Source organism: Macaca nemestrina, chromosome 9, assembly GCF_043159975.1.
Source record: "Macaca nemestrina isolate mMacNem1 chromosome 9, mMacNem.hap1, whole genome shotgun sequence".
Taxonomy (NCBI): Eukaryota; Metazoa; Chordata; class Mammalia; order Primates; family Cercopithecidae; genus Macaca; species Macaca nemestrina.
This window is the reverse complement of record NC_092133.1, coordinates 96,145,927-96,205,679: the sequence shown is the minus strand read 5'-3', so window position 1 is coordinate 96,205,679 and position 59,753 is coordinate 96,145,927. Positions and strand designations below refer to the sequence as shown.

The window sequence follows — 59,753 nt, the reverse complement described above, 5'->3', positions numbered from 1 at the left end:
TATTTGTCCTTCCCTGGCTCCTTCTGATTCAGGGCCATCAGGGCCCTGGAGCCCAAGACTCAGCATCCAAGGTCTCCTCCAGGAATCCAGGCAGCTCAGCATACTTTATCGCGTGTCATCTGAGAGCAAACATGTAAAATCAGATGCACAGAAAAATGACTCAAAGTGCTTACTGACTAGAAGAAATCTAGGAGCAGCAAGAAGGTAATGCGGAAAGGGAGGGACCTCCATGACTAGTGTCTGCAGAGCCAGGGGTACAGGTGCCCAGTGCTGTGGCCTGGCACCAGCTGACTCTCAGAGGGTGGGTGGCACACTGTCCTTACCCAGAGGACAGAAGGCCTGGTCACCAGCTTTTCTACCTGTCCCTGTAAGCATCACATTGCTGGAGGAGAATTTCATCCCAGAGCTTGGACCATCCTTAGCTGAGGGGCTAGGGCTTGTCTCTTGGTGACGTAAATGAAAAAACAGGTCCAGATCAGAGTTCCTGACATTGAACACTCATCCATTCTTTGAATCATGGGAGGGGAGGCCTGGTACTAGGTGGACCTAACCTCTTTGAGGAACCACAGAGCCCAAGGCTGGAAACCTCCAGAATCCTCCACCCCCGATCCTCCCTGGGACCCCTGTGTCCTGTCTCACCGAGCTCTCTCTCCCCGGGGACCCTTGTGGCCTGTCTCACCGAGCTCTCTCCCCGGGGACCCCGGTGGCCTGTCTCACCGAGCACTCTTCCCTCCGTAGATGTCTCGACTGCTCTGTGAGGGAGTTCCCTTTCAGGTGTGGGGCAGGGCATGGCCACTCCTGCTGGATGTCTATATGGTGGAAACCAAGGGCCTAGGGAAATACCAGGTACAGCCTTTCCACGCTCATCCAGCGCAGGACAAACAGGCCAGGCGGTGTCAGGAGCCCAGATCTCCAGCTGGAGGAAACATCAACCCTGCAGTGGGAACAGGGGCCCATTGTACATCCTAGGCACAGACACCACAGGTAAGCTGGGCTTGGTACCTACCCCTCCCCGGATACAGAAAGAAGCCAAACGAGGAGTTTTGTGCAGAATGAAGCCTCCTTCCTTCCAGAAGCACTGCTGACTGTTTGGCGGTTGCCATTTGTGGCAGTGGGCCTTTTGTTTATTCTGAGGTTGGGCTGGTTTCTCCCCTTGGCCCTGACCTACAGATTATAAAGGAGAACAGCGAGAGGTCCCCAGGAAACATCCACAGATGGCATTGGAAATAAGTCACCTTCTGAGAAGCATGTCATGTTCTGGGAGGGCTAAGGCATCGAGTAAGGCCTATGGGGTTGGAGGATCCCTGGGCAGGTGGGGCAATCCACAGCCTTGGGTTCTTCCCATGGGAATCAGGAGGTCCTGAGGCAGAGGTAGTGGTCCCACAGGAGGAGTCACAGAGCCACCAAGGGCTCTTCTGGCCCAGGGAGCAGTCAACACCATGGACTGAACACCTGCTGGGCTCAAAGTCCTGGTCCAGACTGGGGCATGTGGGGCCAGGAGGGAACTCGGAGTGGAAGACAGAGAGACAAGTGTGCTAAGAGGGCAGCCGTTTCTGGAAGTAGTGTGATCCAGAGATTTTGGCTGGGAAGGGCTTCCAGGGTTTCATATGTGTTGTGGAGCTGCTTCCTCTCCCCAGCCTCACCCTGCAGAAATGCCAGTGAATATGTTGCCGCCATCTTGGAGCTCAGTGCCCTCATAGTGTAACGGCAGCAGCAGATCTGCCTGTGCACGGACTTCCTGTACTACCTCATTCCTGAGGAGCAATGCTTCTGCAGGGCCTCTGACTTGGTGCACAACTTCAGACACCATCATCCTGGAGCAGTACTGCACCCTCACTAGCCAGGGTGTTGATGACTTCCTCAAGGCCAAGGCCACGTTCAAGGCTTCTGACTTCATTGAGGCACTTGTGCTGAGAGAGGCGGGCTTCTCCGGGATCTTAATTCAGGAGGTAGAATGGAGCTTGGGATCAAGCATCTGATGAAAGAACTTGCACTTCATCTGGAAGGCTCTGGGGAGCCATGGAAGATGCTGGATAAAGGTGTGACAGTCAGATTCATCTTAGAGATGACTGTAGAAGGCTGCCTAGGAATGAACAAGAGCCAGGAGACCAGGGAGGGAGCTTGTGGGGCAGGTCTGGAGATAGCAAGGGAGGGATCCTGCTTGGATGAAAGGTCTTCAGGCACTGTCTCAGGTTACACTCAGGTGCCCTCAGAGCTAGTACATTCAGAGTCTTGCCTCCAGGATGAAAATGGGAAGGAGTTGTCAGACGAGGACATAGAAATGGAGGCTGGCATATTCATGAATGCCGGTGGTGGTCTCGGTGTGGGACTACTGTGGGAACAGGGGTCCTTCCATTCAGGGATGTGGTGGATGGACCCTACATCACTCCATTCTGCCCTTCTTTTCCCTCCTTTCATTCTCCCAAAAGCCTCAGTGCATGAGTGCTGTTCATCCTCTGGTGCTGAAGCAGCCAAGGGTCACAAGCCTGCCTGGCTGCCTCTGGGTATGACAGCAGAGCCAGTGGCCTCTACTGGATCCTGTACAACTTCACAAGACACCCAGACACCGGGAGTGCTGCCAGCATGTGGTGCAACAATCCTGAGGGACCACAGTCCTGAAGACATTGAATGGTGGGTGCAGGGCCTCATGGCCTGTTCCCCAGCCCCTCTCATTGGCTCTGGTCCAGGTGGTGAAGGGGGAAAATGTTTTTGTCAGTTCTGCTATGATTGCCTAGCAAGAAAAGGAGCAGAGCCCAGGAGCAGTAAAATCAGTTAGTAAAGTCAGTTTTCTTTTCTGAACTACATTTCTGCCATCTGTAAGTTGAGGGGAATTGCTTCTACCCTATGAGGCTGCTTGGGGAATGACTGACAGTGTGTGTAGAGCAGGTACCACCAGCAGGCATTTGGTGTCCAGACCGCTCCTCTTCCCTCTTGATTTTCTGACTGCATTTGCATTTTGTTCCCAAGACCTTCACTCCCCTTAATTTTGCTCTTCCCTCTGATTCCCACCTTATCTTCTATCCCATGGATTCACCAGGATCTGAGTGGGTAACAGTCATGTATGCATGTGTGTGTATGTACATATACCCTGTGTTGGTGTTGGAGTGTGGTGTGTGTGTGTGTGTGTCAGAGAGAGAGAGAGAGAGAGAAAGAATGTGTGTGAGAGAGAAGAGGGAGAGAAAGAATGTGTGTGTGCATGAGAGAGAGAGAGAGGGGGAGAGAGCAATAGAGAGAGAGAGAGAGGGAATGTGTGTGTGTGTGTGTGTGTGTGTGTGTGTGTGTGTGTGTGTGTGTGTGTGTGTGTGTGTGTTGGGGTCACTGAGGGACTGAAATTCTCCACCCCAGGCTGTGCTCATTGCTGGAAGTGCTGTCAGGGCCCTTGCTGTTGACCCTCCAGGTCTCATTCTTGCAGTGCAGGCAGGGCATTCTGGAGGAATCATGCCCTTGGAAGAAGCCCTGAGAAGTGACTGGTAGGTAAGAGTGGATAAATACCCAAACTCCCTTGCTCTGGGTAGGATGACTCTGAGACACATGTTCTATGCTGTGTCTCAGAGGTACCCAGCAGGGCTGAGTCCTGACTGACCACAGTGGAAATTTTCTTGATGAAGGTCCCTTTAACTGCTACATTCCATTCCTGTTTCAGTTCTCCACTCCTGTACTAGTGTTTCCTGCAATTAGTACCCTAAGGAAGAACTGGCAGCATAATTGCTGTCCTAGAGTCATCCCCAGATAAAATTTTTATACTTGAATCTTTGCCTCAGGATCTACTTCCAGGAAACTCAAACTAAGACACACATTTTTATTTCAGCTCCTCCAATCTTCATAGACCTGTCACTGTGCTGTTTTTACCAAAAATGATCATGAGGATCAGAGAGGGAAAGTCACTTGCCTAAAGTCACACAGCTGAACAGTGGTGGAGTTCAACTTTGACCATGGGCTGTCTGATCCCAAGGTATATACTTGTTCCTCTCCCAAGAGACTCCTCTCTTATCAGGCTCAAATGAATGACAGGAGGATGTTAAAGGTAGGATCTCTGAAGCCTGTGCCAGAGGAACCCCAGCTCATTGCTGGCGCCTGTGTTCTCATTCTTACCTCATTAAGAGTAAAGTTTATTGAGTTTATTAAGTATCTTTAGTGAGAACTGGGACCAAACAGATTTTCTGACTCTAAAAGAGATATTTTTACAGGAACAGATATATACCTATAAGTATACAGACACGCATACACGTATTTCTTTACTGATCATAATTCATGTCAATTAGTCCTTATTAGAATGTGGGATGTATAAATGTAAGATAATTTTCATGTTAAAATTGACAGATACATATTTAAATAGTCCTAAAGGAATTTAATTATTTTTCTTTTAGAATTTTCCATTTTTAATGTTATTTTTATGAGAAACTATGTAACTTTATTGATAATACATGCAATAACCCTTTGTTTTTCACATTGAAAATACAATGTATTCTGCAAATAATTAAAGCCTAATTTTGTATTAGCATTTTAAATTTTCAATCTTTTTTATTATTATTATACTTTTAAGTTCTGGGACATATGTGGAGAATGTGCAGGTTTGTTACATAGGTATACACAGGACAGGGTAGTTTGCTGCACCCATCAACCTGTCATCGACATTCGGTGCTACATTAGGATGTGGAGAAATAGGAACGCTTTCACGCTGTTGGTGGGAGTGTGAATGGGTTCAACCGTTGTGCAAGACAGTGTGGCGATTCCTCAAGGATCTAGAACCAGAAATACAATTTGACCCAGCAATCCCATTACTGGGTATATACCCAAAGGATTATAAATCATTCTACTAAAAGACACATGTGCATGTATGTTTATTGCAGCACTGTTCCCAATAGCAAAGACTTGGAACCAACCCAAATCCCCATCAGTGATAGACTGGGTAAAGAAAATGTGGCACATATATACCATGGAATACTCTGCAGCCATACAAAAGCATGAGTTCATGTCCTTTGCAGGGACATGGATGAAGCTGGAAGCCATCATTCTCAGCAAACTAACACAGGAACAGAAAACCAAACACCACATGTTCTCACTGGTAAGTGGGAGTTGAACAACGAGAACAAATGGACACAGGGAGGGGAACATCACACACTGGAACCTGTCAGTGGGTGGGGCGCTAGGGGAGGGATAGCATTATGGGGTTTAATAATTTTAAAATTCAATTCTATTGAAATTTTTACTCCAAGAAGCCATGTGTTTTTGAGAGCTAATCCTGATATATTCAAATCTTAATGACTTAAGTTGATGGAGCAAACTTCTTTTAAATTAGTGATTCCCCAATTTCCCTGACTGTTGGAATTTCCAGGGCATGTTGAAAACACAGATTATCCAGACTCTTACCTCTGCAGATGTATTTAGTGGTTCTAAAATGGCACCAAGGGACCTGGATTTTTCCCAGGGTCCCTGTGTAATTCACACTCATGAACAGGCAAGTTTGGGAAATAGTGCCTTAAGGAGATTTTTCACTGAGCAGTCTTCATTTGAAATGAAGATCATTTATCTTCTAATACCCATGCTTCCTCTTTCTCCTGCTCTCTTTATCTCCTGCTGTCTTTCAGTTCCTAGAAGCTTTAATTGAATGACAGATCCTAGTGTATCTGTACCTACTAAAAACCACACTTCTGAAACGACATGGCCACCAGAAGACACAGCTAGTCTGCCATGTAAAAAAGGAAAGGTTCATGTGCCCTGAGGGTACAGGGGTGAGAGGCAGGGGAATGGAGACCCCCACAGCCAGCAGCAGTGGCCCTCATCACAGCCCTCTGGGAGATATGAAAGGAGGTCAGACGGTGGACAGTAGTCTTGCCTTCGTGCTATAGAACATGTTGTTAACACCAAAAAAGCTGATCTCTTCTAGGGGAATGGTGAAAGCTGATGCTAGCACTTGTGCTTTTTGTTTGTTTGTTTGAGATTGAGTCTTGCTCTTGTTGCCCAGGCTGGAGTGCAATGCATGATCTCAGCTCACTGCAACCTCTGCCTCCTGGGTTCAAGCGATTCTCCTGCATCAGCCTCCTGAGTAGCTGGGATTACAGGTGCCCGCCACCATGCCTGACTAATTTTTTATTTTTAGTAGAGATAGGATTTCGCCATGTTGGCGAGGCTGGTCTCCAACTCCTGACCTCGGCCAAAGTGTTGGGATTACAGGCGTGAGCCATTGTGCCCAGCCTGTGATTTAATTTAATTTAATAATTGCACAGCTTCAAAATGACAGCTAAGTAGCTGACATAAAAATGAAAATTCTGTGTACTTTGATGTTAGCAGGCTTAATATACAAACCAGAATATGATGAAATTTTTCTTAATCAAACTGAATAATTTTCACATAGGCAGGCCATTGGCAGGCCATTCAGCATCTGGCTTATGTTTGGGCCAGGCTGGGTGCTTCATAAAAGTCTGGAGGGAAATACAGAGGCCAATTCTCCATAAGCATTAGACTCAGAAATACCTTGCTTCCCAGTGAAAAGTTTAAATTGACTTTCCCGCCACCTTCATCAAACTGAGGTTGGTCAACACTTATCACCACTGCCACTGGACACTTTGACTTCCAATTTTGCTACCTGCTCTACAAAGATACCCCCTTCCTTCCTTTCCTGCATTCTCCCTACAACCTCATCTTCTTTTGAGTTCATCCACTCTGTCTCATCATTGTCCATCTCTGCTTCCCAAAACCTTATATAGTACAGAAATTGACCAATCAAGATTACAGTGTCGAAGAGCATCCGTTTACTGAATAAGGCAGCTGGCTTCTGGGGGCAGAAAAATGATTAGACACAGAGATAAAAATCATAATCCCTACTCTCCTGGATTCACTGTCCAATGGGGAGACAGACACATAAGCAAATGCAACTTGATAACTACAACAGTCAAGTGAATTATATAATCCCGACTGGAGAAAGAGAGCAAATGTTATCATAAGACAGTGTGTCCAGTACTTACTCTCTAACAGATTTCCTGATGAACGTCTAGGCTTGCCAACTTGTTGCATAAGAAAATTGGAACATGGGGGAGGGGAAGTACGTATGCTTCTTGGTATTTCAATCCATAAATGCATAAATAATGTAACTATTAATGATATCATCATGTTGATTCAATAAGTTTGAAACCAAAATTGAGAGTCATCTTTAGAAGAAACTGTGTATGTGTCTATGTGTGTACACATGTAGATATACACATATTGCTTTCTGAAATTTTCAATGACTTTGTGCTTCTTCTGAAGCAATTCAAGTTTAGCATTTGAGATCCATGGGTCAAAATATCTTCCTGAGTGTACTGAAGAACATTTAGATTAATTTCAGACATGTATTTTGGTTTACATAGTGTTTTTTATCCATACTAACTTATTTACTGTGTTTAAAATAAATTGAGAATAACAGCAGCAACCCTGAGTTGAGTGAAAGTCCTGAGAAGGGCATTGCCCAACCAGTGCATGTGCATGTTTACACTAATCTCCTGTCTGAACCTTGGAAGTGGCTCAATGAGCTAGCAGATGATCTCTTTGGCTGTATTACAAATGATACTTTATTTTTATTTGTTTCATTCATTCATTCATTCATTCACTCATTCATTTTGAGACAGGGTCTCACTCTGTCACCCAGGCTGGAGTATGGTGATGCAATTATAGCTCCCTGCAGCCTTCAACTCCCAGGCTCAAGCAATCCTCCTGCCTCAGCCTCCTGAGTAGCTGGGACTACAGGTGCACACCACCATGCCCAACTAATCTTTAAAACTTTTTTTGTAGAGACTGGGTCTTATTATGTTGCCCAGGCTGGTCTCAAACTCTTGGACTCAAGCGATCCTCCTTCCTTGGCCTCTCAAACTGCTGGGATTACAGGTTTGAGCTACTACATGTGGCCAGAAATGACATTTTAAAACCAACTATTACCTATGCAGACATATGATGCTTTCCGGTTGTTTTATTTAAAAATGGGAACGCCTTAGGTTTATTGGCTCATTTTGTTTTATCAAAGAGCTTAAATGCAGTTGTGAATATTTCTGTTTACCCTCATAATAGCCTGAAAATTTACAATGAATATAATTATTGCCATTTTCACAAGTAGAATTAGAATAAGATAAAACAGTGGAATACAGGTGTAGCTAAGAGTAGCAGAGGTAAGCCATCTATAGAATATTAAAATTTCTTCCACGTGCATTGTTAGAAATCTATAAAATCAAAATTTTTTCATGCCTGCAATCCCAGCACTTTGGGAGGCCAAGGCGGGCAGCTTACCTAAGGTCAGGAGTTCGAGACTAGCCTGGCCAACATGGTGAAACCCCGTCTCTACTAAAAGTACAAAAATTAGCCCGGTGTGCTGGTGGTCGCCTGTAATCCCAGCTACTCAGGAGGCTGAGGCAGGAGAATTGCTTGAACCTGGGAAGTGGAGATTGCAGTGAGATGAGATTTCACCACTGCACTCCAGCCTGGGTGACAAGAGTGAGGCCTCGTTTCAAAACAGCAACAACAACAACAACAAACAACAAACAACAAGAACAACAACAAAAAAACCCCAACATTTTCTTTATTTTTATTTTTATTTTTATTTATTTATTTTTTTTTTTGAGATGGAGTCTCGCTCTGTCACCCAGGCTGGAGTGCAGTGGCCGGATCTCAGCTCACTGCAAGCTCCGCCTCCCGGGTTCACACCATTCTCCTGCCTCAGCCTCCCGAGTAGCTGGGACTACAGGCGCCTGCTACCTCGCCCGGCTAAGTTTTTTTTTGCATTTTTAGTAGAGACGGGGTTTCACTGTGTTAGCCAGGATGGTCTCGATCTCCTGACCTCGTGATCCGCCCGTCTCGGCCTCCCAAAGTGCTGGGATTACAGGCTTGAGCCACCGCGCCCGGCCTGACATTTTCTAATACAAGCAAACTCACTAAGCTTTATGAGGCTCCCATTCCTGCAAGTATTATCCTTTCCATGTACCCCAACATTAATGACAGCAACCGATACTAGCCATGTGACATACAATCCCAGCACATTGTTGGGCTCTGATGTTTTCTAGGAATTTTTTCTTTACAGCTGTATTGAAATGAAGCTGTATTCCCTCAAGACCTGGTTTTTATAAACTCTCTATTTTTGCAGTTGAGGGAAAATAGTCTTAGGTCAGTCAATCCACTGTTGACCCAGAAATGGAATGAGGTAGGATTATTGGGAAGATGGAGAGGTGTCTGCAGCATCCTACACTCTTTCCTAGCCGCTAGGTGACCATATAATTAAAATATCCTTGATATTTCTGTGTAGTTTAAGTTGTTTTTAATTCTAGAACCTCTCAATCTTTCTCTATTCAATTTAAATGAAAAGGCATTTGAGTATCCAGAACACACTCAACACTCAGAAGCAAAGCAAGAAAAATGGAAACATAATGGTCAATGCCCAAGTTCTCCCCCAGGATCAAATGAGGATTAATACTGAGAGTTGTGATTCTGAATAATTCTTAACCTCATGAACATGTTAGTTGTTCAAAAATTTGTCATGTCAGCAAGGTGGTAACACTGAAGATTTTCTACAATCAAAATAGTATAGTTATGTTCTGTTGTATAAAATAGAAATAAATGTACCACATTGATCAGCAAAATCACACTAGCATATTCCAACAGCTTAATTTTTAAAAAGCTATGTTATATTAATAATTTAACCACATAGATCTGAGCTAGAATAAATGTTACATATTTAATTGACAATAATTTTTTTGCTCTCTTAGAGAGCTGTAGATAGATTTTGGGGTTATCAATCAAATGATTCTGACTTTTTTTTTTTGAGATGGAGTCTTGCTCTGTCACCAGGCTGGAGTGCAGTGGCACAATCTCAGCTCACTGCAACCTCTGCTCCCTGGTTCAAGTGATTCTCCTGCCTCAGCCTCCTGAATAGCTGGGATTATGGGCACACACCACCATGCCCAGCTAATTTTTGTATTTTTAGTAGAGACGGGGTTTCACCACGTTGGCTAGAATGGTCTCAATCTCCCGACCTCATGATCTGCCCGCCGTGGCCTCCCAAAGTGCTGGGATTACAGGTGTGAGCCACTGTGCCCGGCTGGTTCTGACACATTTTTAAGAAAGATTAGGCTGATGCTATGGTAACTCAGTTATTCATGATACATGTCATCTTGTAAGTAGGAGTACTCAATATTCATGATTTTCAAGCTGTTTCAGAGTGCTATAATCACCCCACTTGACAGACTTCAGAATTCATTGAAAATCTCTGGAAATAATTAGCAAGTTATTATCACAGGCTCTAAACAGACCTTCAAAATGCATTACATAGTATTGGTAAAACAGATCGTCAGTCTGCCAAAAGTAGTCACTTTGATTTGATTTGCCTTGAATGAAATTTTTAAAATGTAAAGCTAAAGTCTTCAGGATCACTGCACTGGGTTTCTATGGGACAATACTGAACAGGGCTGCCACTGAAACACCTTGGATGAGAGCCTCAAACTCCCTGAACACAGCATCCAGCACACTACTGGGAGAATGACTGGGACTCAAAAATGTGTGCAATGAATGTACTTATGAGCTTGTTGGAGAGGAAGTAAAGAGGTTGTATGTAATTACCTCAAATTAGTACTACTACAGAATAATCACTACTGGTAAAGTAAAAGTAGCACTAAAGTAGTACTAATAAAGTAGTACTAATAGCCCTACACTAGTAGTAGTAATAAAGTGGCATTGCTATTGATTCTATCCATCTATCTACCTACCTGTCTGGATGGGAGGGCACAGGATTTGACTGATAAGATTGGGCTTAGCAGTGAAAAGAGCTCATGTATGCTTTAAGCAGGTATGCACTCAAACTTGGTATCATGTGACTGTTCTGAATTCCAGAACCATGGCTAAAGGGTGGAAGTTTTGTTTGACTGTGTCTCACATTTTCCTTTTGGTCTATTGTCTAACACATGTTGCTAGAATTCATTTTACTCTGACTACCTTTTATGTACAGACAACGCTGTTATTGACGAGATCACACCCAAGCGGATCGGAGATTGGCCCAATACTTACACCTACACCAAGGCCTTGGGAGAAATGGTGGTGCAGCAGGAGAGCAGGAGCCTAACCATCGCCATCATAAGGCCCTCCATTGTGGGAGCAACGTGGCATAAGCCTTTCCCAGTAAGCCCACTTACCTGGATTCTGTGTTTTGCTTTCAAACTAAGGTTTTTCTAGCCCAATTATTTTCTGATGTCTTTCTTCTTCTCCTCAGGATTTATAGCTAAATGCAGCCAATCAAATATGAACCCATTATACTAGGGCAAAATCCCACTTTGGGATCATGAGGCTCTTTCTGGCAGTTACCCTGACTATCTTAGAGTTGGATGGAGATCTTAAATTAGCTTCTAACTACTCTAGTCTCAAAATTCCCATGGGTGATGTTTTTATATCTTGGCTTTCCCACTATAGCTTAAACAGACCAGAATGTTCTTGATGGCCAACTTGATAGTATTGCAACTAACTGCCAGGGTAAACAAGAGTTACAAAGCTCACAGAAGGATCTCAGTTTGGGAATAGTAATTTTTTTTAACCTCAGTATACTGCTGTGTCCTTCTGAAAGTACTTTGAATTATACTGTCTTCTTCAAAGCAGGTCTGTGAAGCTTTGGGGGCAGATAAATTCCAGCTCCACCACTTACTGGCAATGCGACATTTTTGAGTTGTTCTTTCCATAAAACAGGACAGATACTACTTTGGAGAGTTGGTTTAATGAGACAATGTATGAGGAGAGGAGTGCTCAGACTCTAGTAAAAGGCGGGTCCCTACTGAAAAGGCTCAATTAATATTAGTCCCTTCATCTTCTCCTCCCATATCTCTTGTCTCCCATTATACACATTTCAACTTTTATGCTGTAAGGTAAAGAGACATAATAAGGTCAGCTGAATGGCTTGGGGCTTAGGAAACAAACTCAAAAAGACATTTCCCTCTAACTACTCTTAAGCATAATCTTTCCTGTAACATCTTTAAGCAAGTCAACACACATTATTACCAATCATGTTTTCAATGTTCTCCTAAGGAGGCTAAAATCAGGACTGAGGTGGAGAAGTATGGTTGGTGAATTGCTTAGCAGATCATGATATAAGGACAAGGTCCACCGTAGCCCTTAAGATGTCACAAAACGCTGCAAAACCATTCATGGCTCCTGCTATGAACAACAATCCTGGCCAAATTTTAATTATTGGACAAAGTTCACAAAATAGCCAATGCTTTGCCATTGATCTTTGGGATCTTAATAATACTGAATTAGATAGTTCTATTAGCTGGTGTCTCAGTGCCCTTGTTTGAAATTTATTGAGATTAGACTGCAGATGTTCCAAGATAACAACAATTTTCTAAAATGTGTAACCAATGGAAATCTTCTTTCTTTTAGGGTTGGGTTGATAATCTAAATGGACCTAGCCGACTCATTATTGCGGTATGTATAGGGATGAAGAAATAACTCTGAAATGTAGTGGAGGAATAGTAACAGAATTCTTAGTGCTGGCTTAGCTTCATTGATCCAAAAACGTAAATGCTACTTTACTATCAATTGAAGCATATTATTTCAACTATTCTGGTTATAATATGAAGGCAGGATGAAATTATTTTTATTCTTTTAGAATTTTTTATCAGGAAAACAGGTAAAGCACTATCAATTACTATTTAAGAGTTCTATTTTGAAAAGTCTTTGAGAATTAAGGATTTTTCTTTTTTCTTTTTTTTTTTTAAAAAAAAAAACTATTTTAAACTTAAAAATAAAACCAGCAAAAGTCTTATAAAAATGAAGCAAGTAGCCCAAAAAATGCCCACCTGCCGCTCTATATACAGTAATGCAATATTTATCACAGTTTTGTACAATATTATAAAAAATGTCGCAGACAGTACCAATTAAGGCCCTTATTTCTCATAGGACATCAAGCCTTATGACCTGGTGGGGTGGGAGGGAAGATGCCACTTAATTATTGCACCATTTTGAGAAACAGAACTGGTCAAGGCGAATAGTGGTCTTTTCCCACCTGGCCTTCAGTCACAGATGGGGGCTGGGGCGGTGGCGTCGTCTTCAGACCCTCTGTAGCCACACTGTGCCCTGCCTGCTTCTCTGGGTGCAATAAATACCGGTCACAGTTTGGGAGGGGGCCTTGCGCAGGTGGGCGGGGGCGTCTGGGCTGCATGTGCCGCTTCCTGTACAGGGCAAGGTGGGCTGAGCGCGAGAAGGCGCGGTGGCACCAGTGGCCCTGAAATGGCCAGTGGCCCCTGTGCTTGGGGTGGCAGAGCCATAGCTTGTCTGAGTGAGCAGCTTCCCGCTGCATCCATCCCAGTGGCAGTGGTTCGGCTTGTCACTTGTGTGCTGCGCGGATGTGCCTTGGGGTGAGATCTCTTGCTGTGGGGCTTGCCCTAGCCGCACAGGCATACATGGTGGTGCCTTTCCCAGGCCAGGAGCGGCCGCCACTCCTGGGCTTGGCCTCCAGCAGCTCCAGCCGGGACGCCGGCGCCACCACGAGGAGACCGCGGGCGACTGGGGGTGCCAGGCCTAGGCCCAGGGCTGTGGCGGCGGCGCCAAAGCTACCGAAAACGGACAGGGGTGGGGGTTGGGGAGCTGGGAGCTGGGGGGCGCCTCATAAAGGCCGGGTTGGGTGTCCTAAGCCAGCGCCACGGAAGGGCAGCGGGCAGGAGGGGCGCGGGCCAGTAGGGGCTGAGGGGCGGGTGTCGGGGGCGGCGGGGGGGACCCGGGACTTCGCATGCATGAAGCCGCCGGCCCTGGGCGCCCTCGTGTTTGAGGCCGCGAGGTCCATGGGTGAACCCGGGTGCGCCGCCCTGGCCGCCGCTGTCCGCTTCAGGGGGCTGGGCCTTAACCACGCGGCTCGGCAGCGCCAGTAGAAAGCGGTTTAGCAGGCCGGGCGCGGTGGCTCAGGCCTGTAATCCTAGCACTTTGGGAGGCCGAGGCGGGCGGATCACGGGGTCGGGAGATCGAGACCATCCTGGCTAACGCGGTGAAACCGTTAAAAAAAAAAAAAAAAAAAAAACACGCACACACACCGTAAAAACACACACACACACCGTAAACACACACACACACACACACACACACACACACACACACACACACACACACACACACTAGCCGGGCGAGGTGGCGGGCGCCTGTAGTCCCAGCTACTTAGGAGGCTGAGGCAGGCGAATGGCGTGAACCCAGGAGGCGGAGCTTGCAGTGAGCGGAGATCACGCCACTGCACTCCGGCCTGGGCGACAGAGCAAGGTTCCATCAAAAAAGAAAAGAAAAGAAACCGGCGGGCCATCCGCGGCCGGTCCAGCTCCGGTCGCAGCGGCTGGGACCCACACCAGGCCATTCACGGGGGTGCCATAGGGCAGCTGCGTGCAGTGTTTGGGTAGCAGGACGCAGACGGCGGGGTCGCGGGGGTTTCGGGGTGTCCTCGGCCCCAGGCCGTCCAGCCCTGTGGACCGAATGAAGTCCCGCACGCCACGTGTTGAGGTAGTAGTGGGTGCCCCTTGTGCGGGGTCAGCCCTCCTGCAGGCGGTGCTCATGGTACGGGCTGGCGAAAGTGGAGACGGACGGCAGGATGGATTCACTTGGCCACATGGCCGGGAGCTAGGACAACGCACACCGGTGAGTGGCTGCCCGGGTGGGCTGGTCGGGGCGCGGGCAGGGGGGCATGGTTCTGCCAAGGATTTTGCTTTGTTTATCGCAAGATGGGGGTATTTCCTCCTTTCTGCAGTTTATAATTGCGTGAATTAGTGCAGTGAATTGAGGATGCAGTAAAAATAATATCTTCAAAGATTATTAAATTCGTTATTAACACATACGAGTTTACGTGTGTGTATGGAAAGCAGGTATACATCAAAAATTCTTAATGAATACAAGAAAGAGAACTACCAATATTGGAGCAAATTTTTCAAATACAAACACCAGTGAATATAGGCAAGGCCTTTTCTTTTATTATTATTACTATAAGTTCTAGGGTACATGTGTACAACGTGCAGGTTTGTTACATGGGTACACATGTGCCAGCAACGCCTTTTCAATAATGTCTTACAAGGAGAAACGTGGCTCCTCTAGGTAAACAGCCCTCAGTGCGCATCTCCCTGAAGTCCAGATGGATCCGGTAGAGCTGTGGGGTTCACAGCTCACACTGAGGCATTTAGGGCCTAAGCACCACTTTACTTTTTTGTACAGTGAGTAGGAAATCAGTGATCTAAATGAGTTTAAATCTTATTAGGGATTCGAACTGCGCTTCAGACTCTGTCTCTCTTCCTCCCAGAGCTAGATTCAACATGAATTAAAATACAAATATAAAACAATGAATTATGATAGTGACAAAGACCTTCCTTCGAACTTCAGATTTTTCCAGCAGCCCCTTTCTTTCTGTTTCCCACCTGCCTTCAACTCTTTCTCCTAAAAAAGTTCAGTTGGGGTGAATGTTTGGTGACTTAGAACATCATTATTTTAACACGATCCCAAAGCGGTTTTCATTATATGCAAAGATGCATATTTATTTACATTTTTAAAAATGTTCTAAATTGGTTTCTTACGTCCAAAAGAAGGGGAGCTAGTTATAAGAAAAGAGAATTGAGTAAGGTAAGAAAGTGTTAATCATTTCAAATCAAAGTGGGAAACATGCAAAGCAGAAAGAATCAACTTCATAAACTCAACAAATTATTAATGTAAATAATTCCCAACTCCTGTATCTATATAACATTAGTGATCTGTGAGGTGAACTGAGATTCTGAATAAAAAGTAAATGATAAGACCATTTTTCTAAGCCAAAAAAGTTTTTGTCTTATTAATTGTGGAATTTCACCAATTAATTTTTTTTCAAATAAAATTTCTTAAACTTTTAGTGCCTACTATTGCTTGTGGGTTAATAAACCCTAGCAGAAAACAAAATCATCAAGGAAATGGTAAACATTAATGGGAAATTTGTGTAACCTTAATTCTTAACGTGTCTTATTAATTAATTTTTAAAATGTGAAGGTGTATTCTTGGTGTTTGGTAATTAACTAAGTTTATTAACCTCTCACAAATATGAGGAATTTTATTCCCTAAAGGAACGTGAGGAACACTAGTAGTTCAAGAAAATGCTGAAGGTGACCTTGGCTGAGAAGCTAGGATAGGCTGACGAAGTCAGACTTAGTGTAGGAACCTGGTAAGCGATGGATCGATGTTAGCTGTCTTCACTTATTGCACTAGTATAATCAGTTTGATGATACATACTTTAGCCCCAGCTGTTACTTAAGACCTGGTTTCACATTTTATGTTCTTTTTCCTGTGCAGGCTGGGAAAGGGTTTCTTCTGGCCATAAAAACTACTCCAATGGCTGTGGCAGACTAAATTCCAATTCCAGTTGATACAGCCATCAATCTCCTGCTAGCTGGAGGATGGTGTGCTGCAGCTCACAGGTGTGGATGCTCAAGTGGGCTTTCAAAGATTTCATGAGAGGGAGGGTTCATCTATTAGGCACATTTTCCAAATATAGGCATTTCATTGTATAAGACCCCAAATGTGAGAGGGTGTTCATTTCAATATTTTATAGAGTTCCTAATATGCCATCATATATATGTTGAGTTGTTTTCAAAATACAGTTTAGTACTTGGCTACTCACAAAGTAATAAAACATTTAAATCACTTAACCATAAAATTCTTGATAACCAAAAGGCTTTTCTTTCTATTGGTAGTTTAACATTCAGCTTTCTTTTTTAGGGCAAAGGAGATAGAACTGGATGAAATGAGAGAATATTTTTTTTTAGTTGAACTCTGGTTAATGCCAAAAGTGTTCAATCGCTATGTGTGGGGAAGTTTCCTGGTACAAAGGAAAAAAAGAAAAACAGGTTGTTCATACATTTGGCTGCGTTAGTAAGTGGTAAACAGAATTAAATTTTTCTTATGTGAACTCACACATATGTGCTTCATAATATGTCACTCCTATTTAACACGTCTTTCACACACACACGCACCCCCCCACACACAGCCTTTTGCTAGTCTTCTTCCAGTTTGCTTATTAACCCAAAGAAAGAAAAAAATACAGAAGCCTTCTTGCATAGGTTGCCTTAATCAGATGAATTATGGAAACAACTCTGTCTCCCTTATTTTTCTTTCATTAGTTTTCCATTCTGTTGTATTTATTTAATTTTTATTTCATTTTCCAGACCTAAGTCAATGTTAGTCTACCACTGTACATCTGGTAACCTCAATCCCTGCAATTGGGGCAAAATGGGTAAGTACTTTAGCCATGTATCTGCATAATTACTAGTGTCTGACACAGAGAAAAAATAGACAAAGTGTGTCATGGAGCTTAGAGCCTACATGGGGAGAAAGACAGAAAGTAAATAAAGAGACAAAATAATGAGAAATTGTAAATCTGTGGTAATTAACTAGAAGGTACTGTGGTTACCAAGGAAAGGAGTCATTGGGAACACATACATGATTGTAAGCAGTAGGGGGTCCATTGGTTATAAAGATTTTAAAAAAACAGTGATGAAATAAAGCAAAAGTTGGCAGTTATAAAGAATCTCAGTGATAAAATGCTGAAATACTCCTCCCTGCTGGGGCAGTGGGTCCTGTACACACCCCTTCCCTTCTTGATACATCACTGAGAATGTGACATGATCAGTGACCAATGGGATTTAGAAAAGTCGAGTGATCTTATTCCTTCCTGATTGCGTCTGTAATACTGACCATTAATTTATGCAACTTGCCTCTCTTGGGTGTGCATTAACTACTCTACTAGTGATTTGTAAAAGTGAATAGGAATCACTATGGGAGAATAAAACAACATCCAGATTCCTTAGACCCTGGGACCAAGGTCTTGGGTGATGCTGAGGAAACTATATTTTTAATAAGCATCTAGATGATTCTTGATACTTGGGGAAATGCTCTTTGAGAAACCCTGTACTATACAAATGATTAATTTGTCTGAAGGTAAGGGATTTAATCTGTTCAATGTACAAAAACCATGGAAATCAATTTGAGTACAACTTAAACATCTAATGATGGTAGAAGATAAAAATAGGGAATTTTGCTATTCTGTAGGATTTCTTAGTACCTGCGAACACATCCCTTCTGTCCCTGTTACATAGATGACACTGGCTCTTCATATTCCAGTGGGAAGCCATGGTACCACACTGAGAGTTCTATTGCAGGACAGCTGGACACTGTGGCTCTACAGTTTCTCACACCTATAGCAAACATTGTAGGCTGATATGACATTGGTTATCCCTGTGCCAAGGCTCTGTTCTGGATTCCCTTCTAACACAGCATTTCTGGAAGCTATTACTAATTAATTTGATGTTGCATTCAAATTAAACTCATTTGTGTTTCCTATCGGGGACTCTTAGGAGGGATAAAAATGCTTCCTACTAGGAGCAGTAGCCATGTTAACAGGAGGTTGAGCATATATAGTCTCAGGTGATATTACAAGGAGTGATAGCTGTGTGGGTGAACATGGGCTATCTCTCCATAGAATTGTCTCCTTTAGTGTCCCTTAAGAAGAGTTTTTAATCTCCTGCATATAGGTCTTAAGCATCTTTTATCAGATTTATACCTAGGGCCTAGGTAATTGATGCTTTTTTTTTTTTTTTTTTTTTTTTTTTTTTTTTTTTTACTAATTTAAATGTCTTTTGTAAAAATATATTTTTTAATTGTTTGTGGATGATGTCAAATGCAATTGATTTTTGTATATTGACCTTATATTCAGCTATCTTGCTAAACTTATTGCTAGAAATTGTATAAAATTTCCTCTTGATTTCCTATGTAGACAGTTACTTAATCTGCAAAAATACCAGTATTATCCCAATTTTTTCAAGCCTTAGGTCTTTATTTTTCTTGTTGATGGCACCATCTCAGCTCAATGCAAGCTCTGCCTCCTGGGTTCATTCACGCCATTCTCCTGCCTCAGCCTCCTGAGTAGCTGGGACTACAGGCGTCTGCCACCACACCTGGCTAATTTTTTGTATTTTTAGTAGAGACAGGGTTTCACCGTGTTAGCCAGGATGGTCTCGATCTCCTGATCTCATGATCTGCCTGCCTTGGCCTCTCAAAGTGCTGGGATTACAGGCGTAAGCCACCACGCCCAGCCTTCTTGTTGAACGTCTACTATAATGGTGAATACAAATGGCAATAGTGCATATTGTTGTCTTGTTGCTAATTTTAAGCAGAAGACTTCAAATATTAAACTCTCCTGCCATTTTTAGGATAAACCCAACTTGGTCATGCCGTGTTATCTTTTTTTATATTTTGTTTAATTCAATTTGCTAATCATATAGTTCCCTTGTTTTTTCTATTCTCTGAAAATGCTTAGTGGAGTGAAAGTGTAATAGTGGAGTAATCTGTTTCTCCAAAACTTGGGAAAAGCACCTTTAAATTATCTGGATTTATAATTTTTGGTGAGAACATTTTTTATTGCTTCAGTGTCTTTAATAGTTAAAGAATTTTGCAGGCTTCCTTTTCTGCTGGAATCAGTTTTAGTTATATTTGTCTCTTTTTCTAAGATTTTATCTGTTTTAAAATGTATTTACATTGTTTTCATATTATATTAATATTTTTGTCCTAAACTGTATCTGTAATTATGCTTCTGTTTTAATTCATAATATTTGTGTATCTTATCTTTTCTTAGCTAGTCTCTAAAGGGTCTACTTTATTTCTTTTTTTCAAAGGACCAACTTCTTCTGGCTTTATTGACTTCTCTTCTCTTCTCTTCTCTTCTCTTCTCTTCTCTTCTCTTCTCTTCTCTTCTCTTCTCTTCTCTTCTCTTCTTTTCTTTTCTTTTTTGATGGAGTCTCGCTCTTGTTGCCCAGGTTGGAGTACAATGGCATGATCTTGGCTCACCACAACCTTGCCTCCTGGGTTCAAGCAGTTCGCCTGCCTCAACCTCCTGAGTAGAGTAGCTGGGATTACAGACATGCGCCACCACGCCTGGCTAATTTTGTGTTTTTAGTAGAGATGGGGTTTCTCCATGTTAGTCAGGCTGGTCTCGAACTCCCGACCTCAGGTGATCCACCCACCTCGGTCTCCAAAAGTGCTGGGATTACAGGCATGAGCCACTGAGCCCAGCCTATTGACTCTTTATTACACTGCTGTGTTTTCTGTTGCATAGATGTATTGCCTTATCTCTTTTTTCCCCTTCCTCCTGTTTTCTTTGATTATGTTTTTCTTCTCTTTAACTTAGAAATATAGCCCACAAATATTCGGCTTGTCTAATACATGCATTCATGGCTTGTATTTCCCTCAAATGCCACTTTGGCTGTATCCCACACATTTTATTGTATAATGTTTATGTTATAATTATTCTCTAATCCTTAAACAGTTTTCATTTGAATTTCTTCTTTGACCTATGAGGATGTAGAGTGCAGTTTTCAATTGCCAAATTACATTTTCTACATGTGCATGAGTTTCTACTTGTCCGTCACATCAGAAAGACGGTAGCTTCATGGTTAAAAGTCTTGGGCTTTGGGATCTGATAGACTTGGATTCAAATCCTAGCTCATTCACTCACTCCTGTATTCATTAAATAGGCATTATTCTTGGTGCTGAGGATGTATCACTAAACAGAAATCCGTGCTCACATAGCTGTTATATGCTGGGATGCGTCCCACCATTCAGTAGACTCCACTGCTTATTAGTTGTATCAGTTTGAAAAAGTCTCTCAGTTTCTCCCTGTATATCAATTTTTTTATCTGTGAATGAGAATAATAATTATTCTATTCTAGGGAGCTCTTCGGAGAATGTAGGGAGATAAAGTGCTTCGTACAGTGGTTAGAACAGTGAACATTTTAGTAAACGCCTGCGGTCACCATATGGACAGCTTTCTCAGAAAGCCTTCCTAACCCAGCCCCACCCCTCCCCTTCCTGGCACCCAGACAGAGCTAGATGCTTCTTTTGTATTCCTCCAGAGCTTACTGTCCTGGCCTCTAGCAGAATACTCAGGCAAAGTATTGTAATCATGAATTGTCCACATCTCCCACCAGATTGCCAATTCTTTAAAGACAAGGAATATGTCATATGTAATTTTTTTTTACCTCAGCATCTACCACAGTGCCTGGCAAGTGTTAAATGCTAAATAAATATATTTGAAATGACTAAAGGAAGGATTGACATAGATTTAGGAAAAGGAAAGTAATTGTATGTTGCTGAGATATTTATTCGTTCATTTAGTCAAAAACTGTTTATTAGTCACTGAGTCAGCCACGCTTTAAGGTACCGTATAAGTTCAAACAATGCACACAAAATTTCGTTCTGGTATTTAAATCTTAGGAGAAATATACATCAGATATGGTTGAGTGCAGAAAAATAAAGGAGATTAAAGAAGTAAATAGTGTTGTGGGAAGGCTGCTATTTGATATGTGATGGCCAAAGAAAGTCTCTCCGATAAGGTGTCTTCTTAGTAGAGACCTGAAATAAATGAGAGGGCAAATCAGAAGGACATGTGGATGAAATATTCCAAGTTGAAGAAACAGTAAGTGCTAAAGTTCTTTAATCATATTCAAGGACAGCAAGGAGGCCAGTATGGCCGCAGCAGAAGCACTGAGAGGGAGAGCGGTAAGAGATGAAGTCAGAGTGGTGGGCAGAGAGAGAGGATGCAGAGAGTGCAAGGCCTTGCAGACCATGGCTTTGCCTCTAAATGAGAAGAGATTCCATTGAAGGGCTCTGAATGGAGAAGTTCCTGTAATATACTCTGAGTTACATTTTAGAAGAATCACTCTGGCGGCTACATGGAGGTCCGACTGGGGATACAGGGGTAGTGGCAGAGACCACTTCGGACAGTATTTCAACATTCCAGGCTACAGTAGTGGTTTTGATCAGAGAGATAGCAGGTGGAAATTATGATTCTGGGTATTTTTCAAACAGAGAGCTGATAGATTTTGTTCAATTGTGTGTGGGTTGTTAAAGAGAAGAATCAAGGATAACCCCAAAGTTTTTGGCTGAACTACTAAACAAATTGAATTACCATTTGGTCAGAGGTAGAAGATTGGTGAAACAGCAAGTTTGTGTACGCATTGGGAAGGGGGTCATTAGTAGTGGGTGTATCAGGAGGCCCACTTTAGAGCTGTTAAATGTGAATGTCTATTACACCTCCAGTTGGAAACGTTGAACAAGTATATGGATATATAGATCAGAATGTCAGTGTGGAGATCAGAATCTCTTATGCTATCAACCTGTACATAACTTTTTAATTTACCACCATCTTTTTAAAGTATAAATCCCTATGGACCAGATGATTCTTGAGAATCTTCTCTGAAGAGGAGCTATATTTTTCAGATAGATTTTTAGCTGGCATTTTTAAAGTAGGGCAATAATCATATTACTGTAATAACTGACATCATAATTGAATAATGAGCTTAGGCATATGCTTTGCAAAAACCTACATACCTTAAATAAAATTGAATTCAAATGAGTATCTTTTTGAAAGAACTACTGAATTCACAAATGTATGTAAAAAGTTCTTAATTAAGCTTACTCTATAAAAAGACACTATTATGAATAAAACCCTGGATAGCAGAGTGGACAACTGAGTCTGCCATATTCCCAGAGAAATATTGAAAGTAAACTAACACAAGAAAATATTGCCTTTAGAATTTTTTAGTTAAACTTTTAATAAAGATTGAAATAAAATGTTAAGAAACTTTCTAAATGGTTCTGAAAGTAATGGTCCAGCCAGGGAAATAAAGTTTCTAGCCTCTGCCTTGGGGCTTTCAGAATAGACTAGATAACCTTAGAATTAAATGCAGATTTATGTTTTTTCTGAACAGTACCCCCTTATATTGACTACGTGTGTTTCCCCAGGAATTTGTTTTAGAGTAGATGTTTCAAATAAAGGATCCAATTCTTAACCCATTCACATTGTTTCATTTTGCAGATAACCACTTGCTTAGCATAAAAATGTTTATATTGTTCTCAGAAATTGATTCTTGACTCTACACAGCAAATCCTTTGTCTTTATTGCTGTGACCCATTACAAATACCTTCCACTATGATGGTTTATATCCTCCTATTCTCCTCTAACACTCTCTCTCTTTTTTTCCCCAGGATTCCAGGTCTTGCCAACCTTTGAAATTCCAATTCCATTTGAGAGAGCTTTTAGGAGGCCATATGCTGATTTCACCACCAGCAACTTCACAACCCAGTACTGGAATGCCATCAGCCACCAGGCCCCTACCATCATCTATGACTTCTATCTGTGGCTTACTGGAAGGAAACTCAGGTGAGAAGCTGAGTCAATGGCTTTGAGAGTGTCACTGCATATGGGAGATTGAGGCCCCAAAGTCTTTAGTGCTTCCTTCAGCCAAGGATTAAAGGAGACAACTGAATCTGACTCATATATACAAATTGAACACACCTACTCTGAAAATCCAAAATCTGAAATTCTCCAAAATCCAAAATGTTCTGAGTGCTGACATGATGCCACAAGTGGAAAATTCCACACATCTTACCTCATGTGATGGGTCACAGTCAAAACACATTCAAAACTTAGTTTCATGCATAAAAGTATTTAAAATATTGTTTAAAGATTACCTTCAGGTTATATGTATATGGCTAAGTGTGTATGAAACGTAAATGAATTTTGTGTTTAGACGTGGGTCCCATTCCCAAGATATCTCATTACATATAAGCAAATATTCCAAAATCTGAAAACAGTTGAAACTCAAAACACTTTTGACCCAAGCATTTCAGATAAAGGATACTCAGCCTGTATAAGTTTTGAACAAACAAAGCAGTCATAGTAAGAAGCCACAAAAGCCTCCTACATTAGAAATGCTCCAGCATAATAAAGGAAGGTAAATGTTAAAGAGCTTGCTTGATGAATTCAGCAAGTGATCATTCACCCAAAAAGAAAAGCAACTGAGGCTCTGTGACTAGGGTTTTTCAAATGGGTAGATCACCTTAAATATACAATAATGATGGCAACCTCACTTACTGGGAGCTTACTCATGGGGCTAAGGAGGATGCGTGATGATCCCATTTTTATTGTCAAAGCTACTGAAGGAAGATATCCTCATCAACCCAATTTTACAAATGGAGAAATAGAAGCTAAGGGAAGAATCTGAAGTAGTCTCAAAGGAAGTGACAGGAAGGATGTGGAGAAAGCTGAGTGTCAAAGTCAGTATTCAGGACCAGATTTACTGCCACCTAGAGATGAATGAAGAAATTAGAGGGAACACAGTGTGCTGATGCTACGTCAGCTGTCACCACCTGGCATAGGACATAGGACATATTCTTTCTCTGTCTCACTTGAATAATAATATGTGTCAGAGGAGACATTATTGTAATTGCCTAAAGCAATTCTTGTGATCAAGAATCAGAAGCATGAACAGTATTGCCCTCTGTGTTAGCCCCTTTATGAAGGAGGAAGTTGTCTTCAGCATGTTGAATTGTCATCTTTATTAGCAGTGCAAATGACTAAAACTTAGCCAATGTAGAGTTTATCCAAATTTTTTCAGACCTCATTTGGAGCTCATAACTCAGTTCTTGAGCAAAGGGAAAAGAAAACATTGTGATTATGGGGAAAATATTTGTGTGGGACTTATTAAGTAAAGATAGGAAAAGAAGAACACCCGAATATTATAGGCAGAAATGCTAAAGGTTTTAAAATGTGTCAGGATTGGAAGAAGGCCTGGATAAAGAACAAAGTTCAGTTAGGAAAGAGAAACACGGAAGGAAGAGACACAATAAAAGTCATTATGTATTCTGCGAGAAGTCAGACAATAAGATTTGTGGGAAATGGGTTGGTTTGTTGTATGGTATGTATTTTAGCAATAATCTTTATGGCAGAGAAAGCTAAAATCCTTAACTTGTGTGAATGATCACTTGCTGAATTCCTCAAGGTAGGCATGGTGAAGGAGGGTGTAGAGGAGACACAGGTACAATGGACTGACCTAGATATAAAGCCTTAGTATACACTCAGCTAGAAATAGTGATTCTGAGGACATACTGTGACATGATTATGTCATTATGTGTATGGTAGTGATGGGGATGATAGAAGGAAGAACTGATGGCATATTTTCAGTCCCCCTCAAAATCAGTTAAATATTGGGACACTAACTATCCAGGTCTAGAAGAGTCACACGCCATAGCCATGGTATGACGCATCATTCATCTTGCTTTCTTTGAGAATAAGAAGATCAGTAAATAATCCAGAAGTGGGAAGCTTTGTCCAGGCCTGTGTGTGAACCCAATGTTTTGTTTAGAAATAGAACAAGTGAGTTCACTGCTATAGCATAACACACAATTTGCTTAAGTGGTGGTCAGCAAATCCTTGAATGCTGCTTAATGTGACAAAGTTGGTAAAATCTTTTGTGCAACACTCTTATTCCCTGAATGTTTTGCTGTGCCAGGGCCTGTGCATGCCAGACAAGTCCAAGCCAGCTCAAAGAACAACCAGCCACCTCTGCCACCTGCCACCTCTGCAAACTGCCACTTCCTGCTGGCAGGATTTGTTTTGCATCCTGTGAAGGGCCAAGGAGGCACCAGGGCATAAGTCTACTCACTTATATCTGTTTGTCTGGAATGTAACCCATGTTTGTTTGTACAATAAATAAAATTGATCTTGAATGAAAACTGAGTGGTCATTGTCATTGATCTTTGAACCCAGATTAACCTTTTGGTCATGCCTAGTCTAAGAGAAAGGAGATATTCTTATCAATAAATACAGAGCCCAGCTATGTCAGTGAAGATCTCAAGTGCACAGATAGTAGTATAGGGAAGAGTCAGAGGCCAAAAAGACAGGGATGGCAGACATTGAACAGAGGAGAGTGTGGTGTTTGCCTTTGCATCAACTGAGATTATGGAATGACACCTGAGGCTTGGGGACAGCACCTGCAAGATACCAATAAAGCATTCTAAGAACATCTGTGAAGTGAAAAAATTTGAATTACTGTTGTTCTTGTGGTTATGATTGTATTTATGGTTGTTACTTCATTCATATTAATCACCTATGTGCCCAAGTGTAATCATGGAGTTAGATTTTTCCCAGACTTTTTTTATTAGACTCAAGAATTCCCATAGACAAAGGCAATATCACTATCCTATTTATACATTTCTTCTCTCAGTTCTGCAGAGCCAAAATGTAGAGTCCAACATTTTAGATAAGTTATGTAATAAGGGCTGGTTTGGATTATCTAACTGGTACATGAGGCCCAGTGTGCTAGTTTACTCCAGAGGAAATTGGCACCTGTATATAATTGTAGTTAGGTTGATCCCTTGATATCAGAAAAGTTTCTGCTATGCAGTCCTTTTTGGTGATTTCTTAATATATATCCTCATTTTAGACAGTACTAGTGGCATAGATGTACTTGGCAGCAGAATATTACAGATGGTAAACCTTGAGTCTATGTTTTAGTAGCAAGAGCCTGTGGAGTCTTGTGCTTCCCTTGTAGACATCTTCTTAACATCTACATTCTATCTTTTGTCTACTATTGTTACTGCTACTCGTTCCATAGAAATTCTAATTTTCATTTGGGATATACATTTTTGTTATTTGTAAGCTCCCCCTTCTTTTTCATTTTTTCACCCCATTTTCAGACTGTTCTAAAATCAGAAAGGAAATTCTCCTTCATGAGCATGTATATATTTTTGGCTCTTGGAACTTGAGATGGTGCAAGTAAGTACAAGCACATTTTCCAGATAAGGCATGTGAAGTGATTTATGTTTCATAATATGATCATTTCGGATTGACCTTATGTATTATGACCAGCCATAGAGATGGCTGTAAAGAATTAACAACATCAAACAATGTGAAGTTGTTCATTGCATGTATATCAGAACATTGCCGAGATAAAGCCAGATGGAGTCATTAATTTCACCAGCTAGTTATTTCCTTGCTGCAGTACCAAAGATTGTCATTTTTGAATTAAAGCCTCTGGTTTTTCTAACTCATCTTTCATTGTTGATCATGGCAAGTGAATAATTAATGAATGTATATGTTTAGGTTATGAGGAATTTAAAACACACCCTAAGAATTGTAATGTTGATTGCTTTTAAATGTTGTAATGGTTTTGAGTCTGCTAATGATTCCTTAATTACATACTTGCTTTTCTTAGAAAATCAACTCATTTCATTATTAGTGATTAATTTTCTCTTAAAATTTAATTTAATATTTTAATAAATCACTATGCCTGGGATTCCATTAGATATTTGAAAAGATTAATTTAGTTTTTTTACCCAGGTAACATATACAATGGCTCAAGATGTGTGTTGTTTGATCTCACAATTGAAAAAAATACACATTAAGCACCGTGGAAATCCCAAGAACTTCGGCAAGAAAGAGTATTTGTTTGATAGTTTCTTTGCTTGATAAATATGTGGACTAAATTAAATGGAATATCTTAATTCAAGTTTTGCTTCATGAGACTGATTAAGTGAACGTAGGCCTAGTGCTTTGAAAATTGGCCTATTGTAGAAGATTGATATTCTAATAGCCTAAAGAGAAACCATTTCTTATAAAATATATTTATTTTGGAAAATGTGGTATTTCTCAGAAAACTGCTGAAATGAATTATTTATCTTTCCATCTTTATCTTTAATTCTATTACTTTCAAAGATCTAAAGCTTTCACTAGGCTTTTGGAAAAAAGACATTGAAACTAGTATTATATTTCATTGACGGACTGAATATGAAGATTCATTTGCATAATCTTGTGATTTTTTTTAAGTGAAAAATATTTATTAAGATCATAGGAATCTGATACAATTAAAATGAATCATTGAGAAAAGACATCTTTCCCAATAAGAATATGATGGTCTAATACAGATTGAAAATATATAAAGCAAAAACTATTAGAACTGTAAGAAAATAACAAAAAAAATTTAGTGATTTTCATATACTAGTCAATTTTTTCTCAGATCAATTAAATAATAATAATTATGAATAGAGGATTTGAATGCATTTACTTATATGATTTAATTAATAGTTAATAAGCTTTTTTCTCTCTAAACCTAAGAATATATATATATATATTTATTATACTTTAAGTTCTAGGGTACATGTGCACAATGTGCAGGTTTCTTACATGTGTGCACATGTGCCATGTTGGTGTGCTGCACACATTAACTCGTCATTCACATTAGGTATATCTCCTAAAGCTATCCCTATCCCCTACCCCCTCCCCACAATAGGACCCAGTGTGTGATGCTCCCCTTCCTGTGTCCAAGTGATCTCATTGTTCAATTCCCACCTATGAGTGAGAACATGTGGTATTTGGTTTTCTGCTCTTGCGATAGTTTGCTGAGAATGATGGTTGCCAGCTGCATCCATGTCCCTACAAAGGACAGGAACTCATCCTTTTTTATGGCTGCATAGTATTCCATGGTGTATATGTGCCACATTTTCTTAATCCAGTCTGTCACTGATGGACATTTGGGTTAATTCCAAGTCTTTGCTATTGTGAATAGTGCCGCAATAAACATACATGTGCATGTGTCTTTATGGCAGCATGACTTATAATCCTTTGGGTATATACCCAGTAATGGGATGGCTGGGTCAAATACTATTTCTAGTTCTACATCCTTGAGGAATTGCCACACTGTTTTCCACAATGGTTGAGCTAGTTTACAGTCCCACCAACAGTGTAAAAGTGTTCCTATTTCTCCACATCCTCTCCAGTACCTGTTGTTTCCTGACTTTGTAATGATTGCCATTCTAACTGGTGTGAGATGGTATCTCATTGTGGGTTTGATTTGCATTTCTCTGATGGCGAGTGATGATGAGCATTTTTTCATATGTCAGTTGGCTGCATAAATGTCTTCTTTTGAGAAGTGTCTGTTCATATCCTTCGCCCACTTTTTGATGGGGTTGTTTATTTCTTGTAAATTTGCTTGAGTTCTTCATAGGTTCTGGATATTAGCCCTTTGTCAGATGAGTAGATTGCAAAAATTTTCTCCCATTCTGTAGGTTGGCTGTTCACTCTGATGGTAGTTTCTTTGACTATGTAGAAGCTCTTTAGTTTAATCAGATCCCATTTGTCAATTTTGGCTTTTGTTGCCATTGCTTTTGGTGTTTTAGACATGAAGTCCTTGCACATGCCTATGTCCTGAATGGTATTAACTAGATTTTCTTCTAGCATTTTTATGGTATTAGGTCTAACATTTAAGTCTCTAATCCATCTTGAATTAATTTTCGTATAAGGAGTAAGGAAAGGATCCAGTTTCAGCTTTCTACTTATGGCTATCCAATTTTCCCAGCACCATTTATTAAATAGGGAATCCTTTCCCCATTTCTTGTTTTTGTCAGGTTTGTCAAAGATCAGATGGCTATAGATGTGTGGTATTATTTCTGAGGGCTCTGTTCTGTTCCATTGGTCTATATCTCTTTTTTGGTACCAGTACCATGCTGTTTTGGTTACTGTAGCCTTGTAGTATAGTTTGAAGTCAGGTAGCGTGATGCCTCCAGCTTTGTTCTTTTGACTTAGGATTGTCTTGGCAATACAGGGTCTTTTTTGGTTCCATATGAACTTTAAAGCAGTTTTTTTCCAATTCTGTGAAGAAACTCATTGGTAGCTTAATGGGGATGGCATTGAATCTATAAATTACCTTAGGCAGTATGGTCATTTCACAATATTGATTCTTCCTATCCATGAGCATGGTATGTTCTTCCATTTGTTTGTGTCCTCTTTTATTTCACTGAGCAGTGGTTTGTAGTTCTTCTTGAAGAAGTTGTTTACATCCTTGTAAGTTGGATCCTAGGTATTTTATTCTCTTTGAAGCTATTGTGAATGGGAGTTCATTCATGATTTGATTCTCTGTTTGTCTGTTACTGGTGTATAGGAATGCTTGTGATTTTTGCACATTGATTTTGTATCCTGAGACTTTGCTGAAGTTTCTTATCAGCTTAAGGAGATTTTGGGCTGAGGCGATGGAGTTTTCTAAATATACAATCATGTCATCTGCAAACAGGGACAATTTGACTTCTTCTTTTCCTAATTGAATACCCTTTATTTCTTTCTCTTGCCTGACTGCCCTAGCCAGAACTTCCAACACTATGTTGAATAGGAGTGGTGAGAGAGGGCACCCCTGTCTTGTGCCAGTTTTCAAAGGGAATGCTTCCAGTTTTTGCGCATTCAGTATGATATTGTCTGTGGGTTTGTCATAAATAGCTCTTATTATTTTGAGATACATTCCATCAATACCGAATTTATTGAGAGTTTTTAGCATGAAGGGCTGTTGAATTTTGTCAAAGGCCTTTTCTGCATCTATTGAGATAATCATGTGGTTTTTGTCTTTGGTTCTGTTTATATGCTGGATTACATTTATTGATTTGCATATGTTGAACCAGCCTTGCATCCCAGGGATGAAGCCCACTTGATCATGGTGGATAAGCTTTTTGATGTGCTGCTGGATTTGGTTTGCCAGTATTTTATTGAGGGTTTTTTCATCAATGTTCATCAGGGATATTGTTCTAAAATCCTCTTTTTTGGTTGTATCTCTGTCAGGCTTTGGTATCAGGATGATGTTGGCCTCGTAAAATGAGTTATGGAGGATTCCCTCTTTTTCTATTGATTGGAATAGTTTCAGAAGGAATGGTACCAGCTCCTCCTTGTACCTCTGGTAGACTTCGGCTGTGAATCTGTCTGGTCCTGGACTTTTTTTGGTTGGTAGGCTCTTAATTATTGCCTCAATTTCAGAGCCTGCTATTGGTCTATTCAGGGATTCGACTTCTTCCTTGTTTAGTCTTGGGAGAGTGTAAGTGTCCAGGAAATTATCCATTTCTTCTAGTTTTTCTAGTTTATTAGCATAGAGGTGTTTATAGTATTCTCTGATGGTAGTTTGTATTTCTGTGGGGTTGGTGGTGATATCCCCTTTATCATTTTTTATTGTGTCTATTTGATTCTTCTCTCTTTTCTTCTTTATTAGTCTTGCTAGTGGTTTATCAATTTTGTTGATCTTTTCAAAAAACCAGCTTCTGGATTCATTGATTTTTTGGAGGGTTTTCTATGTCTCTATCTCCTTCAGTTCTGCTCTGATCTTAGTTATTTCTTGCCTTCTGCTAGCTTTTGAATGTGTTTGCTCTTGCTTCTCTAGTTCTTTTAATTGTGATGTTAGGGTGTCAATTTTAGATCTTTCCTGCTTTCTCTTGTGGGCATTTAGTGCTATAAATTTCCCTCTACACATTGCTTTAAATGTGTCCCAGAGATTCTGGTATGTTGTATCTTTGTTCTCATTGGTTTCAAAGAACATCTTTATTATCTTTATTTCTGCCTTCACTTTGTTATGTATTCAGGAGCAGGTTGTTCAATTTCCATGTAGTTGAGCGGTTTTGATTGAGTTTCTTAGTACTGAGTTCTAGTATAATTGCACTGTGGTCTGAAAGACAATTTGTTATAATTTCTGTTCTTTTACATTTGCTGAGGAGTGCTTTACTTCCAACTATGTGGTCAATTTTAGAATAAGTGCAATGTGGTGCTGAGAAGAATGTATATTCTGTTGATTTGGGGTGGAGAGTTCTGTAGATGTCTGTTAGGTCCTCTTGGTGCAGAGTTGAGTTCAATTCCTGGATATCCTTGTTAACTTTCTGTCTCGTTGATCTCTCTAATGCTGACAGTGGGGTGTTAGAGTCTCCCATTATTATTGTATGGGAGTCTAAGTCTCTTTTTAAGTTTCTAAGGCCTTGCTTTATGAATCTGGGTGCTCCTGTATTGGGTGCATATATATTTAGGATAGTTAGCTCTTCCTGATGAATTGATCCCTTTACCATTATGTAATGGCCTTCTTTGTCTCTTTTGATCTTTGATGGTTTAAAGTCTGTTTTATCAGAGACTAGGATTGCAACCCCTGCTTTTTTTGGTTTTCCATTTTCTTGGTAGATCTTCCTCCATCCCTTTATTTTGAGCCTATGTGTGTCTCTGCATGTGAGATGGGTCTCCTGAATATAGCAAACTGATGGGTCTTGCTTGACTCTTTATCCAGTTTGCCAGTCCGTGTCTTTTAATTGGACCATTTAGTCCATTTGCATTTAAGGTTAATATTGTTTTGTGTGAACTTGGTCCTGTCATTATGATATTAGCTGGTTATTTTGCTCGCTTGTTGATGCAGTTTCTTCCTAGCATCGATGGACTTTACATTTTGACATGTTTTTTGAATGGCTGTTACCTGTTGTTCCTTTCCATGTTTAGTGCTTCCTTCAGGATCTCTTGTACTACAGGCCTGGTGGTGACAAAATCTCTAAGCATTTGCTTGTCTGTAAAGGATTTTATTTCTCCTTCACTTATGAAACTTAGTTTGGCTGGATATGAAATTCTGGGTTGAAAATTCTTTTCTTTAAGAATGTTGAATATTGGCCCCTACTCTCTTCTGCCTTGGAGAGTTTCGGCTGAGAGATCTGCTGTTAGTCTAATGGGCTTCCCTTTGTGGGTAACCCGACCTTTCTCTCTGGCTGCCCTTAAGATTTTTTCCTTCATTTCAACTTTGGTGAATCTGACAATTATGTGTCTTGGAGTTGCTCTTCTCGAGGAGTATCTTTGTGGCGTTCTCTGTATTTCTTGAATTTGGATGTTGGCCTGCCTTGCTAGGTTGGGGAAGTTCTCCTGGATGATATCTTGCAGAGCGTTTTCCAACTTGGTTCCATTTTCCCTGTCACTTTCAGGCACCCCAATCAGATGTAGATTTGGTCTTTTCACATAATCCCATACTTCTTGGAGGCTTTGTTCATTTCTTTTTACTTTTTTTTCTCCACACTTCTCTTCTCACTTCATTTCATTCATTTGATCTTCAATCGCTGATACTCTTTCTTCCAGTTGATTGAGTCGGTTACTGAAGCTTGTGCATTTGTCACGTAGTTCTCCTGTTATGGTTTTCATCTCTATCAGTTCTTTTAAGGTCTTCTCTGCATTGATTATTCTAGTTATCCATTCATCCATTCTTTTTTCAAGGTTTTTAGTTTCTTTGCACTGGTTACGTAGTTCCTCCTTTAGCTCTGAGAAGTTTGATCGACTGAAGCCTTCTTCTCTCAACTCATCAAAGTCATTTTCCGTCCAGCTTTGTTCTGTTGCTGGCAATGAGCTGAGTTCCTTTGGAGGGGGAGATGCACTCAGATTCTTTGAATTTCCAGCTTTTCTGCACTGCTTTTTCCCCATCTTTGTGGTTTTATCTGCCTTTGGTCTTTGATGATGGTGATGTACTGAGGGGGTTTTGGTGTGGGTGTCCTTTCTGTTTGTTAGTTTTCCTTCTAACAGTCAGGACCCTCAGCTGTAGTTCTGTCGGAGTTTTCTTGAGGTCCACTCCAGACCCTGTTTACCTGGGTATCAGCAGCAGGGGCTGCAGAAGATAGAATATTGCTGAACAGCGAGTGTTGCTGCCTGATTCTTGGTCTGGAAGCTTCGTCTCAGGGGTGTACCCTGCTGTGTGAGCTGTGAGATGTCGGTCTGCACCTAGTGGGGGATGTCTCCCAGTTAGGCTACTCAGGGGTCAGGGACCCACTTGAGCAGGCAGTCTGTCCATTCTCAGATCTCAACCTCTGTGCTGGGAGATCCACTGCTCTCTCTTCAAAGCTATCAGACAGGGGCATTTACCTCTGCCGAGGTTTCTGCTGCTTTTTGTTTAGCTATGCCCTGTTCCCAGAGAAGGAGTCTACAGAGGCAGGATGGCTTCCTTGAGCTGCGGTGGGCTCCACCCAATTCGAGCTTCCTGGTGGCTTTGTTTACCCACTAAAGCCTCAACAATGGCGGCACCCCTCCCCAGCCTCGCTGCTGCCTTGCAGTTAGATCTCAGAGTCCTGTGCTAGCAATGAAGGAGGCTCTGTGGGCATGGGACCCTCTGGGCCAGGTGTGGGATATAATCTCCTGGTGTACTGTTTGCTAAGACCCTTGGTAAAGTGCAGTATTAGGGTGGGAGTTACCTGATTTTCCAGGTGCTGTGTGTCTCAGGTTCCCTTGGCTAGGAAAAGGGATTCCCTTCCCCCTTGCGCTTCCCAGGTGAGGTGATGCCTCGCCCTGCTTCAGCTCTCACTGGTCGGGCTACACCCGTGGACCAGTGCCAATGGTCCGACACACCCCAGTGAGATGAACCCAGTACCTCAGTTGAAAATGCAGAAATCACCCATCTTCTGTGTCACTTGCACTGGGAGCTGGAGGCTGGAGCTGTTCCTATTCGGCCATCTTGGGCGCCCCAAGAATATAAATCAATTTTGTGATCTTTTAAAGTAGTTTTTTGTGCTTTTAAAAATAACTCTATAATGGTCTGTGTGTATATCGGTTTTTACAATAATTTGTCAAAACTTTGACTGATACCAGTGTGCGTGAAGAATCTAGTGCAGTCTGAATTAGCACAATGCAAATAGAAAACCGACCTTTTATTTTTCTCACAAAATTATATCTAATAGAAACCTTATGTAAAATAAAGAATTTTTAAGTACTCATAAATTAATAACAAAATCATACATAACGTCAGTGGAGAAGAAAAATTAAGGATTTTATATCACAGTAAAATGCATTTCTAAATTGACTTAGTATTGTTATAAAACATATTCTTGAATATTGTATCAGAATTTATCACCACTATTGAAGTCAAAATAAAGATGGATCTCTAAATTATACAATTTATTTGGGAATCACCGAATTGTAGTTTAAAAAAAAAACTGAAAACCACGGTGGTCTTCTGTATTTGTGAAGGACAAAGAGGAGATTGGGGGTTTACTAGCAAGAGAAATGCTACACATTGTTTTGAAAGAAAGCTTACAGATCCTAGAGAATATTTTGGGAGCTGGTCAAACAAGCCTAATGTGAGACACATCTTTTGAGACTTCCCAGGATCCCAACTAGAAAATCCCTTAGTCAATTTTAGGTTAAAAAGAGTTAAATTTGAATTTGATTCTGGGGAAGTTTTTCATTTTTTTGGGTGCAAAAAGCCTAAAAATATTTAATTAAAGTAAAATTACATATCCTTGAGAGATAATGGTCACTTATTTAACCAGAGTAATAATGGAAAGACTTCAAAATAAATTCAAAAGTTACATAATCAAGAGAAAAAAAATACTTAGACCTGCATTAGAGATGAGTTAGTTTGTTCAGGTGGTCAAAACCCGAATAAAGACAGCCCAAACCACAAAGGCTATCTTAAAACATAAAATATCTGCTTGTTAGGTGGATTACTTAGAGAGAGAGCGAGAGAGAGAGAGAGAGAGTGAGAGAGAGAGAGAGAGAGAATACTTTTGTAGCATGACCATTTCTCTTTGTATATGCCCTTTTGAGTAAGCTGGAAATTAAACCCCATGAAAAACTACTTTAATTCAATTAGAGGCTGGAAGAGTGTGTGTCTAATATTATAAGTAACCCATATTATGGAATAATAATACACACACACACACTCACACACACACACACAAGTAGTACCTCTACCGGGTGGAATGGATGGCTTTTAGAAAAAGTAAGAGCATGTGAAATTTCCTGGTTACAAAGAACAATTTGGATACATCAGAAAAGCCAAGAGTACAGAATTAATCTATACTGGAAAAACACTCTTTTTCCAGGTTTTTTTTGAGACAAACATTCTCAGTGTCAGGATATAATACTAGAGTGTGAAGTGGGGAAAAATGCAATAGGAACTGACAGAAAAAAAAAAAATGAGAGTCACCACTTTAGTTAAGCAAAAAGATGTACTGTTTTGAGAAGAAAGAAGAGCAGAAGGCATTGATGTATTAACTGCAAATTACACGTAGTGAGATGCACAAAAAGCCAAACCGTTGAGATAAAAATCTGAAAAACTTTAAGAAGAAAACTCTACCTCCTGAAATGAAGCGATCATTTATTTTTCTTTATTTCTTCTTCTTCTAAAAAGAAGATATATGTACAGAATGTGCAGGTTTGTTGCACAGGTATACGTGTGCCATGGTGGATTGCTGCAGCTATTGATCCATCCCCTAAGTTCCCTCCCCTCACCCCATCCCCTAACAGACCCTGGTGTATGTTGTTCCCCTCTCTGTGTCCATGTGTTCTCAATGTTCAACTCCCACTGAATGAGAACATGCTTGTCTAGTTTTCTGTTCTTGTGTTAGTTTGCTGAGGTTGATGGCTTCCAGCTTCATCCATGTCCCTGCAAAGGACATGCTCTCATTCATTTTTCATGGCTGCATAGTATTCCATGGTGTACATGTAACATATTTTCTTTATTCAGTCTATCATTGATGGGCATTTGGGTTGGTTCCATGTCTTTGCTATTGTAAATTGTGCTGCAATAAGTAGAATGATTTATATTCCTTTGGGTATATACCCAGTAATGGGATTGCAGGGTCAAATGGTATTTCTGGTTTCAGATACTTGGGGAATCACCATGCTGTCTTCCACGATGATTAAACGAATGTACAGCCCCACCAACAGTATAAAAGCATTCCTGTTTCTCCACAGCCTCGCCAGCATCTATTGTATCCTGACTTTATCACCATTCTGACTGGCATGAGATGGTATCTCATTGTGGTTTTGATTTGCATTTCTCTGATGATCGGTGATGTTGAGCTTTCTTTCATGTTTGTCGGCCAACTTCTTTTGAGAAGTGTCTGTTCATATCCGTTGCCCACTTTTTAATGATATTGTTGCTCATATTAACTTTGAAATTGAAAATTCAAAATAAAGACAAGAAACATAAAATTATATTTTTTAAGTTATAGGTATGAACTATTTTTGAAAGGAAAGAAACCTCTAGATTATATACATATACATATGTGTGTGTATATATTTATATGTATGTGTTTATATATGTGTGTGTATATATAATATATATTGCTTTCAACAAGAAAATTATTAGAGTCAAAACAGTACCATCTCCAGATGTTTTTATTTAGCTTGGTATCTAAAATCATTTAGGTGACCCATTCCCATGTTTGGAACATTTTTTAAATTTGTTGTCTACATCTATGGTATTCAGTATAGTAGCCACTAGCTGTATATGGTTCTTTAACTTTTAATCAGTTATAATTAAATGAAATTTAAAATTCAGTTCTTCCATCATACTAGCTACATTTCAAGTGCTCATTACACACACTTGGCTAGTGGCTACTTTATCGGACAGGGCAGGTACAGAACATTTCCATTATTACAGAATATTTAACCAGAAAGCATTGATCTAAATAGTTAAGGTTTTGGGGGTTTTTTTGTTTTTTGGTTTTTTTGTTTGTTTTTTACTGGAGTGCAGTGGTGTAATCTCAGCTCACTGCAACCTCTGCCTCCCAGGTTCAAGCAATTTTCTACTCAGCCTCCCAAGTAGCTGGGATTATAGGCGCCCGCCACCACACCCCGCTAATTGTTTTATTTTTAGTAGAGACAGGGTTTCACCATCTTGGCCAGGCTGGTCCTGAACTCCTGACCTCATGATCCACCAGCCTCAGCCTCCCAAAGTGCTGGGATCATAGGCATGAGCCACTGCGCCAGGCTAAGTATCTTGTAGAGAAAGTTTATATTATGATTCAGGTTTCCATGTTGCCCACCCTTTTTATTAATCTTATAGACACTTATTGGAGCGCTTATTATGTCTTAAGTGCATGAGAAGTGCAGAGAGTGTAAAGACAAAAATGATGTAGCTGCATCAAGTGGTGAAGACAGACGTTTAAAACATGATTGCAACCAAACATGAATTCTCCAGGGAGAGAAGAGCAAAGGACAATGAAGGCAGAAGGAATCACGCTTGCAAATCCATGAATGGTGTGATGTGTTTGGGAAACTCTGGGTAATTTATTTAGCCCTAGACAAGTAAAAATAAGGACTAGAAAGGTATGCTGAGGCCAGATCTTGAAAGATTTCAAATAACTACAGTCAGGTTACATTCCATTGAATGAAAACTCAGTTGAAACTGGTCTAAAACACAAAGGTGGTGTATTGATTATACAATGCAAAAAATCCAGCACTAGAGTGGTGAGCAGCAGTGATTCAACTAGAGCTCTGGCTGCCTTGGTCTTTGAATCTCTCAACTCTGCCACTTTGTTCTGGTTTTATCCTCATGATGAGTAAGATGTTTCTGTAGCTTCAAGCTTTACACGCATATATGGCAATCTTTGGATGAAGAGAGGCTGGCCCTCTCCAAGATTTTCTCCCAAGATTGATGAAACTTGTTTTCTAAAAACCCTCAGCAAATTTCCCTCCCATCACATCAGCCTAGTTAAGGTTACCTGTCCATTTCTGGCCAGCCCCTGTGACCTGAGGTTATGCCATGTACTAATTTGTTGAGAAACCTCAGACGTAAGCCAATCACTGTCTAGAGGATAAGAGTGCATGAAGATCAATCAGCTTTTCTCTGAAGCTGGGGTGAGAGTATGTGTTTCTGAGGCAAGGAGGCTACTGGAGAAGGGCGAATACCTGAGTGATAATTCAGAACTCATCAAGAGATAGAAGAATGGGTGTTAGGGGGTTAGCATCCTGAGTGGAACATGGTTTCTGGAGTCAGAGAGACAGAGATGGTGCCCTTTATCCACCACTGGGTGGTGTAACTTTATGTAGCTGAGCCTCAGTTTCCAAATGGAGATGACAGTGGTCATTGTCTTTGGTACCGTTGTGAGATGTAAAGGAGTTAACATAGGAAAGGCACTTAGAATAGTGCCTGAACCACGGTAAATGCTCAGTAAATACTAGCTTTAAATTCATACTCAAATATGTGAGGGAGTTTGAGCTTTATCTTTTAGAGCCTGACACTCTAGAGCTTTATCTTTTAGAGCCTGACATTGAAGGTCTTTTTTGTCTTGACAGCTGGATGATTTCCTGCTACTTAAATCATAATAACAAATTAGAACTCCAGTGATGCTGATGTTGACAAGAAATGTCAATTAGTTGAGTAGTTGGGACAGAAATCGCATGGCCAGCAAAGCTGAGAATATTATCTGGCCCTTTACAGAAGTTTGCCAACTCCTGAAATAGAGGACCAGAAAAATGCCTTCTGATATAAAACACTTAAGCATGTTAAGCCCAGGTGCAGCGGCTCACCCCTGTAATCCCAGCACTTTGGGAGGCCAAGGTAGCTGAATCCTCCCACCTCAACCTCCCAAGTAGTTCAGTATCAGCCTGGCCAACATGGTGAAACCCTGTCTCTACCAAAAATACAAAAATTAGCTGAGAATGGTGGTAGTTGCCTGTAATCCCAGCTACTTGGGAGGCTGAGGCAGGAGAATGGTTTGAAGCCAGGAGGCAGAGGCTGCAGTGAGCCGAGATCATACCACTGCACTCCAGCCTGGGCAACAGAGTGAAACTCTGTCTCAAAAAAAAAAAAAAATCAATAAAACATGTTTTTATAAAATAGTTTTAATGCATAGCTGAAATTGAGGCAAAATAAGGAAATTCCTAAGTGTCCCCGAAATGACAAGAAAGTACACACCTACACACAGAGTGAGATAAGTTGAACAACCACACTCACAAATAGGACAAATGTGTATCGAGAGCCAAATATATGTCAGGTACACATTGCTCTGTGCCTGGGGAACAGGGGCAATAAGGTAGAAAATAAAACAGACATGGGATTAACCTCACATATCTTAAAGTCCAGTGAGGTAAACAACTTTTATAAGAAATAAATGTATATTAAATATTTTGAAAAGTACTGTGAAGAAAAAGAGCAAGATGCTTTGAAATAGAATAACAAGTGACACCTGCTTTAGGATTATGTGCCTCAAAAAGGACTCCAGAAATAGTGCCACTGGAACTCGGGAAGAGTTAATATATACACGAAAATGTGAGAGACCATTTCTTTTAGGCAGACGCCTAGGCTCTGCCAACTTTGCTTGATTCTATCTGACTATATAAGACAACAAGTTATAGAAGTATAATAATGCCTTTGCTGCAAAACCAGAAATGGATGCTTAAGAAGAAATTTTCACATCTCATGAAATGTGCATTTTGATGCTGTAGTAATTGTTCCAATTTAAAACATGCATTTATACATATATTCTTCTTTTCTTTTCTTCTTCTTTTTTTTTTCTTTTGAAACAGTTTCTCCCTCTGGTTCCCAGGTTGGAGTGCAGTTCGTAATCAGCTCACTGTAACCTCTTAAATTCCTGGGTTCAAGGGATTCTCTTGTCTCAGCCTCCTGAATTGCTGGGAATACAGGCACACCCAGCCTCAGCTGGCTAGTTTTCATATTTTTTGTAGAGACGGGGTCTCACTATCTTGCTTAGGCTGGTCTCAAACTTGCTTAGGCTGGTCTCAAGCAATCCTCCTGCCTCAGCCTCTTAAAAGTGCTGGGATTACAAATGTGAGCCACCACACCTGGTTTATACATATTTCATTAGTTTTAATATAACAGCAAAGTCCCTTTGAGGCAGAGGACAACCTTTTTTTTTTTTTTTTTTTTTAATTATTGAAACATCTGTCTTGCTCTTATCACCAACGCTGAAGGGTAGTACATGACCATGGTTCACTGCATTCACTGCAGCCTCAACCTCTTGGGCTCATATGATCCTCACACCTCAGCCTCCCAAGTAGCTGGGACCACAGGTGTGTGACACCATGCCCAGCTACTTTTTTTTTTTTTTCCTTTTTGTAGACATGGTGTTCTCACTACATTGTACAGGCTAGTCTCGAACTCTTGGTTTTAAGCAATTTTCTAGTGTCAGCCTCACAAAGTGCTGGGATTACAGGTATGAGCCACCACACCTGGCTAGACAACAGACTTTTAATAATAAAAGAAAAGTTATTTTTATTCTAAGGTTGTCTTTAGGAGCCTGTCTAAAGTAAAGGTGGGTAGATGAGACTGATTGCTTACAGAAAGCTAGCTTTGTGTGCTGAACTTGATACTATTAGAGGTTTCTTGAAAGATCTGGGAAAAAAGTTTAAAATTGCAACTGGAAGATATTTGCTAGACTAGAAATGGAGAGTCCTAAGCACTCAGGAATTCAGCGAATTGCTGCTGGTTGGGTTTTTATTTTTATTTTTTGGATTTAAGATACCCTCAAACTCTAGTTATTTCTGAATTTATATTCCACATTAACAAAACCCATAAAGAAATTCTAGTTTGCCTTTGTAACCCGTAGGTCAGCTTGGGTATCCCTGCCCTTTAATAAAATGTAATTAATGACATTCCCCAAGAATAGTTGAGGATTCTCAAGTGGCTAATTGTTCATGGTCATCTCTGCTGTTGCTGGGGATGAATCAGTTTTGTTTATGAATCATTTTCATTTTGCATGGGCTCCATAACAAGTTGATCCAGACCAGGTCAAGGCCCTATTCTTCATTTGTCATAAATTTAGAATTAAACAACAAAAAGAACACGTGCCTAGGCCTGCCTAACACTCATAGGACCTGCCTTTACCTCCCACACATGGACTCCCAACTTTCAATAGGTCATCCTCTACCCTGTTAACTGAAGTTTTCTGTGTTTATTTTTCTCATCTTTTAAATCTTCCATTTATTGTAATTTGGGAGAAAATGAAGTCACTGAGTTAATTCATTTTGCTGAGTTTAGTACACAAATTCTAGGCAACATTTCACAGACCTGGCTCTTTCATGATGTAATAAATATGGGCTTTTGTAAACTGTTTTCCTCTTTTTGGTCTCATGGCTATGTTTTGGATGATTAAAGTTGCTGAAGGTCTAAACACTCAATAGCAGGTTACTAGTAGGTTTTGTTCTTATATCTGCACTGGGCGGTAGCGTAGGGCAGTAGAAAGAACACTGAAGCTCTAGATATTACTATCTTCTCAATCAGAGAAGTAGAGCTTGGTGGAGAGACCATAGCCTAGTTAGCTAACCCATATGAGTCTTGTTTTTATTATGCATAAACTGGATCTGATAATAATAGCTGTTTCACAGGGATTTGTAAAGATCAAATGTGATCCTAGGTATAAAATAATGTTTTACATTGTGCAATATAAATATTAGTTTTGTTATGAGTAACCTCACATTTCTTTTACCCAGGTATGTTCTTTTGTTCATTGCCCCTAAGCAAGACTCTCTACATTGCCTGCATCAGTTTCACACTCTTTGCAAGGATGTATACATTCCTACATTTTCTTTTCTACAGTTAGTCATCATTTCATTAGAAAGACATTTAAGTATTCACATTTATATTATAACATTTAATTTTTGTTGTTTTGCCCATTTCAAAACAAACATGTTTAAGTTAATAATGTTAAAAACTCAGCTTATAAAATTGAAAGTTGCTAGGAGTGGTGACTCATGCCTATAATCCAATTATATATATATACATATAGATATAATCTCTTCTATAATTGGTTTCCATTGTCATATATGCCTATTTTAAATTTTATTTTATTTTTTTTAAGAGATGGGTCTTACTATGTTGCCCAGGCTGGCCTTGAGCACCCATGCTCAAGTGATCCTCTTGCCTAGCCTCCCAAGTAGCTGGGACTACAGGTGTGCCACTGCACTGGACGAACATATGTCTATTTGTCTATACGTATAAACTTACCCATCCATTAATATTAGTGCATAGAATTCTATTACATAGATGTGCTTTAATGTATTTAAGAAACCCCCCTTCTGAGGGATTTTAAGTCTCTACTTTTTTACCATTATAAGCAATACAGCAATGAACACGAATTTCATGTATTTGTCCCACTTTGGTATTTGTTCCCTTAGAAAAAAATTCCAAGATCTGGAATTTGAAGATTAAAGAATGAATATTTTAGCTAGGTGTGGGGGCTCACGCCTATAATTCCAGCACTTTGGGAGGCTGAGGCTGGTGGATCACCTGAGGTCAGGAATTTGAGACCAGCCTGGCCAACATGGTGAAACCCTATCTCCACTAAAAATACAAAAAAAAAAAAAAAAAAAAATTAGCTGGGCGTGGTAGCAGGCACCTGTAATCCCAGCTACTCAGGAGGCTGAGGCAAAAGAATCGTTTGAATCCGGGAGGCAGAGGTTGCAGTGAGCCGAGATCGCAGCACTGCACTTTAGCCTGGGTGACAGAGCAAGACTCTATCTAAAAAAAAAAAAAAAAGAATGAACTTTTAATTATGATACATATCACCATATTGCCTTCAAAACTGTGGGACTAATTTATGCTTCTAAGCGAAGAATACAATAGTGCCCATTTCCTCACAATCTCACCAGCTTTCTAATGGGCCGTCTGTCCTTTTATTACCTTTTTATAGGCACTCCTTGTTTTTTCTGATCTTCAGTACTTTGTCATTTAGATGTTTTGCAAATATCCTCTCATGGTCTTTTTACTCTGTTGGGCCTTTTGATAAACAGAAGTTTATGAAGGTAGTCACTTTTATTCATTTATTTGTATTAAAGTTATATTATTTTACAGTATCTTCTAACAGTTTTAGAATTTTTTTCTTTCATATTTAAGTTTTCAATCTACCTAGAGCTTATTTTTTGTAAGAGAGAGGTTTCCAACTTTACCTTTTCCATCTGGATGCCCAATTATCCCAGAACTATTTATTGAGACATTCAGTCTTCATTGATGTGCCCTGTCTTTACTTACATGTATAGATCTGTTTCTCAACACTATTCTGTTCCATCGGCCTGTTTATCCTTGGGCTAACAAAACACTGTCTTAATAGCAGCAGCTTTACAATCATTGCTATCTGATAAATCTTGTCCTCTTATCTTGTGCAATAGAATTGCCTTTTCCTACACCTTTGCATGTTCTATGCATTGTCCCATGCTACAAAAATGAAAAATAAAGCTGTTGAACATTGACATATTGTCATTATTTTGTTTCCCTTAAGGTCTAGAAAGCATCACATAATTCTATTATTTAGTCTTCTGAACAATGAAATGGTCTGTCTCCATTTATTGAGATCTCCTTTAATATATCTATAATTTTAAGAGGTTTTACACATTGTTGTTAGATTAATTTCCAGTCACTTCTACCTTGAGATGCTATTATAAATGACTTTTTTAAAAAGATGGGGTCTTGCTATGTTGCCTAGGTTGGTGTCAAACTCCTGGGCTCAAGCGATTCGTCTGTGTCAGTCGCCCAAAGTGCTGGAATTACAGGCCTGAGCCACTGCACCAACTTTTTTTTTTTTTTTTTTTTCCGATATGGCATCTAGTTCTGTCATGCAGGCTGGAGTTCAGTGGCATGATCTCGGTTCACTTTTTTTCAATTTCTAATTGTTTGATGGTAGTTTTTATGAATACAGTCAATTTTTCATATTGACCTTATACCCAGCAACCTTGCTAAATAAATTTATTAATTCTAATAGTTTGTAGATTATTTTCAGTTTTTCAGGTGTAAAACTGTCCAGAAATACAGTTTTCTTTCTTTCAATTGTGAATGCCTTTTATTTATGTTTCTTCCCTTATTCTACTGGCTAGAACTTCCACCAGTGCTGACTAGAAGTGTGCCCTGTTCTTGACCTCAAAGGAGAACTTTCAACATTTTGCATCGTGTTTATTCTAGAGTTTTGTAGATCTCCTCTATCAAAATTAGGAAGTTCCACTGTATTTCTAACTTTGCTGAGAACTTTTATTAAAAATGGATGTTGGATGTGGACAGAGGTGGCCCACACCTGTAATCCCAGCACTTTGGGAGGCTGAGGCGGGAGAATCGGTTGAAGCCAGGAGTTCAAGACCAGACTGGGCAACAAAGCAAGACACTGTCTCTACAAAAACAAACAAACAAACAAAGAAACTAGCCAGGCATGGTGGTGCATGCCTGTGACCATCCCAGCTACTTGGGAGGCTGAGGTGGGAGGATAATTTTAGCCAGGAGTTAGAGGCTGCAGTGAACTATAATTGTAGCTGTACACTCCACTGTAGGTGACAGAGTGAGACCCCCATCTCTGAGGGGGTGGAGAAAGAACGGATATTGGAATTTATCAAATGCCACTTCTGCATTTATGAAGATATTCATATGATCTTTCTCCTTTAATCTGTTCTTACATATATTGTTTTTAAAGTTCGTTATAAATCAAAGTCATCCAAATGAGACTTATTTATATACAGATGAGACTGTAGCAAGCCATTCACTTCCATTGGGTCTTTTTTTTTGCACTTCGTTTTAGGCAGTTGAATTTGAATGATGATATAAGCAGGAGTTTATCATGAGTGTGGACGAGGCTCCTTCCTGAGCACTTTGTATGTATTATCCCATAAATGATCTCAACACTCAGTGAGATAGCTACTGCCGTTCCTGTTTTTCAGATGAGAAAACTGATTTGGAGAGATACTGAGTGATTTGTCCAGGTCACAGCTGGTGGGTAGCCACGCTAGGATTTAAATCTGGTCTATCTTCAAAACATTTGATCTGAAGCCATACCAGTGCTTTTTACTCCATCTACCCATCAGAATCACATGAGAAACAGTCCTATAATACTGTGCCCCAGAGAGTAGCCAGACTAGCTCTCAGGGAATAGTGTACCATCCAAAAGACATGTATTAGAAAATAAGAAAGAAGAAAAATAAACAATCCAAGATAAGCCAGAGAAAAGCAGCAAAATAAACCCAATGAAAGTAGTGGAAGATACAATTTGATAGACAGTTTGATTGCAGAGTGCCTTCCCTGATGCTGCAGCCAGAAGTGATCCTTCCCTCCACCTGGCCCCTGGGACACTGTGCTGTGTAGTGTGCAGAGTCTGATGGCACTGCTAGATTGCTTTTTCAGCTCAGGGTCACAGCTTAAACGGCTTTACCGTTCCCCTCAGCCCCTGTCCCACTACTTTGCACACAGGTGCTCTAACCATGTTTATTGAACAAAGAAGGGACACTGATTTCACTTTCACTTGTTCATTATCATTCCTGGGAGGCAGAGCTTGCAGTGAGCAGAGATTATGCCACTTCACTCCAGCCTGGGCAACAGAGCAAGACTCCGTCTCAAAAAAACAAAACAAACAAACAAAAATAGCCAAACATGGAAAAGGTACAGTAAAAATGTGGTGTTCTAATCCTATGGAACCAGTGTCATATGTGCTGTCTGTCATTGATCAAAATGCCAATATGCAGGCAAGCCTGTATAAAATCCTATCATCTTATTTGGGGTATTATCATGGCTTAGATGCAAAGGGGGATCTAATGAGCAAATGGTGCAGATCATTCCTTTCACAGACCTATAAACATCTCAGCGAGGTAAAGTAACTTGCCCATTATCACACAGAGAGGCATGATTCTGGGCCTCGTGTTTCCCACCTCCCCCATCACCCAGGAATTTAGTAGTAAGTCTGTGAAGTAACAAAGTTAAAAATGGGGACATCTTGGCTTTGTGTGGTAGTCACGGTGGTGATATGGGAGAAGCAGCTTTATGTTGATTTTGGACAAGAAAAGGCCAGAGGCATCTTGCTGGAAGCAAACATGGAAAGAAACCAGGCTACACTGTTTTCTTACCCACCCTCAGGTTTCCAAAGCACATAGAGTTGGGAGAAATAAAAAAGAAAGAACAACAAAAAAAAACAAAACAACCCCCCCAAAAAAAAACAAACTAATGACCTCAGAACTTAATAGCAGACCCAATTTATAAACTGACAGTGTTTCCTACATTCAACATGTTTATGACTCCATGCAGTCTAAGCATGGTTTATAAGCCACAGTGTTAACATAAGCCTGGGTTAGGTTTCAGAGTTATATTCCAGATGTGTAAAGAGACTTTTTAGCAAAACAACTTGCCATCTCAGAGAGCCCTTATATCCTTACACTGAGGGTCTGAGAACATGAAAGAGAAGTCAGGGAACCTGCAATTGAGGTCAGAGAGCACACTGCAATCACATTTTTATCTTGCTAGGGCCCTTTCTGGAGTCTCATTAATTAAAGCTCTTAGTTTATCAACCTGGGTTGCGAATATTCTTCCTTCCCTTTCTTGTCAGCACAGTGAAAAAAATGCTAGTAAGGTAGCTGTGTAATACACTTTAAGACCATGGACACATTCTCTCTGCCAGGCTCTTTGTCCACAACAAATTGTGAATTACATTTCCATTTTCATCCACACTGGACAATAAGAGTCTTTAATGTTCACAGTTCTCTTCTTGAAGAGATTTGTGCTCTAATTCCACAGTAAACATTTAAAAATCCTACTCAAAATACTGTATTTCCAATTTCTGTGGAGCATTTTAAGATGGCCTCTAAGCTTTTACAAAGGATTAAGTACACCAATTATCTCATTTCTGTTTGTAATAAGTCATAATGCTGGATTAAGAGACATACTTTTGGTATACAACGAATACTGTTCAGTTACACCGGTGTTGGAGGAAATGGAAAAGTAATATTTAAAAGTAAGAAAGAAACAAAAATGCTGTTCAGGGAAATATTCATTAATGAACTTTTACTTACTTTTTCCTTGTATTAATACATTGCACAGGGTGAAATTGATGAAATCTTAACATTGCTATAAATGAGAGGAATGGCATCTGTCATAGAAGGTAGGGAAGAGTTACCTAAATCTCAAGCACATAGGGGCCACCTCCACGACTGTAATCATGTCTACAATACATCTGAATTTATTATTTATGATTTAAAGCAATTCACTTTTTTTCTTGTTTTTTAGACTGAGTCTCACGCCGTTGCCCAGGCTGGAGTGCAGTGGTACGATCTTGGCTCGCTGCAATCTCCACCTCCAAGATTCAAGCGATTCTCCTGCCTCAGCCTCCTAAATAGCTGGGATTACAGGCACCCACCACCATGCCTGGCTAATTTTTGTATTTTTAGTAGAGATGGGGTTTCACCGTGTTGGCCAGGCTGGTCTCAAACTCCTGACCGCAAATGAGCCGCCTGCCTTAGCCTCGCAAAGTGCTGGAATTACAGGCACAAGCCACCACACCTGGCCAGCAATTCACTTTAAAAAAAAAATTCCTAAACAAGAATAATTATGAAATTCCAGACTTGGTTTGTTCATTATATTTTTTTCTAATGCATATGAAAAGAAAGGACAATTATTACCTAAAATCACCACGCATACTAGTGATACATTTGATACACTTAGAAATCAGAAAGTATTACCCTACTAGTTGAGATTGAAACATGGGATTTAACCTGGAGCTCTAGCCACAGCATTTTAGACAAGTTTTTCACCTTTCTGGACCTTGATTTCATCATTAAATAATTGAAATACCACCCCAAACCTGTTAGAACTAATACACAAATTCAGTAAAGTTGAAAGATACAAAGTCAAAATGCAAAAATCAGTAGCATTTTCATACACTAACAACAAGATATCAAAAAAAAAAAAAAAAAAAAAAAAAAAAAAAAAACCAAGCAAGTAAGCAATCCCATTTATAGTAGTTAAAAAGAAGTTAAATACCTAGGAGTATATTTAACCAAGGAAGTGAAAGACCTCTACACTGAAAACTCTAAAACATTGATGAAAGGAACTGAGGACACAGATAAATGGAAAGACATGCCATGTTCATGTATTGAAAGATTTAACATGTACATTAAAATAGGACACAGCATTCCCCCTATCTATCGGTTAAAAAATAAATAAATAAATACATATATGCACTTCGGAAACTTATATGCCACTTCAGTATTTTCACAATTAATTGATATCACTTTTGTTATTCTAAAAAAGTTGAAAAACAAAGTGAGTCAAAAACCAGTACAAGAAAAATATTGCAAATATGTGTATGATATTATGGGTAGGAGAAACCTAAGTAACATCTCAGAGGCAGGAGTTTAAAATGAAGACTAAACAGTTTATCTAGATAAGAATTTTAAAATGTTCTGTACATTAAAAAAATGCATGAAACAATTAAAAGGCAAAGAAAAATCAAGGAAAAATAATTTCCAAATAAATGCCACAACACTGTCACCTATGGTCAAGATTAATATCAGTTCTACTGTGAAGTCTAGACAGATTCTTGGGTGTCTGGAGTAATACTGGGTCAGTATACCCCCAGAAAATTCAAGGCTAGTACAGGCACACAAACTTACAACACTGAAGCATATCATCCCATAAGGGTCTTGTGAAGTTTGCTAAAATGTAATATAGCACCTATCCCAGACAGAGCATTTAAGTGATGTTGGGTGTGGTGTAGCATAGTAGTAAATAACATTAGAATTAGCCCACAATGTTCTTAAGGACATTGCATAACCTATTTTTATTGTCATTTAATTAAAATATATACATATTTACTTTAATTATGCAATTACTTGCCACTGTATCTGTCTCAGAACACTAATCCAAGTACAACAAAAATAGTAGGAATGATACTCTCTGCTAATTAAGCAAATTTCCTTTATTTCTTTGTGAAATCAATTGACTAAATTATTCATTTTTTGATATTTAGGAATAATTTCTACTACTAATTAATTTTCAGTGGAGTTTTGCAGATTTCTCAAATAAAGAACTAACAATGATCAATTTAATTGGGAAAGTACTAAATTTAACAAACTTTATTTTTCGATCAATGAAGACTAATTTTTAAATTATACTTAAACTTTTTAGATTTAGCCTTGGACAATAAAATTAATATAGTGAATGTTTACTAACATATATAAACTCAAATGAATTGGTAGTTTAGAATGTCAATTTAATGTTAATCAAAGTTGCCTAAAATTATCAGGAAAGAAAACTTTAGGTGAGCTCAAGACAAGTTTGATTGCATTCTGTTTATAATCTTGTACCTCTGTTTTCATTCTGATTTGGCATTCTGCGTAGTTCATTTTTTTTAATTTCAGCTGGTTTGTGGCCATTCCTTTCCTTTTTCTCTCTCTCCCCCCCCTTTTTTTTTTTTTTTTTTGAGACAGGGTTTCGCTCTTGTCCCCCAGGCTGGAGTGCAATGGCGCAATCTGCGCTCACCGCAACCTCCACGTCCCAGTTTCAAGCCCTTTTCTCTCTTAAGTCTCATTTACATGTTCTTCCAGAAACAATTTTAAAATTTGCAGAGATGCATCTGAATCAAGCAGTTTGGTTGGAGGAATTTAAGCCTTTAGATCACAAAAGAGCTTATTTTCAATTGCCAGAGCTGGCATTGAGCGTATGCCTAATGATGTAAGCAATGTAATATTGGAATGTCTCTGAGTTTTGCACTCATGAATTCACTAGCCAAATAATTGATGTAGTCATCTGTTGATATTCGATATGAAGAATGAGTAAAAGCCATGTAAAAATCTTCCAGAAAACTGAATTTATCTTGGAATTCTTTGTAGAAATAAATTCTGTGAGATTAAACTTGAGGAAAGATTTTCTGTAATTTCTTGAAATCAAATTTGATATTACATTGTAGTCTGATAATTCTGTATTCTTCATTCTGATTTTCCAGCAACTTGTATTTTTTTCCAACGGCTCAAAAGTTGTGTTTCTCAATAAAATAATTACAACAGAACAGTCTCCTTTCTATAAAATGAACATCAACATTTCAAATCCAAGGCCAGAGAGCCCCATTGACATGACTTGTTGAGAATTCTTCAGAATCAAGCATGATTCAAGATACTGATGGATATGGGGTATTTGAAGAATTGGTGTTCCTCTGGTGGATAATGTTTTTTCAGCTGTCATACAAGATTCAAGACTCCCCAGTTAATTGATTGTCCAGTGAGACCACAATTCCTTTGACAGTAGCAGAAGATATCTAGCGAGGAGTTAGCAGCAATATAGTTGGCTTGTGTTGCATTTTTAATTAAATCAGAAACTGTTGAATAGCACTCAAAGTAATCAAGTTCCTGCCTTCTTGACAAAAGGTGAAAATATACTGCTCCAGCTACTTTGGGGCTTAACACTTTCTCCAATCAAGAAGAGATGTTGACAACTTCTAGGGGCCCATCATCCAAGACACTGGCACTAAAGAAATACACCTAAGATTTTGCTCTGGAAAGGTATTTTATTAAATGCACTGCCTTTTTCATGGTTTCATTTATCATGGGTTTATTATTACCTTTCTGTGCATTAAGGAGATCACAAAAACACCATCCAAATGATAAGCCAAAGTGCACTGACTGAATTTTCTAATAAAAATAAGACACAAAAAACTAGTTAAAATTTGCCTATTTATTTTTGTTGAAACAAGTATGTTATAATTTTTGTAATCTTTTCAAGAGACAGGGTCACACTGTGTTGCCCAGGCTGTAGTACTAGAGTGCAGTGGCTATTCACAGGCACCAGCATTTTATGCTACAACCTTGAAGTCCTGGGCTCAAGTGATCTTCCTGCATCAGCATCTGGAGTAGCTGGGACTTCATTTGTGTCCCACTGCACCTGGCTTTTGTAATTTTCCCTTAGTTGAAAAATGGTCAAACCTTAGGAAAATTTCTTAAAATTAATCAAGCATAGTTGCACTATTTTTTCTTTACCAGCTCTATAATTGATACACCGTGTCATTATTGGATTCATTTTGGGATCCCCAGAAATGGACTCCTACCATGAGGGAAATCACATGTTGATACTATGGATCTCGGTGATCCAGAGTGTTCCTGGTTGTCTTCTTAGAGAAAGAATTCACCAAAAAGACCAATTAGTAAAGCAGGCAAAAGTTTTATTGGGGGAAGTAAAAGTGAACTTCAAGACAGGAGTGCACTGACCCTGCTGGAAACAGCCCCAGGACATTCTGCATTGTGATCTTCTGTGGTCTTCTTCTCCTTAATTAATTAATTAAATTTTTGAGATGCGGTTTCACTCTTGTTTCCCAGGCTGGTGTGCAGTGGCACAATCTCAGCTCATTGCAACCTCCACCTCCTAGGTTCAAGCAAGTCTCCTGCTTCAGTCTCCCAAGTAGTTGGGATTACAGGCATGCGCCACCACACCTGGCTAATTTTTTCTATTTTAGTAGAAACCAGGCTTCACCATGTTGGCCAGGCTGGTTTTGAACTCCTGACCTCAGGTGATCCACCCACCTCAGCCCCCAAAGTGCTGGAATTACAGGCGTGAGCCACCATGCCTGACTGGTCTTGCTTCTCCTTTACTGTGCGTAATGCATGTGTACTGGACCTAGAGATCAATACAAATCTTACCCAATAGTGACATTGCTCATTACTGCCACCCAGAAAGCTCATATAGCAGTCAAATTTGTACTCATTGCACCAGCGCAGCTCTCAGGAATTCTACTTTTGCCTTTTTCCTTCCTTATCAGGATCTAGTTAACCACATTTTGAGTTTGACCATAGAGTGAGTACTGGTCATCTGAAGAGGTGTTCTGGGCTGTTCCTTCCCACATGGATACCTCCCCTCCTGCCTGCTCATATCTGACCAACTGCCTCCTCTTACATTTATCCCTCAAGGAGTTGGGACCCAGAAATCTTTTGGGAAATGAGATGGGGGTCATTCTGTAGATACTTTCTGCTAAAAAGGGGTATCGAGGGTCTTCAGGGTCCCCGCCTTCCTTGCTATCATGGTGACAAGGTTTCAGAGATTGTTGCTGTATCTCTAAAGGTTTGAACCAGTGTCCAGTGGAGACGTGCAAGGATTTGATTGTCCTCGAGGGTAGGAAAGAGGTTGATAAACCTAGTTAGCAGGTTCAAGAAGCAAGGCCCAGAAAGGAGAAGAAGGAAGGTAGAGGCCAGGGGTCCTAGGAAGGGGATGAACAGTAAGAGTCAGAATCAGGAGAGCCAACCCTTAGTAGTCCTTTCCCAAAGGTGAGAGGCCTGGTTTATGAGATCTCTAATGTGCTCCTGGGTCTGCCCTGGTTTCTTAACCCAGATTAACACTTTTCTCCAAGCATAGACTAATTTTCCCTAAATTACAACCAGCATGTCAAGACCTCAGCCACTTTTGAGAACTAGAGCTGCAAGAGAATTGACTTGCCACTGTAACTCTGTTACAGTTCAAGCAGTGGTTCCTATCTCTTGAGTCAATTCTAGAGACAGGCTGTGGTAGATTGAGGAATCTGTGCCAATGCTGGCTATTCCTATCATGGCATCTGTGGTGATGCCAAGTCTGATGAGAAAGGGAATTAATTGTATTGTTTGGTGGGCCCAGTGTGAGGTAATAAATAAGGGAAAAGGCAGAGAAGCATCACTGGCAGCAATGGTGATGTTAGCAGTGAGATAAGCCAGAGAGCAATCTCCAGTCCAGTTTGCAGGGAGACAGAGGTGGGCCTGTGTCCCACATAGAAAATAAAGTTCTGTTATAGGTAGACAAGGACGGACACTGAAGGAGGCAAGGTCAATTCCAAACATTGACCAATATACCTGTTGGCTACCTGAGACGTGATATTCTGTCACTAAAGATTCAGCTGCCAGGGGAGCCAGACATGGGTGACTAATTTGAATAGAAGGATGGTTCTTCTTTCCCAGAGGATCATGTGTCCAGTAACGGAAAGGAGAAGAACCTCCCAAAGGGAGTTAAAGATTTGAAACTTTTTGCATGACCCAATGCTGGTTTGGTTGGGTAGAGAACCTTACTTAGTATTTGGAGATTTTAGTTTGTAGAGAAAAAAAGTATGAGAGATATTAACAATGGTGATGGTTGTGTTGAAGTGTTCAGAGTTAAGAGAACCCACAAAAGTTCCAGAATCTCTGGTAGTAGTGATGCCTAGGGATGCCTGGCTGATGAGGGTAATGGGGGAGTACAAGGGGCCTAAAATAGTGCAAGTGGGCTTAGACAAGGCTTGAATGTCCACTTTAACTTGTATTAGGTACCGTATGACATCTCTTGGAATGTTTTGTATGCAGAGCTCCCAATGATAGGTGAATCTAAATTGGGCTTGAATAGTTGCCTACTCTTGTATCATGGCTGGGGAGCCTGTTCCTGCCCTGGGTGGAAAGAATTCGTGTATAGCCAATAGGATGAGGCACAGGAAGATTTGGTGAACTTTAGTAGTTGTTGAGCTGCTTGTAGAGGTTTTTGTTATGGTTGTGGCCTGCTGGGGCCTATGAGGGTGATTTTAGGTAGAAGCATTAGTGAGCATAGAGCACTGGGTTGCATGTTCCCAAAGAGAACAGATTAAAGTCAAATCAGGATGTCTCTTGATTATGGAAACAGAAGCTGTTAACTCAGTGAGTATTAGAGAATGCCACCCAGATTATGGCTTTGAGATTTAAAATCAGGTAGTACAGAACAGACCTTTTCTTGCAGGGAATTTTGGTTCATAGTAGCAAAGACATATTAGTAAACCTGCAAGGAGTATTATGACTCATGGTATAACAGGCCAAAGCATTACTAATTTACCTATGTTTATTCTTTCAGCTTTGCTTGAAGAGGAGTTTGAGATCCTGAAGGGGACAAGTGGTCCAGGTGTCCAATGGCACCTCTAGGACTTCCTCTGCCAGAGATGCATCATATAGCTTTACCTTGGAATAGTGGATCCACTTGGTCATCCCTGGCACCATAACTGTGATAGGAGTGGAGAGTAAAACAGTGTAAGGACCTCTCAAAATAAGACTCAGTTGAGAGTCTGGAGTTCCATCCTTCCAAATCTTGATCAGAACTTGAGTACGGGTGGGTTTAAAATTTGGTCAGAGTTTTCAGGGTGTGAAAATATATTTTGGCCTAGTTTTTGAGCCACCAGCAGAAACTGGGATAGGGAATTAACATAATTAGAATTGGTAAGGTCAGTATCCAATAGGAAAGTGAAGAAAGGGTCTTCCACATAATAACTCAAAAGAACTGAGTTGTAAATTAGGGATGGGTATGTTTCTCATCCTTAGTAGAGCAATACGTAATTGTTTTGGTCATGGTTTGAAGTTTTTTGGAATAATTTTTCCAAGGTTTGCTTGACAGATTTGTTAATTGTGTCAACCATTCCACAGTGTTGTGGGTGCCAGGAGAAATTTAGAAAGTAACTGATTCCCAAGGCCTGGGAAACAAGTTGAGTAACCTGTGAAGTGAAGGATGTACTATGATCACTTTGCAGTGACCTGTGGATGGCAAACCAGGGATGACCTCCTTAAGGAGGGCCTATACTACACACATTGCTTTTTCCATTCACAAGGAGTAAGCTTATATCCAACCTGTAAATATGTCTACAAAGACCAGAAGATATTTAATCCCTGACAGGCAAGAAGTCAGGTAAAGTCAAATGACCAGTCCTCCCCAGGATAAGTGACCTTCCACTGGACTGGCTGGAAAAGAAAAGGAGGTTTGCTTCCTTGTTTAATGTGCAAAATGTTTAATGTGCACAGGGCACAGGCCCTACAAACTTGTTCTATAGTCTTGGAAATATTTTTTTTCCCAAAAGAACCATTTGCACATTATTGAAAGCTGTTTCTTGCAAAAGTGGCAAGAGTCATGCAAAGCATAGTTAACTGTCCATTGAACATTTTAAGGTAGATGAAGAACTTCTCCCAATTGATACCAGCTTCCAGAGCCTCATGTCCCAGTGCCCATTCCTATTCCTCTGGTGAGAACAAGGAGCTGGTGGCTTTGGATCCTCAGTGGGAGGATTAAAGGAAGCTGAGGATGCTCTGCTGGGAAATTTCCTAAGACATTTATGGGAGAATTATCTGCTGAGGGGCTCATGAGAGCCAAGATGGCAGAGTCCCATCTGCATTTTTAGCAGAGATCCTGGTCTTCTTTTAGAGCCATAATGGCCTGGACATAGGGCACCTCTGACCATTTTCCCTGTCACCTGCAAAGTAGGTCCAACTGCGAGATGGTGTTAAAATTAAGGCTACCATTTTCTGGCCAGTCTTCCTAGTCATATAGTTTGTATTGAGGCTATGAAGCATTACAAAGGAAAACCAATATAGTTTTCTTTAATGTCTGGGGATCAGACTTGTCCTAACTGTTGAGAATGCATCCAAGGGGAGAGTCCTACAGTATGGAGTGCTGAATGCACATCTGAAAAACAGAGAGAAGAAAATGCTAGTGGAGTGTGAGCATCCTCACTCTCTGTCCATTCTCATCCATTGTGAAAGGGAGAGAGCATCCTTTCCATCCCTTTCCCACACTAGACCAGGTATCCCTAGTCTGTGAAGAGCTTCAGATTTTGTGCACCCTTACTACATGCTCCCAACCGAGCAGTGACCTCTTCCCCTCATTTGGTCTGTGGACCCGCTAGGTCCATAGGTCTTGCATCTAATTATAGATGACTTTGCCCAATTATAATTTTGTAGCCTTCAGTGATAATCCTCTGCATACAAGCAAAGCATGTCAAGGACAGCGGGGAGGGCTAGAGACAAGAGGGAAGTTGATAGGTAAATCCCTGAGAATTCAGTGGTAAGAACATAGAGAGAAAATTGGGTACTAGGTACATCCAAGGAGACCCCTAAACCTAGACCATAGCACCTAAAATTTACCTACATTCCATCTGGAGGTGGAATTAGTGCAGAGGAGGTGGTGACGGAGCAGGCAAAAAGCCATTCTACTGGGGCCTACCTGGGAAGAGACAGGGCAAAGAAGGTGGCATTGGCTAGCAAAAGAGATGCCATGATGGCACGGGCAGCAGGAGCAACTGTGAAGAAAGACAGGGTGGTGAGTCCCCAGAGGTCAGTTGTGAGAATATGGAAGTAATCAGAAGCCTTAGGTTCTCTATCAAGAAAAAAGCATTCTGTGCTTGGGGAGCTCTGTTGGGCATTAGGTGAAAGTGCTCTAGTTGAACACACAAAGTGGAGATGCTAGGGAGATTGCTCAGCATGCTCAGCATTCTCACAGTCTATGCTGCATAAAAGCAGATATGTGAGAGGAGACAGTGGCGAGCACAGTCCCTACCTCACGACAGGATGGAAGTCACAGCACCAAAAGGTATGGCCAAGCCTGGAGTTCCAGAAAGTGTCCTCAGTTCTTGTCTTTTTGCATGAAAGAATTCAACCAAAACACCAGTTAGTAAATCCAGCAAAACATTTACTGTGCAAGTAACAGTATGCTTTAAGAGAAGAGTGGGCTGACTTGGCTGGGAACAGCCTCAATACATTCTGCATTTGATCTTTTCTCTCACTTCTTTAGGTTCCTGCCTTTGTTCTTGCCCAGTTCACACCCAGGCTGGCAGACCCTCCCTTACTCTTGGTTAAGGTGCATATGCAGAACCTAGTGATCAAGACAAATTCTACCCAATGATGGCATTGCTCATTACCTCCACCCCAGGAAGGTAGTATAGCACTCAAATTTGTACTCATTGTGCCCACACAGCTCTTAAGAATTCCCCTTTTGCCTTTCCCCTTCTTTATCAGATTGTAGTTAACACATTCTGACAGTTCAACCATAGAATGAGTAATTGCTGAGCATCTTAAGAGTTGTTCTGTGGTGTTTCTTCCTACATAGCTACCTTTCCTCCTGCCTGTTAATGTCTAACTAACTGGCTACCCTAACAGTTGGATTGAAAAGTTCTTGTTCAGTTGAACCTTGAAAGTTTGAAAGTGTCATGTCCTAGGGAGCTGGGAACCCTGTGCAGTTTTACATGGAATTCTGAGTAGAAAGAACAGAATGTATTCTGTTTGGTCACATTTGCTATTTAACTACTCCTGATATCATTGCCATCTCAGCCATAAATCATTTGAGTGATGGTAAGATAGACATAAGTGAACTTCACTTTAAGAATTCAAATATTGCTTTAAGTATTTAAAAACCACTGTACAATTGCACAGCAACAGGCACATTTTGCAACAATTGAATTGAAATGCTGTAAGTACAACAGCAATTAAGGATGTAATCATGTAAGAAAAAAGAATGAGTTCATGTCCTTTGTTAGGGACATGGATGCAGCTGGAAACCGTCATTCTCAGCAAACTATGACAAGGACAAAAAAATCAAACACCGCATGTTCTCACTTATAGGTGGGAATTGAACAATGAGAACACTTGGACACAGGAAGGGGAACATCACACACCAGGACTGTTGTGGGGTAGGGGGTGGGGGGAGGGATAGCATTAGGAGATATACTCAATGTAAATGATGAGCTAATGGGTGCAGTACACCAACAAAGCACATGTATGCATATGTAACAAACCTGCACGTTGTGCACATGTACCCTAGAACTTAAAAAAAAAAAAAAAAGTAAGTAAGCCAAAGCATCTCCAAGTATAACTTTGGTTGTTAGGTAATACCAGTACATTTCCACAATCTAACTTAAATGCAATTTTTACAGAAATTTAAAACGTGCTGGTATAGTTACATTTGTTGAGTAAAGTTAAAAAATGAATATCTTTTGACAATTAAAACCCCAGGGACTTAAAAAAAAAAAAAAGCTGTAAGATTTGTTTCCTCTCCTTAGAAACACAGATAATTATGACCTTTATTTAAAATGTATGGTCAGTTAGACAACTCAATATCTTTCCAAAAATTAGAGAGAACTATATCGGAAGTCTGAAAACCAAAGAAAAAACAATACTATACCTAACTTTTAACAAGTCATTCTCCATTCTGATATTTGAAGACAATGAGCTTGAAGTAGGAATCATTAAGGTTTCTCTTGGGATATGTATTCTGTTGAGATCTAAATTATCATTAAGATTTCCATTGCATGGTGACTCTAGGACTAGCCTTGTAGTATGAGAAGTAAATAAAGATCTGCTCCACTCATTTTCTTGAAGAAGTTTGGTGCTGACATCTGCTAGAATTTCTTCACGTCTGTGAAGATTGCAAAAGACAGATACTGAGTATTTTGTTTTTTAACAAATGTGTCTAAATGACTTGCGTTGTTTAAATAGTGACCATGAGTCAATGAAAGATACAACAAACCATGTTTTAACTCTGAAAGTGTATTAGAGCCTATATGCTGTATACAGTTATAATTTTAAAGTTGTTGTAAAGAAGTACATATATTTCTCGAGGATTTCTAACAAATAAGTAATTCAAACAAAGTAGGGAAGGAAGAGCAAAAGCTATTAATGATGTATGGATTAACAAGTCACACTTGTTGCCTTCTGAAATGGCTCTACTTATAAGATTCTTAAAGATACCATTAGAAATATTTGTGTTTAGCCCAGGCACAGTGTCTCATGGCTGTAATCCCAGCACTTTGAGAGGCAGAGTCAGAGGATCACCAGAGGTGGGGAGATTGAGACCAGCTTGATCAACACGGAGAAACCTTGTCTCTACTAAAAATACAAAAATTTGCTGGACTTGGTGGTGCCTGCCTGTAATGCCAGCTACTCGGGAGGGTGAGGCAGGAGAAACACTTGAACCCTGGAGGCCGAGGATGCGGTGCGCCAAAATCGCGCTATTGCACTACAGCCTGGGGAACAAGAGCGACATTCTTCCTCAGAAACAAAAACAAACAAACAAACAAAAAGAAATATTTGTGTTTAGGCCGGGGTCGGTGGCTCACACCTGTAATCCTAGCACTTTGGGAAGCCGAGGCTGGCGGATCATTTGAGATCAGGAGTTTGAGACCAGCCTGCCCAACATGGTGAAACCCCGTCTCTACTAAAAATACAAAAATTAGCCGGGCGCGGTGCTGGGCGCCTGTAATTCCAGCACTCAGGAGGTTGAGGCAGGAGAATCGCTTGAACCTGGGAAGCGGAGGTTGCAGTGACCCGAGATTGTGCCACTGCACTTGAGGCTGGGTGACACAGCAGAGCAAGACTCCATCTCCAAAAAAAAAAAAAAAAAAAAAAAAGGCCAGCAGTGGTGGTGTGGTGGTTGCTCACCCCTGTACCCAGCACTTTGGGAGGCTGAGGACGGCGGATCAGCTGAGTTCAGGAATTGGAGAGCAGCCTGACCCACATGGCAAGAAACCCCGTCTCCACTAAAAATACAAAACTTAGCTGGGCGTGGTGGTGGACGCTTGTAATCCCAACTACTTGGGAGGCTGAGGCAAGAGAATTGCTTGAATCTGGGAGGAGAAGTTTGGAGTGAGCCGAGATCCCACCATTGCACTCCAGCCTGGGCGACATAGGGAGATTCCATCTCAAAAAACAAAGAAAGAAAGAAAAGAAAAGAAAAAAATACTTGTGTTTCAAGAGTAACTACATGAAATGTTAAAGATGCTAATTCGCTGGACCAGAGTAACCATTGGACTGTGTATAAATATATTAAAACATCATGTCTTACTCCTTAAATATGGACAGTAAAATAAATAAAATGAAGCTTGTATTTAGTAAACCAGTTACAGCAAACAAAAAAAAGCACTGTCTCTCAAAGACATTT

At 40.3% G+C, this 59,753-nt stretch overlaps 2 protein-coding genes across 12 annotated transcripts; both read left to right on the top strand.

Moving 5' to 3' along the window:
* Positions 1–919: 919 nt before the first annotated feature.
* LOC139356361 (fatty acyl-CoA reductase 2-like) lies at positions 920–12,649 on the top strand. Of its 4 annotated transcripts, none has more exons than XM_071070169.1 (6): positions 920–2,039; positions 2,430–2,631; positions 3,346–3,470; positions 4,986–5,065; positions 10,961–11,130; positions 12,379–12,649. In XM_071070169.1, exons 2-6 carry the CDS (start codon positions 2,629–2,631, stop codon positions 12,445–12,447), a joined length of 447 nt encoding a protein of 148 aa, XP_070926270.1. In that variant the 5' UTR covers positions 920–2,039; positions 2,430–2,628; the 3' UTR covers positions 12,448–12,649. The 4 variants fall into 4 exon arrangements, with proteins under 4 accessions (XP_070926270.1, XP_070926271.1, XP_070926272.1 ...); XM_071070170.1 differs by adding an exon at positions 3,809–3,952 and having other exon boundaries at positions 920–2,631; positions 12,379–12,648; XM_071070171.1 differs by adding an exon at positions 3,809–3,952 and having other exon boundaries at positions 920–2,631; positions 3,346–3,474; positions 12,379–12,648.
* Positions 12,650–14,055: 1,406 nt separating this feature from the next.
* LOC139356363 (putative inactive fatty acyl-CoA reductase 2-like protein) lies at positions 14,056–25,587 on the top strand. 8 transcript variants are annotated; one of them, XR_011608127.1, is made up of 6 exons: positions 14,056–16,403; positions 16,705–16,857; positions 17,151–17,218; positions 21,253–21,454; positions 23,026–23,200; positions 25,332–25,587. XR_011608127.1 is itself a non-coding variant. In XM_071070175.1 (6 exons), exons 4-6 carry the CDS (start codon positions 17,161–17,163, stop codon positions 25,507–25,509), a joined length of 411 nt encoding a protein of 136 aa, XP_070926276.1. In that variant the 5' UTR covers positions 14,093–16,150; positions 16,279–16,403; positions 16,705–16,864; positions 17,151–17,160; the 3' UTR covers positions 25,510–25,576. The 8 variants fall into 8 exon arrangements, 5 of the variants coding, with proteins under 5 accessions (XP_070926274.1, XP_070926277.1, XP_070926275.1 ...); XR_011608126.1 differs by having other exon boundaries at positions 14,059–16,403; positions 16,705–16,864; positions 25,332–25,586; XM_071070175.1 differs by lacking the exon at positions 21,253–21,454 and having other exon boundaries at positions 14,093–16,150; positions 16,279–16,403; positions 16,705–16,864; positions 25,332–25,576.
* Positions 25,588–59,753: the final 34,166 nt, after the last annotated feature.

Bases quoted from the DNA above. Each gene is read 5' to 3' on its own strand.
- LOC139356361 (XM_071070169.1), top strand. The intron at 3,471-4,985 runs GTAGGTAAGAGT...TGTCCTTTGCAG, and splicing joins GAAGCCCTGAGAAGTGACTG to GGACATGGATGAAGCTGGAA. The intron at 11,131-12,378 runs GTAAGCCCACTT...TCTTTCTTTTAG, and splicing joins CGTGGCATAAGCCTTTCCCA to GGTTGGGTTGATAATCTAAA.
- LOC139356363 (XM_071070176.1), top strand. From the start codon at position 17,161: ATGTTAGTCTACCACTGTACATCTGGTAACCTCAATCCCTGCAATTGG. The intron at 17,219-23,025 runs GTAAGTACTTTA...TTTTTTCCCCAG, and splicing joins CTGCAATTGGGGCAAAATGG to GATTCCAGGTCTTGCCAACC. The intron at 23,201-25,331 runs GTGAGAAGCTGA...TTGCTGTGCCAG, and splicing joins CTTACTGGAAGGAAACTCAG to GGCCTGTGCATGCCAGACAA.